This window comes from Rosa rugosa, chromosome 3 (genome assembly GCF_958449725.1).
Source record: "Rosa rugosa chromosome 3, drRosRugo1.1, whole genome shotgun sequence".
Lineage (NCBI taxonomy): Eukaryota > Viridiplantae > Streptophyta > Magnoliopsida > Rosales > Rosaceae > Rosa > Rosa rugosa.
Window position 1 is genome coordinate 33,950 of NC_084822.1, and position 72,089 is coordinate 106,038.

The following is a 72,089-nucleotide window of genomic DNA, read 5'->3' on the forward strand; positions in this document are numbered from 1 at the left end:
ATCCATAAATACATAAGGCTTCCCCAACTCTCGCAAATGAATTTCCAACGACGTGTCCCACACGCCAAGAGTATCTCAAATCAATAGCAAAAATGCGAGAAATAATAATAAATCATAATCTCCATAATTCGAAACAAAACCAATTCCAAAATCATCATCAAGGCATTCCCAATGCCAAAATCCGAAAGTCGATAAATAAATAAAAAAGATCAATAAATCAACGGCGTGTCCCACACGCCAAAAATATTCTCGAGTCAATGATGAATAAGCAAGGAAGTTCAATAATGAACTAATATTCCATTTCGGAAAAATACCATGGAAAATACTTTGTTGAAAAACAACATAAATCAAAGTTTCGAATCCGAGCATAACAAAATTAATATCCGAAATTCACAACCGGAATAAATCATAATCACTTCATGAAAATCATTATTGAAAGCAAATCCACGAGATAAACCGAAATCAAATTCCGAAATCAATTCATATGCTCGAAAAGTAATATGTTAATTAAATAAAGCATTAATTCAAGAAAATAAACGCATGCATCATTATTTAAAACAAAAGTCCACTCATAGTACTATTCTGACGATCACGCATACGAGTTCCTTCATCGAGCAATAGCTCGGTACGTCGCCCTGTACACAATTATATTCTGTGAATAGTTATTCAACAAAATAGTACGATTCCTAAAATCAATTCCTCATAATTACATCTCCACTTCTCCTTGGATTCAACCCAAATTATACCACTAATACCAATTCGTTAATTTAAAGGTTCCAAGGCAGAACCGAGAGATATCCGACGGTCAGATTCTCGTAATTCGATAATCGAAACCCTAAACTTCAAAAATTCATAATTAATTCCAAGTTTCTCCAAAAATCACCAAACTTCACATACAACCTCTACAACATTTAAAGAATTTAATGGGCTAAAAACTGGAATTAAAACACTGCCCTACACGCCTCCACGCGCCACCCACAGTGGCGGCGCGTGGGCCCCACGCGCCGGTGGCCACCACCTCCAATAGCCAAAAATTTTTGGCAGCACCACCTACTCAACAGACCCAACAATTTTCATCACTACAACATGTTCCAATTTTACCTTTAAGTGATCGAATTTGGCCGGTGAAGAAAACCCAGAAATTCCAAGAACCCTAGGATCGGGTTTCGATCAATTCTCCCTCTACACTGCAAATCGTGGCTCAAGGCTAGGGGCAAAATGATCCTTGGCAAAAACCGCACCTTCGACGGTGGTTTGGTGGCCGGAAACGGCCGGAATTGACGGAAATCGACGAAACCTTCGTTTTGCTACAGTAAACTTCGCAGCTCAATTCCGAGCTCCTCCGGCCGAGCCACCGCAAAACACCACCCCAGGCATGACAAGGAGGAGGGGGCGAGCCTGCCGGCTCCCGGATTCCGTCGTGGGGTGGCCGGAAACGGAAGAATTCGACGGTGGAAGAAAACGGCAGAAGGGGAAGGAAAGTCGGGGAAGAAGAGAGAGAAAATTCAGTAGATTTCTGAAAATGGAAATCTACCACAGTAACTCGGCTATTTATAGAAAGTTACCATGAACAGTAACTTTAATCTTTCTCTTATAACTTTCGCATACAAACTCCGATTTTTACGAACCACATATACACGCGCTCGGTTTAACGTTCTCTACAACTTTCATGAAGGAAATTTTCTCAAATTTTGACCCGAACAAAAAGTCAACTATTTAGGGCCACTAACAGTATTAAAATAAAGTAAAAGTGAAAGTAATTCCTGTTTACCATCCAAATGACTAGTAGACCGGTAAATTGAGATACGGGACGTAACAATCTCCCCTCCTTATAAAATTTCGTTCTCGAAATTTCATGCCGGTTAGAAAAGAAAGGAAAAGGCACACCAATTGATTCAAAATACCACAATCTCAAAACTTATCAACTCTTCCTTAGATTAAGTTTTCCTTTCCGCAACCTCAAGTCAACAACCAACAAAACTCTGATGATCCCCACAACAGAAGCAATGAAAACATGCTCATAATCCAAAATTATCCACGTCCAAAGTCGAATCACTTGTCCTGCTGAACCATGTAGCACTATAAACTCGCACGTACATGAATTCCGGTGTAAAAGAAAATTCATTTCAATGGTTAGCTCAGATAACACATGGTATTGACGTCACAAATCACTCTATTAAAATTATAGCATTCATAACATTCTCACAAAAGTCGCTTAGTGAAAATCCAACGCATTTACCAACAACATTGTGATAACCATGCCACAAGATGGTCACTGCTAATCAACAATTCCAAAAGACATCACTTCCTTAGCTACCACAAGACAGCACTTCCTTCCTTGTTTGTGCTTAAGTTCCTAATCGAAGGTCGTTCACGTAAAGGTCCCATAGTTGTCAAACATACAAAGGTCGACCTCAAACGAACCTATAAGTTCTTAATCAAGTAGATTATGGGGCCACTACACTTCCACTGCGCTACTCTGATATCTGACTAAAATCATTGGTCCAGCCTTGAAATGACGTTCCGAGTCAACTAGAAAAAAAAACTCATTTGATAGCTACCCTACTGGCAACACATATAACAGCTTCCTCAAAAACTTTTATAAGCACGATAATGTGGAAAACTTTTCTAAATTAAATGTGTCTCAAGAGATTTACTAATTACCAATGTCTCCAATCAAACTGCTACTATTTCTCACAAGTTAGTACTCACTTAACTACCATGCCATGTACCATGCCTTCAGAAATCTCGTGCAAGCAAAAATTATAACTACTCCAGCTCGACGACTCAAGTCCGAAAGAAGATGCATCACATTCAAGTTGTTCTTAGCCGAGGCTACAATTCTTTAATAGTCATAGATCTGAAATCTGGTTGAATTCATGTCGTTCTCGTTGATCTCTATTGCCCCAAATAATATTCTTAATTCATATATATATACCCAGGTAATTCTCACTACCGAGAGCACCACAATCTGAATTACTAGACACTAGACTCGAATTTTGATCAATCCAATATAAAATAGCTTTCTTAATCAGTTAGGAAAACTCTTTCTTATAACTACTCCACCAGCCCCAAATAGAAACATCTCTAACCAACTGTCTAACAAAACCTTATGACAATTTCATTACAGATACGACATTGCGGAAAATTTCCAAACCCTGTATGTACCAAATCCTTTAATGGACTACGATGCCTCCAACAACACTAGTAGATGCTCCAAATCTAATCCAAGAGTTGACCAACTAGGTTAGAAACTCAATACTTGAAATGAACAATTCTCAAACTGAAACCTTGCCAGCCAGTCATAATAATCTGATCCATTCCATAGCAACCCCGCCGATTTCAAACATCCCAAAGGAAAAGTTTACTTCCATTCGTGACTGAAAACCTTATGTTTGAAGCAACCTGTAAATGGTTCGATAAGTAAGTAAGAGCGTATCGTGTTACGTGAACGTAAAGCACCCCGAATACTGCAGAGAACAAAAATCAACTCGTGAATTAAGAAAAAGAGATATTGAAGCAACGACGTAATCCACAAGGAGGAAAGAAATTCTTTCATAGTCCCCAAAAGACTTATCGAGAGACCCATCATTGAATGCTACCAGAATCCCGAAACTTGTTGACTAGCGTCGCCCCGCAAGGAAACTACCACCAAACTTTCTTCGTAACTCTAAGATTCAAAACTTTGATTATAACCACATCACATAGTAATCCCACTTGAATTACTATGGACACCCCACTATGCCAATAATGCCTTCAGACGACACATTTTAGACGACAGAATTTTTGTTTTCTGTCGTCTGAATCTTTTAAACTTCTTTAGACGACATATAAATTAATTCTGTAGTCTGAATAGCATGAGAATCCATACTATTTCAGTTTTTTCATCTTTTTCGTAAGTTAGAAAATTAAGACGACAGATATCTGTCGTCTGAAAGAACTGATAAATTCGCATGAAAAAGTGGAAATTTAGGACAACATTCATATGTCGTCTGAGTAAACGGGAAACTAGCAGCTAATTTGCTAATCTAAAGTATTCCCTCCCTTGGCTAAAAAAGAAAAACTCGGGCTCGTTTTGCTAGGACCTTTCCCTTAACTGAAAGAAAAAAAGAACCAACCCTAGATCTAAAAACACAATTGCCGCCTCTCACTCAGTCAATCTCTCCCTCGCACGCTCGATCTCACTCTCATGAACCTCAGTCCCTCAATCCCTTTCACCCTCTCAAGCTCACACACACTCTCATCCTCCTGCGATTCCGGCAAAGCAAGTTTGGGTATGGAAGTTTTGGGTATAGAAGTTTGGGTAAAAGTAAGTTTGGGCAAGCTTCCCTCTAGTCGGTCTAGCCGGTTCCTGGGCAGCGCTAGGCGGGTATGCTGGGCTCTGGGCGTTCGCGATTAGGCGCTCTGTTCTAATTTTTTTTTTTCCTAAACTCCTCGTCACTATAAGCACTCGAATTCTGGACTCAAATCAACTTAAACTCCTCGAAACATAAAGGGCGACTACAGTCACCGTCTTCTCTCTCTCTCTTAGGCACGGCCGCATTGGTAAGTCTTCAATCTTCAAGTCTGGGTTTCTCGGTTTCTTTTTTTCGCTCTTCAAGCCTTCATTCTTCAATCAATCGGTCTCTTGCTTTCTGGGTTTTCAATTTCAGGTGTTCAATTTGCAGCAAAGCATAGACGTCCTCAAGTTTGGTTCGATTTCTGGTTCGATTTCGAATTCTTCAAGCTTGGTAAGTTGCTGCCTTTCTGGGTATTCCGTTCTTGTGTATGATACTATGAATAATGAATGATTGGTAACTGAGAAGAGTTGTATGAATATTTGCTTACTGTCTTCCTGATATTGTCTTACTGATTTGAGTGATTTCAAATTTGAGAATTTTCAATTGAGTTTTACTCTTACTTTGGTCCTGTCTGGGTTCGATTTCTTTTTGCCAGAAACTATTGGACTTTTGAAGTTTTGATATTTGGCATCTGTTTTGCCAGTTTTGAAATTGTATCCGATAATGATAGATATATTGATAGCTATATGATGGATAACATACACTCAAGCTTCTTGCAGTTGTGAAACAAATGCAATACCAATACGATTGATCATGATAATTTATGTAGAATTTGTCTTTGAGAACAACAAGCTTCTACAGTCCATTTATAAGTGATAGATTATAATATTTAGGTACAGTTTATTTGCTAATGTATGTTTGAATATATGTCAATGCATTCTAAGATTTCACTATCAAGCAAAGTTTATTTAGGTACAGCTTATTTGCTAATGTATGTTTGAACTTCAGTACTCGTGCCGCATTGTTGCTGAAGGTTCTTTTGATATCAAGCAAAGTTACATGGTTGGATTATGGTACCTTAATATGAGATTCTCTGGGGCTTACTTCTTTCCCTTTTTTTCTTTTCCAGCGTAATTAGAAAAACGATGCTCATATGGCTATAAGAGATTGCTATAATGCCCTGAAAATTGATAACTCCTCTTTCAGAGCTCATTACTATATGTCTGAAGCTTTACCACAGGTAATATTGTACTGCACTTAAGTGTATGATGGTCTGAGCTTTTATTGTTTCGTTTGATGGGTTAGGGGTGGAGGAAAATTGGAGTTAGGAAATAAATTGTACTTATATATACAGATAAGATTGATCAAGTAATTTTTCCATTTAAAAGCTACTGCAATATTGCCACCAAAGGATAACGCCAAATATATAAATTCTGTTGACCTTTGTTTTTCCACTTACCATAACATATGCAAGGAATTGCAGTAGGGAAACGTTTATAATAAACTTAAGGAAAGGAAACATGCAGCTTATCTATAACCATATAGTTACCTAAGCAATATCTGGTGCTTCTTGTTCTCAAAATGTTGTCAGCTTGGCTTGATAAACTACTTTCTGTTATATGTTTTTTGTGTATATCTAAGAAACATGTGTTAGATCATGAATGAACTGAGAGAAGTTTGATAAGTATGGACTTTGGACCTGTCTTTGTTTTTGGTAAAGTATTTTTTTTTATTGATGAATGCTATTATCTTGCAATTGGCCAAATATAAAGAAGCTGTAGAATTTGCTATGGCAGCACAATCTTTAGCTCCGTCAAATCCTGAGGTAATAGCACAATTGGAGTGTAAAAAGAAAGCTTGCTGCAGGTTTGTGACTTTGAGTGTGTTGTGCATTCTTTGATTCCCAGTAAAGTAGATTGTATATTTTTGAGTGCATGTTTTGATACTTTACTACAGGATTATAGATTTTTAATTCAGCTGTTAATTTTATCTAGTGTAGTGACTAGTAACGGTGTGGACATTACTTTTTCTGCTGGAGCGTCTATGGTGGATAGGATTCATTAAAGCAGGAATTTTTTTGAATCCAATTGTCAGGCCTATCAATTACCCTGCATTCTATCATTTCTATGAGGTAAAATTGATCAACTGCTTACCTATGGACTTTATTGTTTAATGATATAGTGCATGCTCTGTGCATATAACTTTCATATTTAATTTGCTGCGCGCATTTCCTTATTGCAGTGGGGAACGAGGTCAAATTTGGTTTACACAGACAAGGATATTGATGAGATCCGAGCGGAATGGGCTAAGCATGTTTTGAAGTTTCCAGAAAATTAAGTATCAGCCTATATATATGCTTTTGTTTCTGGTAGGTTATGAGCAGTAGTAGTGTCTAGGAACTGCTTTTGTGCATTTTGACAGAACTGATGGAAAGTGTTGAACAAATGCATGCAGTTGCTGTAACTACTCTATGGATGCTACTAGGTTTTTGTCTTAGTTAGATTAGGATCCGTGCAACAATGGCAGTAATTAAAATCGGTTGATGTAAAGGCTAGCATGCTTGCTAGTTTAGTATTATGCTACTGATGGGAATGTATTTTGGTGGGTTAATTTATGCAATGAGGAATTTGCTGATTTCAGATCTTATAATTAATATGCCTTATTGATGACTAGTGTACAGAATGAGGTTTGCTATGGTTCAAATCCAACAAATGCAGGTTTATGATATGTTGTATCACAAATACAGTAACAACAGAAAACTGAAGTTTATTTCACTATCAAACAACAGAGATGCCTTTAACAGACAACAGAAAACTGAAGTTCAATTCACTATCAAACTACATAATACTTTTACCAGACAACAGAAAACTGAAGTTCAATTCACTATCAAACAACAGAAATACTTCTAACAGACAACATAAAACTGAAGTTCAATTCATTATCAAACAACAGATTGTCAAACAAGTCTTTATTTTGGTAACTTCAGACAACATATATATGTTTTCTTATTTGTTTTCGGATGACAGAGGTTTTATTAAAACTGTAGTTTGTACCTCATTTCAACAACATTAATGTGTCGTTGTATGTGATTAGTAACTACAGAAAGTTCCAAATCCTTGAAAGTTGGGTTGTTCAGAAGACAGAGCCTTGTGAAACTTCTGTAGTCTGAGTGAGGACAGACGACGGAGGATATCTGTCGTCTGATGCCATAAGAGATGACAGCTGGATACACTACAGATAATTTGCATATCAGACGACAGATTATATTTGTCGTCTGAAGCTATTATTGGCATAGTGCCCTGTGGTGTTACTACGACCAATTCTTGATGCCAAGTTCAATGATTTCTCCCAAACAGACATCCAATTACACCAAGTAGTACCTTCATACGAGATAAAAGTGATCGAAACCGTCGAAGACGATTCGAATATCCTTGATTTCTGAAACCTTTCAAGACCTCAATATATACTCCCTTTTGTGCTTTTAATCGATTTATAAAATCCAAAATTTTGCTACACCGGTCATCCTCCCCTGACAACATCACCCATTTTAAGATGGACACCCGTCCAACATCTCCTATCACTCCCAGTGATACCTAGATCCGAAGGTGGTCCCACCACCTAACGATCAAATTCCAAGTTCAACACGTAAGAAGTTTTACTCAAAATATAACTTAGAACTCTGGTCAAATTATGACCTGGAATACTCCTTGAGTCAACTGGGAAAACCCATATCCTTAGAGTTACTCCACTACTACTCTTATAAAATCTCAACCATTCGATCTATCAATTGCTCTTTCAAGAACTTACTACAATTCAATTCCTATGACTTCACGATTCAGAAATTGAATCAAACTCCGTATCACATAGTAATTCGTTTGAACCACTATGGATACCCAACAGGGTCACTACCGTCAATCCCTGAAATTGCGTTAAACCATTTAACCTAAATCAATAACCAAAGACATACACTCTCGTAAAATATCATTTACAAAGAATTGGTTCTAATCCTCTCCATTATTTACTGACCAAGATCAAACTCCATTGCAAAACTTTAAGCGTCCCGCCTACTTAAACTTAAAACACAAAATGACTTCAAAAACTCATTTCTGTACATCTCCATATTCACTACGATCCAAAACTTAAGAAAACCAGTTCATAACACAAAGAGCCACAAAAATCAATTTCCTTCACTTAAACAAAACTATGTCCACAAGTCATGGTCAGGTCAACAGCCCATGGTGTCCAAATGGAGAAATTTCCAATCCGGTTTTCTTTGTGAATTGCAAAGTATCGTTCCAAAATGATGCACGCAACATCAACCACGTATACGTGACACATTCCCTGAAACTCGGTTCAAAGTCAGAACCACTATTACTATTAGTCCCACTTCAAATAACCATTATGATTCTAGGTATTCGGAGACGACCCAAAGCTATAGTCGCTCGTCTCGCTCACTTAAGCACGGAATCGAACTCCGTTCTCTCACCTTAAACCCTGCCCAACAAACTTACTAGCACTGAGGAAGAAATAACCACAACATTTCCTCGAATCATACCTCGTAGCACAACTCGAAATTGTAGAGTAGTCTTACTCTACCATCAGCAAGAAAATGTGGAAAACATACAAACAATCCAATACGCAACGAAAACCCTCGGAGGTCGGCATACAAGAGGCATAGCACCTAAAGGAACACCATCTAGACATGTACCTTACACACTTAATGAGTACATCAGCACCGAAGAGTAAACGATGGGGAACTGCTGCAGTCGGGCCATCACTCGGGAGGTACTGTGTAACATCAAGCGTATAAGGTGACAGGATAGAAACAAGTCTACAGAATCTGACAACCTAAAGCTCTGATACCAACTGACAGGACCCACCCCGGATTTCACCCCGAAATCCAAAGTGGCCCTACGGGGCCCACTTTAGAAGAAATTCTACCAAAAATTTGGCGGAACTTCCCCTAAAAGTAGGCTACCCAAAACCTGTAGGAAAACATTTACACTTCTAAATCATCCATCCTTAATCTCCTGGAGCCATCTGCTCCCCAAATCACAACTCCAATTTCATAAATATCAGTCTCAACCCAAAAACAATATTAATCTCATAGGTTATCAGAGCAATACTAATCCACTAGGTAACAAAGAAAACAGAAATAGAATGAGTACGCAGAAGCAATGCTGTTGGCTATGCCTCGACTCCATGTACGCCCGACCTCAACTAATTTCGCCTGCAAACTGGGCATTTGAAACCGAAGGGCCCAGGGGAAAAGTATATGAAAACGTTAGCGTGAGTGGACAAAAATAAATAATTGAAAAGAAAAAGGATTTTATACTTTCCCACATTTATTTCTTTAAAAACTCGATGCATGCAACAATGGTAAAACATTTATCTTTAAAAATCAGGAAACTGGAAACTGGGAACTGTAAATCAAATCTGCTGAGTATCGTATCATCGGACTAGACCCCGCTAGCCCAGAAATAATATAAAAGTAGGGGAAGAAGATAGCCATACGAATGAGCCTCCCAGGCTAAAGTACTCCCATATACTCCCGTTATATACCCACACGCCACTATGTATAGCTAGCGATTAGGATACTGGGCTTCAGCATTACTGTCACAAAGACAGTAACCAGCGCCACAAAGGTGGACGGGCTTCGGTGATCCCATCACCTCGCCACAAAGGCGGACGAATCAATGCTAGCAATGATAATAGTCACCCAAAGTATGGCAAAAGAAAATCCGAAAACCACATAAATCCATAAATACATAAGGCTTCCCCAACTCTCGCAAATGAATTTCCAACGACGTGTCCCACACGCCAAGAGTATCTCAAATCAATAGCAAAAATGCGAGAAATAATAATAAATCATAATCTCCATAATTCGAAACAAAACCAATTCCAAAATCATCAAGGCATTCCCAATGCCAAAATCCGAAAGTCGATAAATAAATAAAAAAGATCAATAAATCAACGGCGTGTCCCACACGCCAAAAATATTCTCGAGTCAATGATGAATAAGCAAGGAAGTTCAATAATGAACTAATATTCCATTTCGGAAAAATACCATTGAAAATACTTTGTTGAAAAACAACATAAATCAAAGTTTCGAATCCGAGCATAACAAAATTAATATCCGAAATTCACAACCGGAATAAATCATAATCACTTCATGAAAATCATTATTGAAAGCAAATCCACGAGATAAACCGAAATCAAATTCCGAAATCAATTCATATGCTCGAAAAGTAATATGTTAATTAAATAAAGCATTAATTCAAGAAAATAAACGCATGCATCATTATTTAAAACAAAAGTCCACTCATAGTACTATTCTGACGATCACGCATACGAGTTCCTTCATCGAGCAATAGCTCGGTACATCGCCCTGTACACAATTATATTCTGTGAATAGTTATTCAACAAAATAGTACGATTCCTAAAATCAATTCCTCATAATTACATCTCCACTTCTCCTCGGATTCAACCCAAATTATACCACTAATACCAATTCGTTAATTTAAAGGTTCCAAGGCAGAACCGAGAGATATCCGACGGTCGGATTCTCGTAATTCGATAATAGAAACCCTAAACTTCAAAAATTCATAATTAATTCCAAGTTTCTCCAAAAATCACCAAACTTCACATACAACCTCTACAACATTTATAGAATTTAATGGGCTAAAAATTGGAATTAAAACACTGCCCTACACGCCTCCACGCGCCACCCACAGTGGCGGCGCGTGGGGCTGACGCGCCAGTAGCCACCACCTCCAATGGCCACCAAATTTTGGCAGCACCACCTATTCAACAGACCCAACAATTTTCATAACTACAACATGTTCCAATTTTACCTTTAAGTGATCGAATTTGGCTGGTGAAGAAAACCCAGAAATTCCAAGAACCCTAGGATCGGGTTTCGATCAATTCTCCCTCTACACTGCAAATCGTGGCTCAAGGCTAGGGGCAAAATGATCCTTGGCAAAAACCGCACCTTCGACGGTGGTTTGGTGGCCGGAAACGGCCGGAATCGACGGAAATCGACGAAACCTTCGTTTTGCTACAGTAAACTTCGCAGCTCAATTCCGAGCTCCTCCGGCCGAGCCACCGCAAAACACCACCCCAGGCATGACAAGGAGGAGGAGGCGAGCCTGCCGGCGCCCGGATTCCGTCGTGGGGTGGCCGGAAACGGAAGAATTCGCCGGTGGAAGAAAACGGCAGAAGGGGAAGGAAAGTCGGGGAAGAAGAGAGAGAAAATTCAGTAGATTTCCGAAAATGGAAATCTACCACAGTAACTCGGCTATTTATAGAAAGTTACCATGAACAGTAACTTTAATCTTTCGCTTATAACTTTCGCATACGAACTCCGATTTTTACGAACCACATATACACGCGCTCGGTTTAACGTTCTCTACAACTTTCATGAAGGAAATTTTCTCAAATTTTGACCTGAACAAAAAGTCAACTATTTAGGGCAACTAACAGTATTAAAACAAAGTAAAAGTGAAAGTAATTCCTGTTTACCATCCAAATGACTAGTAGACCGGTAAATTGAGATACGGGACGTAACAGTTGCCCTGCTGCCACTCTTACTTCTTGTGATTTGGCTATGTGGTGGTTGTGTTTGGCTGATGGTTGGTGGTAGGCTGGTGGGAGGAAGAAGACTAAATATTTTTTACGGGACTTTATAGCGGTGGCGGAGTGGCTCAATAAGTGTTGTACTCTACCTATGCAGCCAGATTGCCTCACTCATGACATGGTCATAGGTTGCATTTAGGCAGTTGTAAACTTGTAATTTAGATAATACATGAAGTAGCTTTTCAGAAGTCCTTGCTTGAAGACAGCAAGCGCTACTAGCTTGTCAAAGTCCCTTCATCTAAACGTAGTCGTTCACCACCTTGTGACTAATGTGCGTAGAGACTCGTCAAGACTGTGCTGAATTTTGAACAACTGGCTGGAGTTATGGTGCTTTTTCATCATGAGGATGAAAAGATTGCAAACGAGTCGATAAAGCTTGGGGGGCATTCAAAGAACCAGCTCATTGCTTCACTATCTAGCGTTTCGCTGAATAGATGGCATAGAGTTGTGTTATCAAAGCCCTTGTTGTTGGTTACTTTCTTGAAGGTATCCATGTGGACGAAGGGGTATGTCAAGCCACTATATTGGGCAATTTTTGGAGTTTTGGCGTAGGCTGGCTTGATAGTTTACAATATTCTGTGAGTGAATAGGCCAGGGCATGCAGCAAACAGTGGGTTGGCTATTGACGCAAGCCTCTGTCCGGAGTAGCGTTTTTTTCTAACTCTTGCACCTTACCAAGGATCAAGGTAATGGCATCAATTGTGGGATTGGGATAGGCCTGGTTGGCAATGAGGACTGGCTATTGATGTAACTGTGCTTGATTAACCATCTCCCTTGGTTGTCTCGCGCTAAAGGAGTTGTCAGGTGGGTCTGAATCTACTACCAGCTTATTAGCCAACCTTAGGTGGGGTGCCGCACCACACCCTGCCAGTTTTTGGGGATTCGGTGAAACTCCCATATGCAGAATCAAATTTTTCGGCATTGTGCCGGCTTACCGTGTTGCTTTTTCCGCGACCCTCAAGCCGGCATCAGGTCCTGCACTTTGTGAAAGTGCATTCCCCATAGGATGGATGCCACCTTATAAGGCCTTCTTCAGCTTATCGAACTTTCCCACTAATTCTGTCACTTGATTCTGGGCTTCTGCATTCTCTTTTCGCTCATGTTCATGCTCTCTATTGATGCGATGCAGGTCCGTCAGTGCCAATTCTAGCTTGGCTACAAGGTCCTGGCCTAGCGCTTGGCTGCTACTACCTAGTTTGTCTTCCATTGCAGAGCGGAGTAGAGTATTGTCAAGAGTGATGACATAACGCTGATTGTCAGCGTTAAGCGGGGATTCGAATTCCAATGTGCGCGCTATGGGCACCAGAGGGTTGAGGAGCTGGGGGTTGGCGAGTTTCTTTGACTGATCAACCGCACCTTTGTCATTGTAGTTCGTCATGGTATGAATAAGTGAATGACCTTTAGCTCAAGATTTAGAGGGTATCTGATCTTGTTAACGTGTGTTAATGCTCAAAGTCCGGCGGTAGCCTAACCTTCGTTTAACGCCGGTGGGCGGACCGCTACTCTGTAGACTTGGTGATCTTCGCTAGCTGTCAAATGAAAGACAGGGCGTCAGAGGGAGACCGTGTTGGGCGGTTTTCACTTCTCCGATGCCTAAGTCAGTCAATGCATATAGACAGCATAATAATAAATGAGTAGTAAATGTGTATTTAATGAGGAGAGAGGAGAGAACCTTTTATAGGTGAGGAGGAGGCTGATCTTCTCCTTGTTTTCGATGTGGGACTGATGTGCTTCAGTCCCCAGCTTTAGGAGCTTCTGATGCTATCTTGGCACGGCGTGTGGCGGCGTGTCGGCGGTGATCTGGAGGGTGATTCGAGGCTCAGGCTGTAGCTCGCCTGGCTGTGTATCTGTATGTTATTCCTTTGGCGGGAATTAGTACCTCTGGCGGTACAATGAGCGTAGCCCATTATAGCTAATTATGCTTGTAAATGTACATGTATGTACAAGTCCGGTTTTTCACCAATTTTAGAATCAGACGACAGTTTTTCACTGTCGTCTGATTATATACTTTGATGTTGTCTATCTCAATGCCGTCTGATACATGGATCAGACAATACCAAAAAACTGTCGTCTGATAAAGTTTACTACAACAGCGACTACTATGCTGTCTGTTGTCTGAACACCAAGAAAAACAACAGCGGCTTATATACTTACTGTTGTCTGAATGTTGTGCCAGACAACAGGGGCTTATATGCTTGCTGTTGTCTGAAGGGTGTGCCAGACAACAGAGGCTTATATGCTTGCTGTTGTCTGAAGGCTTTGTCAGACAATATGTACTTGCAAATCTCATTGTCCATCCATTACTGATACTATAGATTTCTCCAAAAAACTGTTGTTTGTTGTTTTGCTGGACAATGACTTTCTCATTTTTTTAGTCCTCATAGTATTATAGTTAGATGGCTCATACAACAGTTTTTGTTAGGCATTTTGTGATGATCAATTATTGGACAATAGTTTTTAGCTGGATTGAACGGTCTGATAGACATTCAAAATGACATCACATCCAAAACACATTCATTTATGTTAAAATCCAATACATTCATCCATATATCCAACAAAGTCATTACATCAACAGAACTAGTTTTCTAACAAAATTAAGTAAAATGTTGAAACCAACCAAGTCTTGAAGAACACACTTTGTGATGACAATGAAGATGCCAGCAGAAGTTGCATCAACAACAGCCTTTACTTTCGCTGTCACTCCCCTATGCCTTGATGCCTCTCCTTTATGTATGTATGAATGATGGGAAGTTAGATAAGCACTTTTTTCACCCAATGCCACCTGGTTGACTAAAAGTTCATTTTAAAACAAGCTAACAGAAAACTAATACAAATCTCTTAACAAGGCATGAAATGATCCAACAGGTATATGAACATCAGAATTCTAGTTTGATCTCACAATTTATTATAGCGTCAGTTTCAGAATCATCAACTCCCATGCCTGAAATGGAATTAAAGGTTTCAAAGGGGAGAGAGAGGGAGAGAGATCACAATACAGAGCAAACAGTTACAAAAAATGGGAAACATAAAGCCCTCATGTTGAAAACTATACAAATGCAGAATATGATGAGTGATATCTAAGCTGGGTCTCTCTTCTGTGAGAGCTGGGATGGCTGGGACCTGCTTGGCCAATTATTAAGTAAGAAAAAGTGAAAACTACTTTACTTTACCCACTCACCATTCACCAATTAAACTCAATATCAGTAAAAACAATTTTAAACCTAGGAAACAATTTCTTTTTTTAAGTTTTGTATAACTGTAGCCATGTGTACAGTTAGATCTGTCAATAGATCACAGTTTGCTCCGAATCTGTACTTATTTATATGATATGAATTTATTGGTTCAATCAAATTTTCAGATTTATGATATGAATCCCATAATCAGTTAACTTAAATTGACTTCCATTTCAGCCAGCATGCTTGATGACAGTTCTGAGAAAAGATTAGCAATTTAAAATGAAAAACAAAAGAAACAAATTTAAAATAAATTGAAGTAAAATTTCTGAGGAACTCCTCAAATGGCTCCGAGTGGCATAAGGTTCTATATCTACTATGTAATTATGCAATACATAAAGCACCAAATAGTCAGATGCCATGAGCAACACCCTGATATGACATATATGGTACAAAAAATACTTAAAAAGGAGGTCATACCTGTGCCAAATTTGAAGAAAGAACTCGTTCAAGAACATCAATTTCCTTTTGAAGCCATTTGTCACGAGCAGCTTTGCTTGGAAACTGGGTCGCACGACCTTGTTTTTGATAAAGTATGCTAAGCTGCTTCTCGTGCTCCATTATTCTATATTCCAGAGAGAACCAATTGTGAGAAAAAATACCAGCACCTAGCACCACTTTTGCAAATCTCAGAATAAATTACATTATTATTTTTTTTTTTTAAATAACATCAATAGTAGTACAACTTTGTAATGATGATAGTTCTGTAATGATCGATGCTGTGATTTGTTGGCTAAAACTAAACCCAAATCATCCAAGGGACCATGTGTGTTATAAAATCATTAAGATGAGGCCTTATTTTGAACAAACTAAAACCACAAGCATCATTTGTTCACAAAAAAAAAAAAAAAACCACAAGCATCAACGAAATCTAACTGCTAGTATTCAGTTCCAGATATGTGCTGAAAGTATATCACTACAAACATTAATTTTCCAACGTACATTACAAGCATGTGTATATTTCCAAAAATCTATTCCGAGAAGTTCAACCAGTGCAATTAGTGGTGATATCCCCATTGGGTATGATAGTTGAGAATCCTCCCATGCCACAACCCTGATTATCGCACATTCAGTAGAATGATAAATAAGAATCTGCAAAGGAACATTACCTCACTGAGAATTCCACAAGAACTGGGAAACTGGGGATGCACGGTTTGGTTGGCTGGCTATCAACCAAAGAGTCTGACGAGACCAAAAAGAACCAACGAGTCTCATTGCCTCACTCACTCACCCCTCTACTTACCATCCACTGCGATTCATTCAAGCCTGCCTTCTCTTTTGTAATTGTATTGCACCAAATAGAGTGACGTTGGAATGGACTTGATAGAGCATGTGTAGATAACACATAACTGTTACAAAGCCATAGTTCAATCATATAAAACAGGTGCACAGAGTACTAAAAACTGATTAAATAAAGTGTTCGAGTAAAACAGAAATGAGGAGAGGCAGCCATGTAAGATTTAAGTTTCCCATGTAATGAACACTAATTCATTACAAGGGCAACTTAATTATTTTCCTATAATTGCACCAAATTTAGCAACTATAGGGATAGCGCAGAAGGTAGACAACTGGATTAGTGTGCAAATTAACATTGTATTTGTCTAATACATGGAGACTAGATGAACAAATTAATTTTGTAGCCTGCACATGAATGGTATGGAGATGACATGACATATTATAAACAAAATATATAAGATTATATATTTTCAAAGGGATGAAGCAAAAGAATAACAAGCTGATATAACTTTCTGATAATAAATATCTATAGACATACCCTTTTGTCATCTCCTTTTCCCTCATGACTTGATTCTCATACAGAGGTCTCATCTCCTCAAGCTCATTCATTGAATCCTGAATTTCTTTCTGCAGACTTTGTAGTTGTTTCACAGCATCCTCCTGGAAACATGAAAAGAACAACATCAGTTGGGACCAAAATAGGTGCTGCTTCAATTTCTGGTGCCCGCCTGACAAACTGATCAATTCATCATCCTTTGGTTGGTGGATTGTAACAAGATCAGGTAGAGGAGTCATGGGTCCTTGCTTGCCATTGGGATCCCAGTCAAGCATGATCTTGACCTTAATGAACACCCTGCCTAAGGAGAACATGTCTCACAGCTGCGTCAATGTACTCATTGACTGGCTAACCAGAAGAAATCATGTAATTATATAAACAAAAACAGTATTCAACATTCAACAACCATTCACAGAGGCCAAAACAGATGCAAATGCAATTCAATTAATCAATCGATTCAATTCCCATTAACAGAGGCCAAAACATATGCAAATATGCAATTCAATCAATCAATCGATTTAATTCTCATTCACAGAGGCCAAAACAAATGCAATTCAATTATTAATTAATCAATTGATTCAATTCCCATCCAAAATAGATACAGAGGCCAAATATTGATATTTCAAAACAGATACAGTAAGCAAAGTCGTCCAAAACAGCTCGAACCCAGCAACTTAATCGAACCCAGAAACACCACAGCCCAAAATCAAAAACTTAAGAATGAGAAACTTAATCGAACCTAGCAACTTAACAAGAGATTCAAGAAATTCGAACCCAGAAATTGAGCTTGAAGAATCACCGAACTTGAACCCAGAAATCGAACACAAATTTCTCCAAGCTTGAGTCACCGAGCTTCACAGAATCACAACTTGAGGAAGAGTCGAAGAGAGCAAACCAAGAGTGAAGAGTTCGAGCCTTCGACTAAAAAGTGTAAAACCCAAAAATTGTGAGATTGTGAGAATCATGATTCATGAAAGAGGCATCAAATCAACTAAAAGTCTAAAACCCAGAAATTCGACTTACCAGCGAGGTAGCAAATCAACAATGTCACCGGCGACTGAGAATAGAGGGCCCGTGCAGCCGTGCCGAAGAGAGAGAGAGAGAGAGAACCTTTATCGTGAAGGGGGTCGGAGGCGTCTAGGGACAGAAGCTAGGTTGGGGGTTGGGGGTTTGGGGAGAGACGACGGCGACGATGTTGCTGAGAGGATGAGAGGGTCTCGGTGGGAAGAGATGCACAGCGAGAGAGAGAGAGAGAGGTCAACTGAAAAATAGAGGCGGGCCGAGCAAAATTGCAGTGCGAATATGTGTGGAATTAAAGAAAAAGTGGGAAGTTTAACTTTCGACCAAAAAATTAGGCGGGCTGAGCAAACTATTGAACCCTAAAACTCAGACAACATCAATTTCAGTACATTGTCTGAAACAAAGTCACACAATAGACAACTAAAAAACTGTTGTGTGAATCAAAACAATCAGACGACATATTTTTCAACCATTGTATTAAGAGTAATTGCACAACAGAGAAGTAATAACTGTTGTGTGATTAAAAACAATTAGACAACATCTTTTATCCACCATTGTGTTAATCAACCTTGGACAACATCACATAATAACTATTGTCTAAATTAATTCATTCAGACAACATAAAAAAAATCAACCATTGTCTGAAATGCTATTGCACAAGAGCAAAAAAAAAACTATTGTTGGATTCGAAAACTTAGACGACAGAATATTTCTTGCTGTCGTCTGATTAATTCAGACGACAGTTAAAATGTTTGATGTCGTCTGATATGTGTTGTCTGATTCCGAAATTGGTGTAGTGGATCCCCCAAGTCCCCAGTCAAGGAGGGCAATCTTGGTTGGGGAGTTGTTCAGTGGTTTGAAGCATTATCTTCCGCTAGACTTGCAACAGCATAATTAGCGTCAGTGCGTTGTCAACCATGGATTTATTGAGCAAACGCTTTATACCCTTTCGGGTGGGCCCCTGCTAGGCCCTCCAGGGAGTCCCCCACTCCCCGGCTAAGATAGACCTCCGGATGGTCGGCAAATTGTTTGTTGAGGGGGAGCTGCAGGGAGCAGAGGGTGTTGGGTAGCGAGCCCAATCTTTAGTACCCAAGTGACGGGGGTCAACGTGCCTAATCAGGGCCGTCGTAGACTGTTGATAAGTCCCCGTGTCCCGTAGGGACGGTCTGACCATAACGCCGCGTGGCGGTCGTTGTCAGAGTGAGGCGTGGCCTCGGGATCCGTCGCTGACTGTAGTAGGAAGCAGCGTCCAGTAGACGTGCTTGGCGGTATTTTATTGAGCGATATTGCGCTGAACAAAGTACGCAGCTTGCAAGCTGAAAAGGGAGTTCCACTAGAGGTGTGTAGCGGAAGACGCCCCGCTTGCAAGATGACAAGGGAGAAGTTCCGCTGGCGGAGTTTCGCTCAGCGGAGACTTCGTCACTTGGAAGGTGACAAGGGAGAAGTTCCGCTGGCGGGGTTTCGCTCAGCGGAGACTTCGTCACTTGGAAGGTGACAAGGGAGAAGTTCCGCTGGCGGAGTTTCGCTCAGCGGAGACTTCATCACTTGGAAGGTGACAAGGGAAAAGTCCCGCTGGCGGGGTTTCGCTCAGCGGAGACTCCGTCACTTGGAAGGTGACAAGAGAGAAGTTTTGCTGGCGGGGTTTCGCTCAGCGGAGACTCCGTTACCTGGAAGGTGACAGGGGAGAAGTTCCGCTGGCGGGGTTTCGCTCAGCGGAGACTCCGTCACTTGGAAGGTGACACGGGCGAAGTTCCGCTGGCGGGGTTTCGCTCAGCGGAGAGTCCTTCACTTGGAAGGTGACAAGGGAGAAGTTCCGCTGGCGGGGTTTCGCTCAGCGGAGACTTCTTCACTTGGAAGGTGACAAGGGAGAAGTTCCGCTGGCGGAGTTTCGCTCAGCGGAGACTTCGTCACTTGGAAGGTGACAAGGGAGAAGTTCCGCTGGCGGAGTTTCGCTCAGCGGAGACTTCGGACGGTTGGTGATTTCTTCCCAAGTGGTTACTTCCATTAGACGCTTCGTCTGATGGTGGTCGACACGTGGCCAACTCCTAGAGGGTTAGCGTCTGGAGGCTTGTCTCCTAAGCCTGGCCGTCTTCTTGCCAATAATGCGAGTAATTATGGATTCTATAACCGAGGCGACGCCTCGGTTAATCCGGAGAGTAAGTGGAGACGTGGGACACGTGTACGGCTGGTGTGCGATGTCATTTTTCAGTGGACGGTTTAGAATTCGTTGATGTTGACATAAAAGGGGGGGAACTCAGCAAGATTTGACACTTTGCTAAGGCTTGAAACTCTACTCGTCGTCTTCACGCTTTGCTCATCCGAGACTGAAGAAAGAGGCTGCTGGAATTTCGTGAAGATATCGTTCCCGGAAAAACGAAGATTTTCCCCATCGAAGACTATTGTTCACCATCACGCCGGAGTTTTCGCCATTAAGGTTGGTATCTTGATTCTCTTCCCTGTTTCATTGGATCTGTTGGTTTCTGGGTTTTGTTGTTTCTGTTTTTTTTTTAGGTGCTATCTGCTCTTCTCCGGTGTGCTCTTAGGGTGTGAAGTGAGATTTGGGGGTGGGTTATGGTGTTTGGCAGAGGGTTGGTGTTTAGGGATTTGCTAGATGGTCGAATCTGGGTTGAGTGTGTTTGCTCTTGTTTTGGCATTTTCTGGGTAACTGTTCTTGATGTTCTTGGCTATAACTGATGTAGGTGTAGGCTAGATCTTGTTTGCGCTAACTGATTTGGGTTTTAGGGTTTGGGATGGCTAACGTCGTAGAGATTTCAAGCAGTGAGGACTCCGGGTCTGACGTGTCGTTCAGCGTGGTGGATAGAATATTTATTGACTCGTTGCGTCCGTCTGCCCATGCAGGAACCTCACTGCCAGAACCGCTAGAGGTTGAGCCGCTACAAACCATACCCTGGGAAGTAGCCATGGGTCGTACCTCTCGTCCAGAGAGTTCTAGGGCAGGGGAGGCCGCCGCTGCCAAAAATAGGCGTGATGAGCGGTTGGCAAGTAACAGCGCTGCCAGTGGCTCCGCTGACGGGGGAGAGGTGGCGGGGGAGGATGCTGAGTCAGCGTGGGTCCTCCAGGACGGCACCCCTGTTGACGAGGCAGGAGGGCGGATGACTGTTGCCGCCGTCAACCGAGTGAAGCGGATGTTCCGGCTGCCAGTTTCGGTGAAGCTGCGTCCGCCGACGGTGGACGAGAAGGCATCGATTCTTCCAGAGGGGTTTGCCGCCGTGCACGAGGCGATATTCCGCCAAGGAGTGACACTTCCGCTGGTGCCCAATCTTCAAATTTTGGTGTGCGAGTTTGGCCTTGCTTTTGGGCAAATTTGTCCCAATATGTGGCGGTTAATGTTGGCGCTGAACTCACTATGGCGGTTGTCCGGTTGTGAGGGACCAACTGTGGCGGAAGTGCTGCACTTCTACGAGCTGGTGTATGTGAAGCGCCAAGGTTGCAGAGGGCAGGTGAATTTGAGCCGCCACCAGGGAGCGCCCAAGCTGATCGAGAACCTAAGGGATTCCATGTCCTACTGGCGGGGGACCTTCTGTATTGCCACGGCGGGGTGGGAATATCAAGCTGGGTCCAACGAGGGGGAGCCGACGTTTAGGATTAAGTCGAAGTTTCAACATATCCGAGGTTGTTTACCGGTCTCCGCTGAACATAGCTGGCGGATTCTCTTATGCATAGCCTTGTATTTCTACTAACGATTACTGTTTGTTTGTGCAGCGGGCTTGCGCTATAACCTGACTCGTGAAGAAGAGTGTCGCGTGACACGCATCAGAGGCTGTTGGCGGAATCGCAACTTGCTGGACTTTCGTCTTCTTACTGGTTGGGAGTTGTTGGTCGATCAACGACTGACTCGTGCCGTTGGTAAGAAATCTCCGCCACATTGTACTTTCAATCAGAGTGCCTCAAGCTGACTGGTTTGTTTTTTTTTTTTTTTTTGTAATGAACATTTTTGGGTGAGGAGTCCCAGCCCTTTATATGGAATGAAGTTTCGAATTTTGGTGTTTGTCATGATATGCTTGTACCGCTAGGGTTTTGACTTAGAGTTTTCTTTTGCCAATCAATGAAACATTAAAGGAATTAAGATTGGTTCAAGTGCACCATGTAGCGGACGTGGTCCGCTGACGATTGCTGGCGTTGCCAGTTGCCCTCAGTGGTAGACTTGGTAACAATGGTTTGAATAATTCCTCGTTTCATTGGCTGATTGATCAGCGTGTACAAAAGTGGGGTAGTACCCATTGGGTAGCTTCCCTTAGCTAAATATTGAACAAAAATTTAGCTAAGTCAAGATGCTCCTGGGTAGCGGCATGACTATTTGTAGTAATCCCGAAGGTGTTCGGTATTCCAAGGGTGGGTCGTTGTGACGCCATCCTTGCCCATTAAGTAGAAAGTGTCTGGGCTAACGACTTCCACAATTTTGTATGGACCTTCCCAAGTTGGGCGGAGTTTTGTTGGCGGTGGAATGACTTCCTTCATTACCCAGTCCCCCAATTGGAGGTTCCGGGCTTTGACTCTGGCGTTGTAGAAACGCGATACCCGCTGCTTGTTTTGCAAGTTGTGCAAATGGGCCTTGTGTCGTTTTTCCTCTAGGAGGTCCTTGTCCAGGTTGACGCCGTCGCTGCTGGTCTCTGGGCAGTAGCCTTCGACCCTAGCGGTAGGTTGAGTTACCTCAATAGGTAGGACAGCCTCTGTTCCGAACATCATACAAAAAGGCGTTTCGCCGGTGGCGGAAGTTGGAGTTGTCCTGATGGCCCATAGAACTCCTGAAAGCTTCTCCGCCCACAAACCCTTGGCGTTGTCGAGTTTCTTTTTTAGCAGCTTCTTGATTATCTTGTTTGCTGCTTCGACCTGGCCGTTGGTTTGGGGGTGGGCCATAGACGCAAAACTCAACTTGGTGCCAAGGTTGGCGGTGAAAGATATGAGTTCTTTGTTGTTGAACTGTGTGTCGTTGTCTGTAATGATTGTATGTGGGACACCATAGCGGCAGTAGATGTTCTTCCAGAGGAAGTGAATTAGCTTGGCGGTAGTTATTGCCGTCAGTGGCTCTGCCTCTATCCACTTGTTGTTATAGTCGATAGCAACAATGATGTATTTGAATTGGACCTTGGCGGTTTGGAATTTTCCCATCAAGTCGAGGCCCCACGTAGAGTGAACCCATGGGCCGATGATGATTGACAGCGGCTCTGCCGGTTCATGTGGGAGATCAGCATACTGTTGGCATTTGTGGCAAGATCTCGATATCCGCCGGGCGTCATCACCGAGTGTGGGCCAAAAGTAGCCTTGTCGCATTGTGCGATTGGCCAAGGATCTGGCGCCCGAGAGGTTTCTGCATTCTCCGCCGTGGATCCTTGCTAGCACGACCTTTCCCTCTTCTGGGGTTAAACAGCGGAGGTTGGGGTGGGTGAACCCCTGGCAGTAGAGCTTGCCATTCTGGATGTTGTAGCGGGTTGCTCTCCGGTTGAGCTGTCGCGCCTTGACTTTGTCCTCCGGTAATGTCCCGTTGCGCTTGTATTCGATAATCTCGTCCATCCAGCTAGGATTGACTTCAATGTTGAAGATCTCCGCCAGGGTCTTTGTGATACTTGGCTTGTCAAGGCACTCTACTCTTGTGTCCGCCGGACTCTGATGTGGCTGGACGGTTGCCAGTCTCGCCAGTGAATCAGCCTTGGTGTTCTTTTCCCTGGGGATTTGTGTGATGGTGTGAAATTTGAATTTTTTGAGCAGTGCCTTGACGTACCCCAAATATGCCGCTAACTGTTGGTCCTTGGCTTGGAAGCTGTCGTTGACCTGGTTAACGACTAATTGAGAGTCGCTGAAGATGTTGACGCTGTCAGCACCTGAGTCGATGGCGAGGAGTAGGCCGGCGATGAGTGCTTCGTACTCTGCCATATTGTTTGAAGCTTTGAAGTTGAATTTCAACGCGTACTCCGCGTTCAGTCCCCCGGGTCCTATTAAGATGACTCCGGCGCCGCTGGCCTTGGCGCTAGCGGAGCCGTCCACATGCAGGTTCCAGTCTGAATGTAGGGGAGCTGATTCTTCAGCGGTTATGATTTCCGTTCCAGGCTCTGTCCCCGCGCCGGGTTCTGGCTGACGCTCGGTGAGTTCAGCAATGAAGTCCGCCACCTCCTGGCCCTTCATGGCGGTTCTTGGTTTGTAATCAATGTCGAACTCGCTGAGCTCAATGGCCCATTTGCTGAGGGGCCCCAAATGTTCAGGGTTCTGCATTACCTGCCTCAGCGGTTGATTGGTTAACACATGGATTGTGTGGGCTTGAAAGTATTGGCGGAGGCGTCTGGCGGCAACGATGAGTGCGAGAGCGAGTTGCTCTAAGGGAGGGAATCTTGTTTCTACTCCGTTCATGCCCCTGCCGGCGTAGAATACTGGGAGTTCATCCTGGCCCTCACGCCGGACAATGGCCCAGCTTACCGCTGATATTGATACCGCTAGGTATATGTACAGTGTTTCTCCCTGCACAGGAACGGAAAGGAGTGGGACTGCCGCCAGGTATTCTTTCAAGCCCTGGAACGCTGCCTGACACTCTGGGTTCCAGTCGATGACTTTCTTGTGAGTCGTTTTGAGGACTTTGAAAAATGGGGCACACCTATCAGTGAGTCTAGAGATGAATCGAGAAAGGGCAGTTAACTTGCCCTGTAGGCATTGGACATGTACCTTATACTCAGGGTCCTCCAGGCTGAGGATGGCTTGTACCTTGTCCGGGTTAGCCTCGATGCCTCGTTCGCTGACGATATAACCCAGAAACTTGCTGGCGGTGACGCCAAAGAAACATTTTTCTAGGTTGAGGTGCATACCATAGGCCAGGAGAATGGTTACTATGATCTTGAGGTTTGCCACATGTCTGCTGGCCTTTATGCTCTTGACCAGCATGTCGTCCACGTAGACCTCGATTATTTTTCCGAGATGTTCCGCGAACATGGCGTTCATCAGTCGTTGATAAGTTGCACCGGCGTTCTTCAGACCGAAAGGCATAACATTGTAGCAGTAGAGGCCCTTGTGGTGAAGGTGGTGGTGCACTCCTGGTCGCCGGGATGCATCTTGATCTGATTATAGCCGGAGAAAGAGTCCATCATGCTAAGGAGCTCATACCCGGCGGTTGCATCAACCAGTTGATCAATGCGGGGTAGCGGGAAACTATCCTTTGGGCATGCCTTGTTGAGATTTTTGAAGTCGACACACATCCGCCACTTTCCGCTGGGCTTTTTTACCATAACCAAGTTGGAAATCCACTGGGGATAGATGACTTGGCGGATGAACCCAATGCCCTGGAGCTTGGCAACCTCCTCTCCTATTGCCCGGTACTTTTCCTCATCAAAGGCCCTCCGCTTCTGTTTGATGGGATAAAAGGATGGTTTGATGGTCAACTTGTGTGTGATGATTTCAGGAGAGATACCTGGCATGTCTGCATATGACCATGCAAAGACCGCAGCATTGTCACGTAGGAATTGAGTGAGTTCCGCCGCCACCTCTGGGTCTAGTTGGGCGCCTATGCGAACTGTCCGCTCAGGGTGCTCGTCCGAGATGCAGACAACCTTCAACAACGTTTCCGGGTTGACTGGCTCCTTCTTTACATACTTCTTCTCCTCATCCCTAGGGTCCTCGAAGATATTTGGTGGCGGTGCCTGGTTACCCACCGTCAGGATTTCATGGCGGCGCGTTGACCGCGCTATAGTCGTTGAATAGCATTCTCGTGCCAACGGCTGACTTCCCCTCACACAGCCCGTGCCGTTGGGTGTGGGGAACTTCATGAGAAGCATGTATCCGGCGATGATGCACTTGAGCTTGTTGAGTGCCGGCCGTCCAATGATGCCGTTGTACGAGCTGAAACAATCGACGACTATAAACTCTGTATGTACCTCCGCCATACATGAACTAGTGCCAATAGTCTACCGCATGTAGTCGGAACCCAGCGGTTGCGTGACGTCGCCGGAGAAGCTGAGCAGTGGCTCGTGATCCTGGAGTAATTTCCTGTTCCGCTTGAGGTGGTTGTAGCAACCGCTGAAGATGACGTTGACAGCGGACCCGCTATCCACCAGGATTCTCCCCACTGAAAATCCGCCAAGAATGGCGTCGACCAAGAATGGGTCGTCATGGGGTAGATGCACTCCGCACTCCTCCTCCTCTGAGAAGGTAATAGGTTCCCAACCTGACTTTGGGAGTTTGGCGGATCTCTCGTAGCGGATGTTGCAGACTTCCTTTGGGTGATTAGGGCGTGCATAGCGCTTCCTTGCCCTGTGAGACATGCTAGTGATTGGAGCACCGCCGTCGATGGTGTTGATGCGGCCCAAGGTCTCAATGTTGGCGATCACAGGTGGTGGTTGGCGCACCTTGAACTGCTCCATCTTGTCGTCACGGTACAATGTCTCAATGGCCGTTTTGAGAGCATTGCACCTGTTGGTATTATGACCGCTGTCCTCGTGGTATTTACACCACTTGCCGGTGTTTCTTGGTTTTCCCGTTTTTGGGTATCTTGGTGAGGGTGGCGGTGGGATCTGATCCTTGCACTGATTGTATATTTCCTCATACGAAGCTGTGAGGACTGTAAACACTGCATACCGCTGAGAGGACTCCGTTTGTTTGTTGCGGTTATCCCCATGGGATGGGCGGTTGCCCTTGTTGTAGTATTGGTCCCTCTGCCGCTTGTTCTGGTGGTGGCCCTGCTGCCACTCCCTCTTCTTGTCAGTTGGCGGCGCTGAAGGGATCTTGTTAGCGGTTTCCTGATGACTGGAGGATGGTTGTGTTGACTTTGTTGGTGTTGCTGGTGGCGGTGGGGTTTCTCCATATGTGATGAATTCCGCCTGGGCGTGAATGACCGCCTCACTCATGACGTGGTCATATGCCGCATTTGGATGATTGTAGTTGAGGTGATAGAGGAATGGCCCCTTGAGGAGTCCCTGCTTGAAAGCCGCCGATGCCATTGTTTTGTCTAGGTCGCGGCACTGAGATGCTGCCGCCCACTATCTTGTGACGAATGCCTTCAGTGATTAGTCTGCCCCTTGCTTAACGATGAACAGCTAACTTGTGTTGTGATGTCCGGCGGACAATAAGATGAACCGAGAGAGGAAGGCGTGTGACAGCGCATGGAATGAGTCAATGGATCCCGGCGGACACTCGAAGAACCAGTTCATTGCTTCACCATCCAACGTTTCGTTGAACAAGTGGCACAGGGTGGCGTCGTCAGATCCCTTGTTGTTGGTGACCTTCTTGAAGGTGTCCATATGGACGAAGGGGTCAGACATGCCGCTGTAATGTGACATCTTTGGGGTTTTTGCGTACGCTGGTCTGATAGCCTGCAGAATCGCAGCGGTGAAGGGCCTAGGTCTGTAAGCGAAATGCTGATTTTGAGTTGGCGTTGGGGCGCCCGACTCCGCCCGGATTAATCTCTGCTCCAATTGTTGCATCCTTTCCAATATCTGGGCGGTTGTATTACCGGCGGAACCAGCTTGGATGTTCCGCTGGACCTGCCTGCGCCTTGGCGCAGGCGGATTGCCTTCAGTCCTCGCCCTAGCTTCCGAGCGGTTGGTGTGCGGCAGTGATTCCGCCTCCTGCTCCAACATTAGTTGGGGGATGGGCGGTGGTCCCATCCCTAATAGTTTAAGTGGGTCCAGCGGTACCTGCATCTGTATGACTGGCCCTGGTATCAACGTACCGGTGCCGGGCCGACTACGCCTGGTGCTGCGTGATTGCTCGCTCTGCGCTGGATTGGCGGTGGCTTCCAGCGTCCTCTTTAGTTCATCAAAACGTGACATCAGCGTAGCTACTTGTCTTTGGGCCTCGGCCTTTTCTCTGCGCTCCTCTTCACGCTCTCTGTTTGCCTTGTGAAGGTCCGCCAGTGCCAGCTCGTACATAGTGGTGAGATCTTGGCCCGGTGGGCGGCTGCTGCTTGGATTTGCCTCACCGCCGGGGTTGGCTGGGGTGTTGAATAGTGCGCGGTTAACGCCTACCGCTGGGTCGGATGGTTGGGGAATAGCGGATTGGTCCGCCTGCTCTTCAGCGTTTCCTCCGCTACCGTTAGTCATGGTGATTGTGGTGGGATGACCTTTTGTTCAAGGGTTCCCACAGACGGCGCCAATGTTAATGCTCAAAGTCCGGCGGTAGCCTAACCTTCGTTTAACGTGGGTCCGGTGGGCGGACCGCTACTCTGTAGACTTGGTGATCTTCGCTTGCTGTCAAATGAAAGACAGGGCGTCAGAGGGAGACCGCGTTGGGCGGTTTTCACTTCTCTGATGCCTAAGTCAGTCAATGCATATAGACAGCATAACAATAAATGAGTAGTAAATGCGTATTTAATGAGGAGAGAAGAGAGAACCTTTTATACGTGAGGAGGAGGCTGATCTTCTCCTTGTTTTCGATGTGGGACTGATGTGCTTCAGTCCCCAGCTTTAGGAGCTTCTGATGCTCTCTTGGCACCGCGCGTTGGCGGTGATCTGGGGGTGATCCGAGGCTCAGGCTGTAGCTCGCCTGGCTGTATATCTGTATGTTATTCCTTTGGCGGGAATTAGTACCTCTGGCGGTACAATAAGCGTAGCCCATTATAGCTAATTATGCCTGTAAATGCACATCTATGTACAACGTGGATACAGGTCCAGAGTCTCGGTTGATTTAGTTAAGGTAAGCGTCAACGTCACCTGTTAAATAAAATACACTAGCGTAAAGAGGGACACCTCGGTTTGAGGTCTTCGCTCCTTCTAGAAAAAGAATTTTATGGCCTCTCCTTTTTAGAGCAAATAAACTCTCTTTTGCTATTCAACTGCCTAAGTCGGTCAATGTATTTATATTGACAGGGTAACGTTAGATAAGTAACTAATGTGTAATGAATGAGGAGAGAAAAGTGGACCTTTTATAGGTGAAATAGGAAGTGAACTCTATTTGGTTTTCGATGTTGGGAATGATGGGGATTAGTTACATGCTTTTTGATGTCTCTGTGAGGCTGCCTTAATGTGGCGTGTGACGAAGCATCAATGCCAGTTTCGATATAAGCCTGAGCTCAGGTGAAAGCTTGTCTACTGATGTTTCCAGAGATTACGCCATTGCTGGGATTCGAACATGTAGAGGTAGCCTCACGTTCTAGCTGATTATGCTTGACAATACCATGTATGTACAAGTCCCCCAAATCTCCAGTTAAGGAGGGTTTTCTTGGTTGGAGAGTTTCTTGGAGCTGAAGCATGACTTCAGCTAACTTGTCGAGCGTCAATACATTGTCAATCATGGATTTGTCTGAGCAAACACTTTATGCCCTTTTGGGTGGGCCCTAGGCCCAGGAGTCCTCCACTACCCAACTAAAAAAAAGCCCCCCCCCCCCAAGATTTGTCAAGCGTGTCCCCTGCTACTGCATGGTTGCCCACAATCTAGATTTGCTTAACTATGGTGCCTAAGAGGCTTTTTGTTTTAATTATTTTTCTCCTAAAAAAAATCAAATGAAAACCACCCCGACCAGGGATCTTAAAATTAAACCTTGATGGTTCTATCAAAGTTAATGAATTAGTGCAAGTGGATATGTTTTTAGAGATGATCAAGGAAATTCTATTTTGGCTGCCTCAAATAATTTAGGCTTGAATGATGTTCTAATGTCAAAAGTTTTAGCCTTTTGTTCCGGTCTGCATGCTACCTTAATCCATGGCTACCATCATTTGGAAGTTGAAGAAGACTCAAAAGTTTTGATAGATAGTTTTCATGGATCAAACAACCACTATGGCGCATCAAAAACTTCCTGAAAAAACATATCTAGATTATCTTCTTAGCTTCAAGTTTCAGCCTCAAGCATATCAAGAGAGAAGTAAACTTATTGTTGATGCTATTGCCAATACAGGACATCATCATACAGCTCGAGTTTGGCGAAATTGTCTACCTTTATTTGCTTGTATTGCTCACTTGTTTGACAGTTTGGTATTAGGTTGTACGTACTAGGGGTTCCTCCATGTAGTTACTTTCTTCTCTCGTACAGGAAAAAAAAATTGTAATCATTATTGTTTGGATTAAATACTGTTTACTCCCTATACTTATAGAATTTCATCGTTTCAGTCCCTGATCTTCGAATTTCACCTAAAAAGTCCCTGCACTCTCAATTTCCTCCCAATTGGTCCCTGCCGTCAAAATTTTCTGTTAAAGTTGCCGAAAATGTCTATTATGCCCTCACTTACTTTGTTTTTTTTTTTAATTTATTTTTTCTCTTTCTTTTATTTCTTTTTTTCATTTCACCTTTTGAAGGTCTGTGGATTCGAACCATCTTGATGAGGAGATGAACATAAGGAGGCGAGAGAGCCGGAAGAAGAAGAAGAGGAAGAGATAAAAAGAAAAAAAAAAAAAAAAGAGGAAGAGAAATATATATATATATATATATATATATATATTATTTTTTAAGTAAATGAGGGTATAATAGACTTTTTAGGGGAAGAAAACAGAGTTTTTGACGGATGCTTGACGGCAGAGACCAATTGGGAGGAAATTGAGAGTTCAGGGATTTTTTAGGTGAAATTTGAAGGTCAGGGACTGAAACGATGAAACCCTATAAATATAAGGAGTAAGCAGTATTTATCCCTTATTGTTTTTAAAGAATTGAGTTTTATATTCTTCTAAAAAAAAAATTGGGTTGTTTTTGTTTTTTGAGAAATAATAGAATTGTGGTCTTTTTTGTTTGAAAGGAGGTAGGGGAAGGCCCCTAACCGGCATTATTATTAATGATTAAACATTTGACCCAGAAAGTAGAAACCCCACACCAACCAACACATTGACGGATACAGGCCTTCTATGAAGAAAGCTATTGCCTTTTTTGTTTTAATTCCTTTTCTCCTAAAAAAATCAAATGGAAACCACCCCTACCAGGGATCTTAAAATTAGACTTTGATGGTTCTGTCAAAGTAATGAATTAGTGCAAGTGGATTTGTTTTTAGAGATGATCAAAGAAATTCTATTTTGGCTGCCTCAAATAATTTAGGCTTGAATGATGTTCTAATGTCAGAAGTTTTAGCCTTTTGTGTCGGTCGCATGCTGCCTAATCCATGGCTACCATTATTTGAAAGTAGAATGAGACTCAAAAGTTTTGATAGATAGTTCTTAGGGACCAAACAACCACTGTGGCGCATCAAAAACTTCCTGAAAGACATATCCCTGTTATCTTCTTAGCTTCAAGTTTCAATCTCAAGCATAACAAGAGAGAAGTAAACTTATTGCTGATGCTATTGCCAATACACAACATCATCATACAGCTCGAGTTTGGAGAAATTGTCTACCTTTATTTGCTTGTAATGCTCACTTATTTGACAGTTTGGTATTAGGTTGTACTAGGAGTTCCTCCATGTAGTTACTTTCTTCTCTTGTATAGGAAAAAAAATTGTAATCATTATTGCTTTTAAAAGAATTGGATTTTATCTTCTTCTCAAAAAAAAAAAAAAAAAATTGGCTTGTTTTTGTTCAAGTATAACCCTAATTTGTGTTTGGCCCAAACTCTAGGTTACTTGACCTAGTGGTAATGGGGTTTAATTAGAAGAATCTAGAGATTATATTTCCTTGTATGATTCAGACTCTATGCATTGTAATCCTCTATATAAAGAGGCCCTTATTATCAATGAGAATACACAGCGATTTCCTCTCAATTTCAGTTTCTCTACAACACGTTATCAGCACGAAGCCCTAACCCTGAAACCCTAAATTCGTAGCCTCCAAATCCCAGAAACCTCCGCAACCCACCTTGAAGCTCTCAATTCCAGGAGTCCAGAACCGGCGGCCCCACCCCCAGAACCGGCCGAAAAATCACCAAACCGGCCACCAGAAGTGACGCAACTCTCTCTGCCACATTCAAAGGTTTCCTCAACGCCTCATGCAGCCATCTTCCACCAGTAGCAGCGCCTTGTCCCCAGAATCCGGGAACCGGAAAATTCATCACCGGAACCGGCCTAGAAACATCCGAACCGCCCGCCTGAAGTCCCTGTGTCCTGAACCGCCGCTTGCTCCTCCACCAAAAGCCTCTGCCTCTGTCCCTATCAGCCCAGCCCAGGACGCTCAGTCTTCAGCCCAGAACGATCAACTCGGCCTAGAAGGACCCGTCAAGCCCTCAGCCCAAAGTCAAAGACAAGTTCGGCCCAGAAGACCAAGGAGCCCAGAGGCCTGATCCGCGTCAGCACTCAGTCAGCGTCCACATCAGCAGCCTATTGCCACGTCAGCACTCGGTCAACACCGTCGGTCAACCACCGCCGGCGACTTTTCCGGTCCACTTCCGGCAACTTTTTCCGGCCGATTTCCGGCAGCTTTCCGGCCACTTTTTCGGCGACATTTTTCCGACAAACTTTTCCAGTCAAGATTTCCGGCAATTTTTCAAGGTAAACTTTTCTAAAAGTTCCCGTTTTTGAAGTTTTATTACTTTTCTCTTCTTTTTCTCGGGGACTTGCAACCTCCCTTCTTCTCTCCCCCTTTCTTCATCATAGGGGAGACCTAATTAAACCGAACTGTAGGGGTTCGTGCTCACTCCAAGCTTGGAGCTTGTTGAGATCTCCAAACTTAGAGTTTGTAGAGAATTTATGATCGACCACTTACATCATTGTTTCGATCTAATCCAACCCCTCTTGGAATCGAATTTCTTGGAAGCGACTAGGCTCGGAAATTCCTAATTTCTTGGAAGCGATTACGCTCAGAAATTTTATATATGTTTTCGTGGTAGCTTTTTCCGCTCCGAAACTAACCCTTTTTCTTGTTCTCTTTCAGGATGAATAACCTGAACAAATTGGACTTTGCTCCATTGGGAACAACTGGCTCTGAATATCACAGGTGGGTTCGTGATGTTCGCCAGCATCTCAAGGCCGATGGAATCCTTGATACGATTCTCGAGCCTAGCCAGGACGTGCTAACTGTTGAGCAAGCTCAAGCTTTGGAAGCAAATAAAGCAGCTGTTCATACCTACACTAGCAAGACTAGTTTGCTATCATCACCAAGCATAAGTAACACCCACTTTGGGACATCCACGAGACATGGCAAGGCCCAACCGCGACATCCATCGTGTAGCCCTATGTTCAAGCTACGCCACGGTATCCAGAAGTCACAAATCCGCCACCGGGAAGCCACCTTTCCGCCCTTGCCAAGTTGCCTCCACAAACTAGGCATTTCCACACTAGAATAGTTTCTACACTAGAATAGTTGTTACTTGTCCCACATCGAAAACAATGTAAAGGAGATGACTTCCTTCACTTATAAAAGGAATGCATCCTCCCACAACTCAACACATTCCATTACAACCATTCCCATTACATCTTTTGTAATCTCGTTGGGCCGCAAGGCTCGACACACTAGTACAACATTCAAGTGGACGTAGTCTCCCGCTCATGCGGAGGCGAACCACTATACATCTAGTGTCAACTCTCTCTCTCTCTCTCTATCTCTCTTACTTATAGTTAATTAGGATCCCCACGGATCCAAGCATTAACAGCAGCCTTAGAGGCAAATAAGGCGAAGGCCATCATCCTAATGATTCGTCATATGGATGATTCGCTCCAGTACGAGTGTATGAATGAAGAAGACCCCAGAAGGCTGTGGGTCTCACTCGAAGAAAGATTTGGCAACGTCCGTGACTCCCTGCTTCCTGACCTAGAAGTGAGATGGCATAGCCTCCGCTTCTGTGATTTCAAGTCAGTTCTTGACTATAACTCGGAAGCACTTCGCATTAAATCCTTAAATGGAATTCTGTGGTAAAGAGATCACAGATGCGATGTTGATTGAGAAGACTCTCTCTACCTTCCCCGTCTCTGCATTGATGGTTGCTAAGAACTATCGAATCGATGTTGCTGCAGAACGAATCACAAGGTTTCATGAGCTCATTGGAGCTATGAATGTCTCTGAAAAGCATGACAACATCCTTGTGAAGAACTATAATTCGAGATCTGTGGAAATATAGCATATTCCGGAATCCAATTATAGTCGCGCCCCTAAGAGAAGGCGCCAAGAGCGAAACCCTAACCTTAGGGATACTTCTGGACGTTCTGGTCTATATAATCGCTCTACTTGGGAAGGTAACCGCCAATATAGGCGAACACGGAACCGAATAGGTTAACGTGGAAAGAGAGAGGGAGGCAACGCCTCTGGCCATGTTGGTGGCGCCACCAACACTAAGAGCCATCTAAATGACGTTTTCAAAGCGCCTTAATCAATGGAGTTTGAGCAAAGAGATGTATGTTCTCGATGTGGAGTGTCTGATCATTGGGCACACATTTGTAGAGCTCGTGAAGAAATTATCACCACCTACAAAGCATATTATGAAGCAAGAGAAGCTCACTATGTGGAACAAGAAGATCAAGAAGATGATCTAGAGTGAAGGGTTGAAGACTACAAATCTGGCTGGGATCAATAGATCGCCAATTCTGTTTAAGTCTTTATTTTCCAAGAGATGTAATAGGCAATTGCCATATACTTTGTAGTAAATGCCATTGGTTTAGTTTTTCTTCACATAGGCTCATCCAAAATGAGTGTGATGTCTAGGAAGGTTTTGAGATAAGTGGTACTTAAGCGAGCTTTGCTCCACCGACATCTCTCTACTCACCTGGTCATATTTATTTTGGAGTTACCGAAAGAAGTCAAACGACTACCTTTGTTTTGCATTAGCTATCATTTGGATTAGATTCTCCTAATGGTTAAGAGACAATGATGTATTCCATTGGCTTATGAATAAAATTTCGAGTTCTTTTCATTATGACTCAATTTTGATTCTGAGCATATTACTTTGTGACTACGATGGCTGGGCCATCGGTATTAATTCAAGGACATGGAATAGCCCAAGTTCCACTTGCCAAATGGCACCTTGATTACTGTCACAGAAACTCTCTACGCTCTTAGGGCAAATCGTACCCTATAGCCAACGGATTCCATGCGAAAACGCATGTAGAGAACAGAAATGAGTTCCTTTGCAATGCCTCTAATGATTGCGAACGAATGCGCATCTTAGAGAAGTTTATGTGTCTCTCTAGTGGACTCTATGTCACTATTAGAGCTATTAAATCCAATAAAGTCATGAGAGAAGATCTCTTGGATTTAGACACATATTGGCTTTGTCACGACATGATAGGTCATCCTAGTCATGATATGATTATCCGTCTCCAAAAGACTTCACATGGACATCTTTTCTCTCGAGCGAAATGAAGCATGAATCAAAAGTTGATTCCTGGACTAAGTGTGACCGACGCTGCTGCCTAGGGCACTGCCTCCATCCACCACCAGCCTAGGGCTAGCGTAGTCCCTATCCATGACGCCATGGATGGCGTCCATCATGGTGATGGCGCCCCAGGTGATGACGCAATCACCAACTTGCTTCAAAATAGCGTTTCAGACGCTTAAGCCTAACCAAAATTCTCATTGGTTGCTTCTAAAGCCTCTCGCTCATTTTACAAAGCCCGTTCCTTAGGGAAACTAGGACTGAGACCGTCCTATGCAAAGGATATGAAAATACTCATTATGTTCTTACATAGAATCCGTAGGGATTCTCTGGACTGATTCAACCAACTTGCGGACGTTTAAATATCTCATGATGTTGGTTGACACGCAAACACGCTGGTCACGTGTTGTGCCATTGTCCACTTGTAATGCTGCTTATGAAACACTCCTAGCACACATCATATGACAACGGGCTCACTCCCCGAATCATCCTATTCAGTCAATTGGTTTTGACTATGCTAGTGAGTTTACATCGAAGACTTTCGATGGTTATTGCATTTGGGACTGATGTTGGACATCATATTCACATGAGCACACCCAAATGGTCTCGCGGAAATGACTACGATGGTAGTCCGGACATTGGTAATGCGCTCCAATCTCCTTATATCCGCTTGGGATGATGCAATATCGCATGCAGCTATGCTAATTCGTCTACGACCCACTGCCACTCAATCTACCTCTGCGTTACACCTAGTGACTGTGTCATTTATGTGCCAATTGCGTCGCCACAGCGCTCTATAATGGGTCCTTACAGACAAATGAGCAACTTAGTTGGATTTCAGACTCCAACAATCGTCCGCCACTTAATGCCCTTGCATGGCGATCTCCTTACCGCTAGATTTGCGGATGTCACTTTGATGAGATAGTCTTCCCATCGTTAGGGGGAGATAAGAACACAGATGTTCAACAGCAACGACAGAAATTGTCGTGGCCTGTCCCCACTATGTCTCATCTCGATCCTTACTAAAGTGACGAGATCACACATCTGCTGCAAATATGCCTGCAAGGAAGTACGTCCCTATAAGAGGACGTAGCGCCACCCTACACGGAGGTAGGCATGGCGCCAACGCCAAAGAGAGTGGCACTCTGGCGTTATAGGCCATGGCCCCAGCTAGGATGCGTGGGAGGCCCGTGGGTTCGAATGATACTTTGACACATTCCAATCCTTTGATCATCGACACTCAAAATCCGTCTCATGAGTATCTTCCGGGTTATGGTTATCGTTGGGGGACACCTCAACGTCAGAACCTGTTCCTGAGAATATAGAGTTCTATGAAACTTACACTAGTGTACATGAGACGTGGGATAGAAACTCCATCATAATTGATGATGTAGTTGCGCATTTCGTTGCGCATGAGTTTGTTGAGTCAGATGATATCGAACCATGCTCCGTTGATGAATGAATGCCAACGTAGAGAGATTTGGCCTAAATGGAAAGATGCGATCCAGGCTAAGTTGGATTCTCTAACGAAGATGAAGGTTTTTGAGCCAGTAATGCCAACACCTCCTGACATAAAACCTATTGACTAATGGGTCTTCGTTAGAAAGCGTGATGAGAAAAAGAGATGGCAATCTCGCCTTATGGCGCAAGGCTTCTCACAAAACACCCTGGAATCGACTACGATGAGACATATTCTCTCGTAATGGATGTCATTGCATTCCACTACCCTGTCAGTTTGGTAGTTTCCGAATAACTGATTATGCAACTTACAAATGCGGTCACTACGTATCTCTATGGGGATCTAGATACGGAATGTACATGAAGATCCAAGGTGAACTTCATTTACCTAAGTCAAGTGGCTCTAGACCAAGGAGCGCGTTTTACAAAGAGGTTGAAACGCTCACTAAGATGACTACTTTATTGGGAAGGGATATGCCCACACGTTTCCATAACAAGTTCCGGATTCTATCGCGGTTCATGTTGGACATGATCTTCATTGGAAGCCCTTAAAGAGTTAAGGAAAACCGCTGAACACTTGAAATCCGAGTTTGAGATGAAAGATTTTGGGAGAACACGATTATGTCTCGGTTTGGAACTTGAGCATCGTGTTGATAGATGCTTAGGCATTTGACAAGGTCAAACCTTCAAGCACCCCCATGATCGTCCGTAGTCTTGATCCTGAAAATGATCCTCTTCGTCAGAAGGATGATGGCGAAGATGTGCTAGAGGCGGAAGTGCCCTACATAAGTACAATAGGCGCATTATTGTACTTAGCTAAATGCACAAGACTGGACATCTCGTTTGCAATGAACTTGTTAGCTAGATATAGCTTTGCGCCAACACGACGCCATTGGATTGGTGTAAAAGATATCTTTCAGTACTTGAGATGTACGATTGATATGGGCTTGTTTTATCCCTACAGAGAAATGATGGATTCAGACCCATCACACACCAGGAACGCCGCCAACACTGGCCTGCGTCCATATTCCCCATCCCAAAACAACATGTGTTTTGGAAGGTTTTGCTGATATTGGGTATCTCTCTGATCCATACAAAGGTCATTCCCAAAATGGTTAAGTGTTCACCATGGGTAAAGACCATGATATCTTAGAGGTCTACAGAACAGACCCTAGTCACTATATCTTCGAACAATGCAGAGATCATTGCTCTTCACGAAGAGGTTCGTGAATGTATATGGATTGGATCCATAATTACACATGTTCGAACAATTGTGGTTTGAAGTCTACCACAGATGAGCCTACGAGCATTTAGGATAATGCTGCTTGTTTTGAACAAATGAAGCAAGGCTACATCAAAAGCGACAACACCAAGGATAATCAGCAACAACAAACTCTCCTCGAGATCAAAGTGAACTAGGTTCAATTTGAGGACATTGTGGCAGGCTTGCTCACTAAGTCATTGCCTAAATTCCACTTTCGAGGAACATGTTGGTAGCATCGTTTACGGAAGTTATCCGAACTCCCATGACAGTTGTCATCAGGGGGAGATGCAGACATCAGGGGGAGATGTTTACATGTATGGTCTCGAAACGTGAAGGGTGTGTTGTGCTCTTTTTCCCCTTCGACCGAGGTTATTTTTGTCCCACTGGGTTTTTGTTACTCGGCAAGGTTTTTAATGAGGCAACGAGAGAAGCACCGCGTTTGGGCAACACAAGGGGGAGTGTTCAAGTATAACCCTAATTTGTGTTTAACCCAAACTCTAGGTTACTTGACCTAGTGGTAATGGGGTTTAATTAGAAGAATCTAGAGATTATCTTTCCTTGTATGATTCAGACTCTATGCATTGTAATCTTCTATATAAAGAGCCCCCAATTATCAATGAGAATACACAGCGATTTTTTCTCAATTTCAGTTTCTCTATAACAGTTTTTATGTTTTTGGGAAATTATAGAATTGTGGTCCTTTTTGTTTGAAAGGACTAAAGGAGGGTAGGGGAAGGCCCCTAACCGCATTATTACTAATGATCAAACATTTTGACCCAGAAAGTAGAAACCCCACCCCAACCAACACATTGACGGATACAGGCCTTCTAAAAAGCAAGGCCTTGCCTTCTTCCTTAGCTACTGTAAGTAGAAATGGCTAAGATGGAGTTCTTAAAGGAATATGAACAGGCAGATGAAGTCTCTCGCAGTGCATTCCCTCCTAACTTTGTCTTTGGCGTTGCCACTTCCGCCTATCAGGTCAGCTGTTCATCTTTCTGCATGGATTACATTCCAGATCCCCCGTAAAACAGAAAATCGCATTCACTTATTGCACAATTTGACCCTCGCATCAAATTCATTTGCATCAGTCCTCGTTTCGTTGATCACGGTTATACTACGAACTCTGTTACTTTTTATCATCAATTTGTTGCAGAAGAGAAAATTGCATCAGTCCTCGTTTCCCTTTTCTTTTCTCGGTTTCTTCTGTTATGCTATTGCTCTGCTACAATTGAGTGGTTCTGTGCAATTTGTCACTGAACTGTTTTTTTTTTTTCTCTTCGTCTGTACCTGTTTGATTCATATTATATGATGTTGTGGTTTTGGGGATTATTTTGTGCCTCAGTGAAGGGTTGTCTCATTTGGACGAAAGCTTGATTATTGTGTGCTTCTGGATGTAATGTTATGTGTGTCAAAGGACTCGAATCAATTTTGTTGTCCTGTGTGCCAGGATAATAATAAAGAAAATAAAAATCAAGAAAAAATCTAAATTTGATCCAGACCAACAATTTCTTTGGCCTTGACAAAATAGCTTCCGACTGCATCTGAAATACCCACCTTTAGTTTGTTTCATGTATTAGCTAATAAATATGAAAACATAAATAAAATAAAGCTCCTGTTGGCTTACTCATGTAATCAGGTTGATAATTTTTAAAATGAAAAGCTTGGAATTTGTAATAGAGATAGGCCGATAACAATGCATTATGTTTTCTTGAGTCATATTTGCAAACAAAGTAACTGGAAAAAAAAGTATTTGGTTTTTCTCTCTCCCTTTCAGTAGTCTAAGACATCAACCCGCTATAACTTGCTGTCTATAAACTTAGTCAGCTTGTTTGTTTGTAGGTTGAAGGAGCCTGCAAGGACGGCGGCAGGGGTCCTAGTATCTGGGATGCTTTTACACACACTAAAGGTACCTTCTATTCATCAAGCTTATGACAGTCTCTTCCGGGGACCAGCATCTAGCTTGATGCTGTCAAATCTTTTGATGATATTTTTATACATGTTTTTATTTTGTTCTTTTCTTTTTCTTTCCTTTGCTTTTGTTTTTGTTTTTGTTATTTTTTTATTTTTTTGTTATGGAACTTACATGTATTTCTTGATACATTAGGCAAGATCATTGATGGAAGCAATGGTGACATTGCTGTGGATCAATATCATCGGTATAAGGTTAGTAATAATCAATTTACCCATGGTTACATCACTTCTTTTCTTTTTGGTCTTTTGCCCTGATGCCGTCTTTCCAGTGTTGGAATTGCAAGGCATTTACTAGTTTTCTGTGTCTTCTTTTTTCCCTATTATGTGGAATGCGAAGGACGAAGACCGGTGTAGTTGCTTTGTGCTAGCCTAATCTGTTAGTAGTAATTTTTGTTTATATATATATATATATATATATATATATATATATATATATATATATATATATATTAAATACATTATTAGATTCTTTGCAGTTGTCTATTCCTTCATTTTGATCATAGAGTTGCTCAAAGCTGGAATTTCAGTTCATGCCATCTACTTAACATGCATCACAAACCATTTAATGCTACACAGGAAGATGTTGATCTCATTGCCAAGTTGGGATTTGATGCTTATCGGTTTTCCATATCATGGTCTCGAATCTTCCCTGGTATGTGCCCTAATACCTTTAATGCAGTTCTTGCTAATGGTAAAGAGAGTTTGATAATTAACTCTGTATTCTGTATGGTTCAATGTTTTTTTTTTTTAAATAAAAAAAAAACAGGTTTCTTTCTGTTATATTATTAATTTATTACTATAATTTTCTTTGTAGAATAGCTTTGATCTAGTCATTGGACTTTTCTTGACATCTTTTCTATTAGAAACATACTGTTATTAAAAGATTAAGCAAAGTGTCCACTGAATTTGATAGCCATCTTCTAGTCTACATCTCAAAATAGCACCAAACAACAAAAAGGTAAAACTAAAAAAGAGTTAATCCGCAGCAGCACTCCAATTATAAAGAATAGCTTGGAGTGAAATATTTCTGCATTATGAGGAAGCAGATGCCCATAGAGGTGTGCAAAATTGAACCCTTCCCTACAAAAACTTAGCTCCTCTATTTCCTACAATAAACTTGTAGCTAGATCCAACACAGAATTCAATGGATCCTAAGTCAGATTAGACTCGGCAAAACCCTTTTTCGATAGAGCTACTGCAACTTGACATTGTAAATACAAATGGTTCATGCACTCAGTTCCATCTTTACACATTAAACACCCATGAAGGCCATGAGGTAAAAGGCATATAGCAGGTTCTCCGTAGTCAAAGGGAATTTACAACTTGCATTGACTTTTCTACAGAAATTTGATGATTGGTTCCTTACAGACAACTACAGCATAGTTGCTGTGCAACATTTCAGAGTTGTCTAAAGTATTGAAAACATATTGAGATTACAGTGTAGATATTCTAAGTGGAAATCCCTAAGAAAATAATTTTAATTAATTTTTAAGCGGCTGGGCATTTTTCATGTTTCTCTTGGCTTAGCTTGACTTGATGACAGTGTATCTTATGTTTCTGTTTGCAGATGGTCTAGGAACCAAAGTCAATGAAGATGGGATTGCTTACTACAACAATGTCATTAATGCTCTCCTGGAAAAAGGTATGAAGCTTTTTATACTGATTTCCTTCTAGTTGCATCAATGATCTCTATTCAGCAATTTATTCTTGCAGGCATTCAGCCTTATGTAACACTGTACCATTGGGATCTACCATTGTACCTTCATGAAAGTATGGGAGGGTGGTTAAACAAGCAGATTGTGTAAGTACAATATTGTCAATTAGTTAAAATTTCTAATAAATTTTATTTATGCAAATATCTTGATATTAAATAATATTTCTCATGTCAGTGCATAGATGTGAAAAAAAAAAAAATTCTGTTGAAAAAAATAATTTCTACATTTAACTTGTCAATATTCTCAAGCTTATAGACAGTTTAAAGCATTGGTGTCTCCTTTTTGTGTATAGTAGCTAGTAGCTACAGCTTTTATTCATTTTATGGTTGAACATTTATGTCTACAGAGTGCATGGCTGAATACTTTATGGAGCTACAGAATAGGAAAGGATGCTAGAAATAGAATTTTTTTTTTTTTTGGCTTTAATAAGGTGACTCTTAGAATTTCAATTCAAGTTCTAGAGACTTAGTCAATGAATTAGCATTATTTGAAGGACAAATGTTTCTTTCTGTTTACCTTCAATATCTATTAGAGGACTTTTCTCATTCTAGACACACTTCAAGTTGAATATTGAACCAGAAAGCTATAACTGTTTACCTTTCCTTACTGCTTTTAGAGGAGATCGGAAGCTTCTGGTTTCTCTAGTTGTCTAGGTGGTAGGGTGACGCTAGGGACAAAGGTAGGAGTTTTTTAGGTTTCTCCGTGCACTCGTAGATTTGCGGCCTACCTATCAGTTTTCCATATAGTGAATTTTATATTCTGCCATCCCTCATGTAACATACTTGAGGAAAGACATTGTTATTTACACTACGCTATGTTTTTTGAGTAGTCCCTATGATACAAGCTGAACAATGTCATTGGAAAAACTATATGGACTTACACCAGGGAAATGAACAATGGACATCATTTATATACTGCGCTATGGATAGATCTAGAGAGAATTATGTCTTCAGATAATCTTTATAGATTTGCAGTGAGCTTATCATAGGGGCATCAGGTAACCGGGGATATAATACGGAAAAAGGCTTTAAGATTAATTGATTTGCATCTGGACTTACACCAGGGAAATGAACAATGGACATCATTTATATACTGTGCAGACATATTGAAAGATCTAGAGAGAATTATGTCTTCAGATAATCTTTATAGATTTGCAGCGAGCTTATCATAGGGGCGTGAGTTAACCAGGGATATAATAGGGAAAAAGGCTCTAAGATTAATTGATTTGCATCTGACTACATGGAATATAATTATAACAAATGGCGTATGAAGGTGACAAAATCAAAAGTCAGAAAGTTCCAAAAAGTGAAAAGCAAAATTTGATATCTAGGCTCAATCATCCATAGAGGGAGAGATTGGCTTATTCTTATAGCTCATATACAAAAGTCAAAGGGGAAATTTGTTGGGTTTCCAGCCCATGAGTCTTTCCTAAGACACTTTTAAGACAACTATGAGAATTGTTTACCCAGTAGGTTTTGGATTCCTACTGATGAATGAAGTTCCAATAAGGAAGGAAAATCCTTATTGATGTAGGATAATCCTTGTTGATTACAGAGAAAGAGAAGGCATAATTGCCTACCACCAATAGGAGTAGGTTTCCTAATCAGGTGAAGAAAGCTGATATCCTTATGGCTATATAAGAAGGGGTTCTGCTCTTGGTTTTGCATCACAGAGACAGAGAGCAAAGTGTTTTCCATTCTCGGAGTTAGAGAGTGAGAGAGGGCAAAGGAGAGAGAGATAGGAAGAAAATACAGAGTCCTTGTTTTCTTATTCTTTCTGGTTGTTCATCAAGTCTGTTTGAGGCTTGCTATGATTGTGTACCCATTATAAATATAGTGGAAGACTGTTTTTCTGCCCCGTGGACATAGGCAAAAGTTTTGCTGAACCACCTTAAATTCTGTGTTCTTGTGCTCGCATCTTTGTGGTTGTTTCTCTTGGTGTGCTGTGCTTATTTGTGTTTTCAACTTCACATATTGGCCGATCATAGCAAACTTAGGATTTAGCACCCCTTGGAGATAAAATATGGGAGGAAGAACTGCAATGTTTAGGCCAATTAGAAAGAATGACTTAAATCAATCACCAATATAGATTAGAGGGTAGTGCTAGGAGAAGGGGAAGATAAAATATGACACTCGTTGTAGGTTACGAGGAAAAATATTATTGTACCATTTAAAGGAAAAATATAGCCTAAGATAGGAAGGAAAGGAGAGGTTCTCTTTGGGACTAAACGCCATAGTGATCTGAAATCATAGAAAATACAGCGGTCATCTCCTTTGTTATCAGCACACGCATTAAATGGCAGGGGGATTGAATAATGGTTTACAACAAAAGCTTCAGGATTGTATAGTAACTACTAACTGTCCATATAATTCTTCATTATGCTTTCTCGCAAGATTTAAATTTTCATTATATTGTTCAGATATTCCATCATATAAACAATCAACTCACATTTTCTGAAAATGCAGAAAATACTTCTCAGCCTATGCAGACACCTGCTTTGCAAGTTTTGGCGATAGAGTAAAGCACTGGATCACAATTAATGAGCCTCTTCAAACTTCCGTCAATGGTTACTGTTTCGGGATATTTGCTCCCGGAAGACATGAACATGCATCTACAGAACCATATTTGGTTGCGCACCATCAACTGTTGGCCCATGCTGCTGCTGTTTCCATATACCGAAGCAAGTATAAGGTATACTGTTCAATTACTTGTGTCTTCTCTCTTGTTTTTGGTTTTTGGGTGAGGCGGTTCTTAGAAATTCTGTAACACGGCCAGGATAGCCGCTAAAATTTAGAAAACTGAACCAGACAATCTCAACAACTCAAGACTTAATGTGGTTGACTAACCCAAATTGATTGACCTACGTCCCTGAGTGAAAATGATGAATCCAGATACACTGAAGATTACAATAAAAGAACCATATGGTTCCTCCCACACAAAAACAATTCCTCTTCTCTCAATCCAATCTGTAAGTGATTTGTTGTTGCAGCCCAAGTTGTGTGTATTGTGATCGTGAGTCCCACATTGGTACGTACTGAGTTGGTCTGGATATATATCTATCTATTTCTCTATCTATACCGAGGCCCTTTTTTGGGGTCACAGGATCCACCAGATCTTTATTTACCCAAAACTCTATAACATGATACACCATTACAAGCCAACAAAAACATAAACGGAAGTGCAAATATAAACACATACCTACTAAATTCACCACCTGCGAAAAGCTCGGGTTCAGTTGCTAGTACAAGGAATTACAAGGAGCCTCTTTAGTGTCCAGTCCCTGTTGGGAATGATGCCAAGGTTGGTGACTCTGTCACTAGGTCGGAACAGATGGTATCTCAGTCAACTATGTACTAACATGCAGGTTCGGGACGATTGCAACACATGTTGATACTGAAAGGTTCTCAGGGATCTGGTAGTGAGTTTTGATGATGACATTGGGCATTTAAGTGGTGTTGTGTGAGTTGTGCTAACATATGTCGAGTCCCATGGTTGTTATCTAATGAGTTGGCTGAAACTATGTAATCATTGCCCAGAGCCTTACTAGTGAGCAGTGACTGGTTTGTGCTATCCCGCTGTTCCTATGTTTTTCAAAAGTCTCTTTATTTGTTAAATTAGGAATCATTTTGTTAATTAGATTTATGTACAGTTTTATTTTGTTCCAACTCTTGCTGCTATCTATGTCCTTTCAGGACAAGCAAGGTGGACAAGTAGGGTTGACAGTAGACTGTGAATGGGCAGAGGCTAATTCAGATAAAATTGAAGACAAAATTGCTGCAGCAAGGCGCCTAGATTTTCAGCTTGGATGGTATTTACTTGTTCCCTAATTATGATAAAATAAAGAACTAATACTATCTAATTGTGGGAGTGCTTTTAATGAGGACCACTAAAGTGAGGACTTTCTAGTCAGTGGTTTAGGAGACTCACTTCTCGTTTACATTACCGCAGATTAACCGTTAGATGTTTATGTATGCATGAGTAGATCACTTCTGAAAACTTTCTTCCAAATTGCTTATCATTAAGGTACAGAACTAGATTAAATCAATGGACAAACTAAATCTGTCAAATTTGAACAGTTCATGTTTATATATGATAAATTACGATTATGAATGCCTTAACGATTTTCCATTTGGTTGACAAATTGTATAAATGATCTACACATGAATCTCTAAACATCTAACAGTTGATTTGCGGAAATGTGATTGACAAATAGGACTCACAAGAAAGTCCTCATTTTAGTGGCCCTCATTAGAAGCTCTCCCATCTAATTGTATTGTTTTGAATCTGCCAAAATTGTCGTGAACTGTGGCCTGTTGGTTAGCCGGCCTAACCAACACCGTGGAGGTCATGGGTTTGAATGTCATTGGCATCAGGGATGGGTGGGTTGGGTGGTGATAAAAACGAAAAAAAATATGCCAACATTTCAGGGTATTACTCTATAATTACTGAAGTACAGAATATTGTATATATTGGGATTATAATAATTCCAAAAAAAACGTTGTAACAAAAATGCAACTCTCTCTCTCTCTCTCTCTCTCTCTCTCTCTCCCAACACACACAGGCGCGCACATTCCTGCTAGTCTGCTACTGATATGAACACACTCCTGCAACTGATATGAACACACTCCTAAGGTGAAAGTAGATACGACAAATTCAAATTTTTGATGAAGCACTTGAATGAGCTTCATTTTTCCTACATTACATTGGTGGGACTAGCAGCTTCAAAAGTTGTCGGTGCAAGTTATTTTATCAATAATATTAGGACCATGATAAATGAATTACTTGAGCATAAGGCCCATCATATTGCACTGGGTTTCTCTTGACAATTTTCTATAATTCAGCTCCCAGTGCCAACTCAGGCAGTTTGTTAGATGAATTTAAATCGTTTTCTCTCCTGTTTGTATTGTTTAGGATCCACCTCAACTATTTCCGAATGCAGGTACTTAGATCCAATATATTCTGGAGAATATCCCAAAGTTATGCGTGAACGACTTGGAGATCAGCTTCCCATATTTTCAGAGGAAGATAAGGATTTGCTCAAGAACTCGTTGGACTTTGTTGGTCTGAATCACTATACATCAAGATTTATTGCTCATGTAAAAAACAGCCCTGAGGAGGGTGATTTTTATAAAGCACAAGAGCTGGAGAGGATCGGTAATTTCTCCAACTACTTCATCATTGATTTTCATAACAAAAGTCTCTTGCTATCTTTATTTAAATGTTCTTTCTTTATCATCAGATAAATGGGAAGGAGGTGAGATTATTGGCGAGAAGGTATGAACTCCTTCATCTTCACACATCACAATTATTGCGAGCACATAGTTATCTTATACCTTGTCCAGTCTACTAAAAGGTTCTGCTTGGCAGGCAGCATCAGAATGGCTTTATGTTGTTCCCTGGGGCATCCACAAGGTCCTGAATTACATAGCAAAGAGATACAATAGTCCACCGATATATATTACTGAGAATGGTATGAATTTATACATTCCTAAGATAAGGAGAAGAAAAAACCATTATATTATTCCAATGTAATATGATTTTTCATCCAAGGGGTAGTTTCATTAATAGTCACTCCCTAAACAAAAAAATTAATAGCAATAAACTTTGGATAAGGATTTGCTACTATAGAACCTTCTGCCATGGTATTGACAATCTAATTAGAAGGTTTAAAGTATTTCTGGCTACTGATCTCAAAAATCACTTTGTGCACCTTTGTCGGAGGGCCTTTAGATGGTAACAAGCTGATCCTTTCCTTTTTTTCTGAAACCTATTACAGGTATGGATGATGAGGATAATGACTCCTCCCCACTTCATGAAATACTAGATGACAAACTGAGAGTTAGTTATTTTAAGAGATACCTTGCAGCAGTCGGCAATGCAATGAGGTAGCTCGACTGCATTTTCATTGAGTTTTCATGTAAATTGGTAAATAGATCATTCTTGTCATGTGCTATCTGAATGTGGTAGACTGGTATGTGGGAGCATTAATTTTACAATATCTGAATGTGGTATCATTCTTGTCATGTTCCATCATTGGTAGAGTACTGTCAAATTAAATGTGTTGCATAAAGGGAAGGTAGGTTTGTAACTGGAAAGCCCCCTCCCTTTGAGGGTGTGCAAAACATTTAAGAACTCCAAATAACATCATTTTTAGAGATGGGCATGAATCTCTTCGCAAAATCAGTCGTTAACTTATTAGGGCAAGGAAGAAAATGGGAGAAGACAGATGGCATCTGCACTCATATTTTATGTATGATAAGCATAAAGGTGATGAAGAAACACTGTTTTTTTTTGTTTTTTTTGTTTTTTTCCGGACAGGGATGGAGCAGATGTGAGGGGATACTTTGCATGGTCATTACTGGATAACTTTGAGTGGGCTCAAGGCTATACCAAGCGCTTTGGTTTGGTTTACATTGACTACAAGAATGGGCTCTCCCGGCACCCAAAATCTTCTGCGTACTGGTTCTTGCGGTTCTTGAAAGGTGGTGAAGGGAAAGATGGCAAGGAGGAATAACTGACTGTTAATCCTTAACGCCAAATTGGCTTGTTACATTCATTGGTTTTATGCCAGTAAGGGACCTCGATAACTTGTTTCATGTCGCAAAGTTTTTATGTTTCTTTAAGTCTTATTATTCAAACGATTCTGGAACTAGTTTTATGTGCATACTGTATTATATGCATATTGCGTGAAAAGTTGAGATGTTGAGGTTTTCATTTGCAGTATAGCCGATGTTAGATCTACTAACTGCCCACCAGCTATATTGGTCATCGAGTCCTCTTATTTAGTTTGTCTTTGTTATTCTTTCACAGTATTAACCTACTAAAGTAATTGTTTCTGGTGGCTTTCCGACGGGTACCTCACACAAAATGCTATACCACCTGGGGTACCGATCCAACTCCTATATCCTGTACCAAGAACACAACGTTAGAGGGGTAAACCGTATCGGACAGTTTACGCCTCTCCGATGCCTGAGTAAGATACTAATATATAAAGGAATCGAGTAAATAGTTGATAAAGGAGTAATTACCCGTAAAAGGTGGTTGTGCTGATGCCTTTATACTCGAGCATGGGCAAGGAGTTTCCCCTATCTTCGATGTGGGACGCCCTTTGTTCCTTTGTAGCTATGTCAGCTTTCTGGTGTGTACTTAGATGGACTGTGCTGATCAGGTCCGAACCCCTTTGTGCCCAGGGTATTGTCCCTGACACAAACCATCATGGTGGGATGTGAATTTGGCCCATGGCTTGGTACTTGGGTATTCCTACGGGCCCCAGCTAACAATGTCAAACCTAGTGAAATACCAACTGGTGTGTACAAGTCCCCCAAGTTCTCGTGCAAGATGTTTCTTGGGTGGGGACTTGAATAGTTTTTAGTCACAAGGTTTGGCACTGATGTGCCCGTAGGGAGTCCCCCAAGTTCACGTGCAAGAGATGTCTTGAGTGGGTTATGCTGTAGCTAGCTAATCTACAGTGCTCCTGATGTAACCGTTAGGGTTGGAGAAAACCTCCGGTACCTGTTGGGGTTGAAGGAGGTGTTGGGCCTCTGGTACCCGTTGGGGTTGAAGGAGGGCTTGAGCCTCCGGTACCTGTTGGAGGTGAAGGAGGGCTTGGGCCTTTGGTACCCGTTGGGGTTGAAGGAGGTGCATGCAAGGCACGTGGCGCGTAGGATCCGGAGGGGGTAATAAGTGCCCGTCGCTTCGACTTTGTCGGTTTGCATAACCAAGGAGTTAAAGGAGATAGTGGGACACGTGGCACGATCTGACGGTTGGCGACTCTTCTTTGCCAACGGTTAGATCTCTCAGGAGTTGAAATTTAAGAGGGAAAACCTCTGTTTCTCAGGGAAAACCTATGTTTCTCTTCTTCATTCTGACTTCTGTGAAGAAACTCTGCCAAAATTATTCGCTGTTCTCTGTTGCTGCCACTGTGGAGGAGGAAAGTGACGAGCGGCTGAACTGATCTGTAGTGGAGAGCGAAACCGGCCGAGCGACCTTCGGTTTGAAAAGGTAAGAACTCGTTTCTTGCATCGTCGAAAAACTGGGTGCCTTTTCTTTTGCCTGAATGTGGTTTTGGTTTTTCTGGGTTTTCTGTTGTTTTTTTTTTTTTTTTTTTTTTTTTTTCTCTGAGGGTTTGCCTTGTTTGAGTTTCTGGCTTGCGTTTTCTTTTGCGGTGTTGGTTGTGGTGTTGAATCTGTCCTCTAGACGCTGATTGTGTAGGAAAATTATGATTTTCTGGGATTCTGATTTCAGGGACTCCGAGTTTCTGGGTTTAAATTAGTGTTTTTCTGGGGCTATGAGTTTCTGGGTTCAAAGTAGTGGGGAGTGATCCACACTACAACAGAGCCCTAGATCTGGGTGCACCCGGGCTGACTCTCCTTCTTCTGATTCCAGGTAGGCTCCAAGAGTAGGGTACCCGATAGGCTAGTAAGATGGAATCAGAAACAAGAACTACACTCGGGGGAGGAGAGTCATCGTATCAAGCCTCAGAGAGGCAGGCGGAGCAAGCAGTAGATGCTTATTTGGCAAGTAGCGGTACCCGAAGGGGGCACCGGGGGGAGGAGACCGCTTCATCAACCGGAGTGGTATCAGAGAGTTAGGGAAGTGGGGGAAGTGAAGAGAGTGAGGGAAGTGAGGAGCATCCGGGGTCCGGAGAAAGGGTGACGGTTGCGATTCCTGAGGGCATCCCGGTACGTAGGTATGTGCTGGTGGATAGGACGAGGTGTGAGGAACCAGGTAGAAGTATGACCATGAAGGAGATCACCAATGTTAGATTAAGATGGGGAATACTGGTCCATGTGGAGCTTAGGCCCTTGAGACCCGGCGAGCTAGCTTGCAATCCTCCTCCAGGATGGGTAGCCCTCCACGAGAACCAACTGTACCAGGGTTTATCGTTACCATTACCGAAGCCGGTTCAGTATCTGCTTAGGATGCTAAATCTATCACCGGGACAGTTAACTCCAAACGCTTGGCGGCAGCTTCTGAGCATGTTGGTGATGTGGGACCTATGTGAGCAAGGCTGGCCCACAATAAATGAGTTCAGGGCTGTATACCGAGTGACATACTCAAAGAAGTATCCGGGTATGGTGACGTTTACTGCACGGGACTACGAGCCACTTATGACCGATCTACCGACATCGCAAAGTAAGAAATGTAAAAACAAAGTCTTCCTCGTCGGGGGGAGGTGGCAGATAAAGAACAGGAAGTGGCAGGTGACCGGGACATACCAAGCCATCGGGAACCAAGCGTACGTTTTAACGGAGGTTGAAAAGAAACGGATTGCAAGGGTCTACACTGTCTGGGCTGACACAGAAGGCATGAGTTCTTATAGATTTATCTGGTACACCATACTGGATAGGTTAGGTTTAGGGAGAGTACCCGGAGAGGAAATGACTGGTTATCTATGATTAACAGTGTCAATTTACTATGGTTATCTATGACCAACAGTGTTTGGATTTCTGACTTTGCCTTATTTTGCAATTAAGGTGCCGAAAAGGAAACCAAGGAAGGGAAAAGAAGAAGACAAGATGGACGATCTGAAGCTGATGGATAGGCTGATCAATCAAGGAGATGAAGCTATGAGGATTGATATTGACCTGGCAAGTAAGACTACCCGGACATCGATCGAGGACTTGCTGCTTGAGATACCGGACGAGGGTTACAGGGAGCCGGACCCCAATGCTCAGATAGAGAAGAGGGATGATCTCTCCGGGCACGTGGTGACAATAGTCGACCCGGAGAAAGATAAGTCCAAAGGTGCGGGGTCCCAGGCTTCCTTGTCGAGCCGGTCCTTGGGTAGCGAAGGTGTGTTGCTTCCTGGGAAGAAGAGGAAGAGGATTCATCGCCATCGTCACCGCAGCGGAAGCAACGTGGAGGTGACATACACCGGGCATGATGTAAAAGGGGATGCGAAGAAGGCAAAGACAAGCCTCCAAGTACAGCCTGCGTCGACCCCGTCTTTGGGGATGCTGTCCCCGGCGCTTCCGGTGATCCCCAAGAAACCGATAAAGCAGCTGCTGTCCGAGTACGGGGTGGCAGACGAGAAATTTGTAAGGTCAATGCTTGGGGATCTGAAGGACATCGACCTCGACCGCATCCTGGCCAAGGACAATACTCCTCAAGAGAACAGGAAGCTGGCCAGGGAGTCGATGATGCGGGTACGTGTCGATAGTTGTAGTTGTAGTCTTTTTTTTTTTTTTTTTAAGTGTTAACACTACAGTTATGTTGTGCAAGCATTGTATAATGTCTACGCCATCGATGCTAGTGAGGAGGATACCAAGCTGAAGGAGGAGGTGAGCAGTCTCTCCGGGCAGGTTAAATACCTGCATGAGGAGAAGGCAAAAGTGGAGAGAGAGTGGGAATCACTGAAGAAGCAAGTCTCTTATCTGACCAGCAAGGTTGAGAAGCTGGGAGAGCTGCAAAAGAGGGTCCCGGAGCTGGAAGGAATGGTTGGCGAGCTGAAGAAGGAGCTGGAACCTCTTCGAGATGCTGAGGAGAAAGCCAATAGCTGGAAGGCCAAGGCCGAGTTCCTGGAGGGTCGAGTTCCCGAAGAGCGGCTGGAAGCGGTGGAGGAGTACAAGGCTTCGAGTGAGTTGGCGGAGATGTTGTTGAACGCCCAGGACAAGGCCATTATCCCCAAGTACCGGGAGTGGGTAGCAGCCGGGTACATGGACAAGGCCAAGTTCAAGCGAGGTGCCCTTGAGAGGAAGAAGAAACAACAGGAAGCTGCCTCCAAGGGAAGTGCTGGTGGATCCCAGAGTACCGCTCATGATCAGTAGAAGTGGTCCCCCTCCTTTTTTTGTTTTTTTTGTTTTTTGTTTTAAACAATGGCTAAAGAGCCGGTGTCCAAGGTTCCTTAATTCCTTTGCCAGGTAGTCCTGGCTTTTTTGTGAATGGTGATTTTTTTTGAAACTTGAATGGGAATTTGAAAGGAATTAGAATTTCTTGGTTTTTTTTTTTACCTTGTTTTTAAGCATTTCTGCTTACATTACTTATTACCGGAATAAAGTAACTGACAGTAGCTGTTTGTCCGGGATTGCCCGGTGACTAAGGTAAAAATGTAAGAAATGGTCTGAATAATTCATTTTTCCATTTAAGTACCGCATGGTAGCTAGTACATAATGAATACCTGTTGGGTAGCTTGCTATAGCTGGATGGACAAATAGCAAAAAGCTAGGACAAGATGCTCCAGGAGCTACTTATAATAGTAACAAAGGCATTGGGTGTTCCACGGGTGTCGTGATACCATTCCGTCCATGTCCCAGATGTAGAAGGTTGCAGGGCCCACTTCTTCCACGATTTCATAAGGACCCGTCCACGAAGGATCTAGTCCCCGAGTAGGGGTCATCATTTAGCCCGTGGGCCTTGTGGGCCGATGGAGGCCCGCAGGGCCAAAAGCCAGGCCCGGTGGGTAGAGGGCCGGGCTTGGTTTAGGGGTTTGAAACCCGGCCCGGCCCATAGGCCCGGCCCGTAAAAGCCCGTAAACTATTATATATATATATATATATATATATATATATATATATATATATATGTATATATATCTGTGTGTGTGTGTGTGTTTGTTTATATATTTAGGTATATAAATGTGTGTGTGTGTGACTGTGTGTTATATATATGTATATGTATATATAGATATGTAGGGGTGTGACTGTGTGTTTATATATATATATATATATATATATATATATATATATATATATATATATATATATATATATATATATATTTTATGTCCACGCACATCTATCGATGAAATATTTACAAACGTGATGTAAAAAAATAAGCAAGTTTTGCAGTCATCACGCCATCGGTCATTCAAGAAAACATACAAGCGACTACAGTTGACCAATCCGATCGGGTTTGAAACTATGGTGAAATTGACTAAATTTTTAACCACACTCATAATTTATTGTAATAATCATATCCAACGGCCGGTTTTCCTATTTTCTTTGAACTGATAGAGGTTGTTCTTTGGAGTGTGTAATATATAAATATAGGTTTATAAGAGTAATTAGGTTTGACTAAGTTGATCGAATTCGAAACGAGAACCAAATTGGCTGGATTTTTTACAACCACCATAAAATATTACAATCTCTCTATCAAACGGTTGGTTTTTCCAAATTCATTTTCCATTTCATGGTTGCTTTAGAATGAACCTCAACAATTTAAATGTAATGTATAAGTCATACAACTTTAAAGAGGCAAATTGGTATAGGCCAATGTATTTGTAATTAAAATTGAAATTTTTATCTTATGTCCACGAACATCCATCGATGAAATATTTACAAACATGATGTAAAAAAATAAGCAAGTTTTGCGGTCATGACGCCATCGGTCAATCAAGAAAACATACAAGCGACTACGGTTGACTAATCCGATCGGGTTTGAAACTATGGTGAAATTGACTAAATTTTTAACCACACTCATAATTTATTGTAATAATCACATCTAACGGCCGGTTTTCTCATTTTCTTTGAATTGATAGAGGTTGCTCTTTGGAGTGTGTAATATATAAATATAGGTTTATAAGAGTAACTAGGTTTGACCTAGTTGATCTAATTCGAAACGAGAACCAAATTGGTTGGATTTTTTACAACCACCATAAAATATTACAATCTCTCTATCAAACGGTTGGTTTTTCCAAATTCATTTTCCACTTCATGGTTGCTTTAGAATGAACCTCAACAATTTAAATGTAATGTGTAAGTCATACAACTTTAAAGTGGCAAATTGGTATAGGCCAATGTATTTGTAATTAAAATTGAAATTTTTATCTTATGTCCACGCACATCCATCGATGAAATATTTATAAACGTGATGTAAAAAAATAAGCAAGTTTTGCGGTCATCACGTCATCGGTCAATCAAGAAAACATACAAACGACTACGGTTGACTAATCCGATCGGTTTTGAAACTATGGTGAAATTGACTAAATTTTTAACCACACTTATAATATATTGTAATAATCACATCCAACGGCCGGTTTTCTCATTTTCTTTGAATTGATAGAGGTTGCTCTTTGGAGTGTGTGATATATAAATATAGATTCATAAAAAATTAGTGTCTTTAAAAATTTATTTATAAATGAATTAGTGTCTATATATAAATATAGATTTTTTTTGGTATAATATAGATTTGTTCCCTTTGGTTGTATTTGATCATTATCCAATGAATTTTCAAAGCTTGATTAAAAAAAAAATATTAGTGTCTTTAAATATTTATTTATAAATAAAGCCCGCAAGGCCCGGCCCGAAAAAGCCCGCAAGGCCCGCTTTATATGGACGGGCTTGGATCCTTCGATTTACAATAAAGCCCGGCCCGGCCCGTCATTATTTAAAAATATAGCAAGGCCCGGCCCGGCCCAAGCCTGCTATGAATAGGCTGGGCTGTTGACGAGCCCTATCCCCGAGGTTCTGGGTAAACTTGCTTCATGACCCAGTCCCCCCGCTTTAGCGTCCAGGATTGAACCTTGGCATCGTAATAGCGAGCTATTCTTCTTTAGTTTGCGAGATTATGCATGTGTGCCACATCCCTTCGTTCTTCGAGCAAATCAGCGTCGAGATGTAGACCGTCCGCGTTGGTACCCGCATCGAAGTATTCGATCCTGGGACTCTGGATTTGTGTTTCAATGGGGAGGACCGCCTCAGACCCAAAAGCCATGCAGAAAGGGGTCTCTCCGGTAGTTTCTGTCGGCGTGGTTCTGATAGCCCACAATACCTCCGGGAGTTTAGAAGCCCAAAGACCCTTGGCCTCATCAAGCTTCTTTTTCAGTATCTTCTGGATTATCTTGTTGACAGCCTTGACTTGACCGTTGGTTTGGGGGTGAGCTGGGGATGCGTAGAGGATTCTAGTTCCCAGATTCTCGGTGTAAGCCCTGAGCTCATCGTTGTCAAACTGGGTCCCGTTGTCCTTGACAATGGTGTCCGGGACTCCAAATCTGCAGTAAATGCTTTTCCATAAGAAGTTCTTCACTTTCTCCGTAGTGATAGCGACGAGGGGTTCTGCCTCTACCCACTTTGTTTGGTAATCAACAGCTACAATGGCATACTTGAATTGTCTTACTGCCGTGGGAAGCTTACCGATCAGGTCCAGGCCCCATTGGCAGAAAGGCTAGGGTGCGAGGAGTATGGAGAGAGCAATAGGCGGTGCCCTTGGAATGTTTGCATACATTTGGCACTTGTGGCAAGAGCTTGATATTGTTTGAGCTAGGGCCGACATGGTTGGCCAGAAGTATCCAGCCCACAGGGTCTTGTGTGCGAGGGACCAGGCCCCTGCATGGTTGCCGCATACACCAGCGTGTATGTCTTTCATTATCTTGTGGTCGTCCTCTGGTGTCACGCACTTGAGGTTGGGGAAGCAATGACCTCTTCTATACAATTTTCCATTCATGATTGTGTATCGAGCCGACCTTAATTGGAGTCTCCTGGCCTCAACCTTATCGTCCGGGGTCAGACCGTCAACCATGTATTTCAAGATTTGATCCATCCACGAAGCAATCTGGTCCACTGTGAATATTTCTGACACCGTTTTAGAAGTGCTAGGCTTTTCTAGTATTTCGACCTTGGTAGCCCCGTAAGCAGGACTTGGAGAAGTTGCCGCAATCTTAGCAAGGGCGTCTGCTTTGTCATTTTTTTCTCTGGGTATTTGAGTGATGATGTAGGAGGCAAATCTCTAAACCAGCGCCCGGGCTAGGGCCTAGTAAGAGGACATGTAGGGCTCTTTTGCCTCTAAGTTACCGCTGACTTGGTTCACGACCAACTGGGAATCGCTGAAGATATGAAGGTGCTGGACGCCTAGCTCTCGGGCAATCTGTAGACCCGCTATAAGTGCCTCGTACTTTGCAGTATTGTTGGATGCCTTGAAAGCAAACTTGAGAGCGTACTCGTAGACTTGATCCTCCAGGTTGATTAGCAAGATACCGGCGCGACTTGTCTTTTTGTTAAATGTGCCGTCAACGTACAATCGCCAAGTGCTTAGTGGTTTTGAGTTCGGGGCTGTTGGTTCAGGTGTTCCCGTAGGTGGATCATGGGATGGATAAGTTCAGAAATGAAATTTGCTGCTGCCTGGCCCTTAATAGCCGTCCGGGGCTTATACTAGATGTCGAATTCCCCCAATTCAATGGCCCATTTGAATAGTCTTCCCGATGCCTCTGGCTTCTGCAGAACCTGTCTCAATGGATGATTAGTGAAAACGGTAATCGAGTGTCCCTGGAAATAGTGTCTGAGCTTCCTGGCCGACACTAGGAGGGACAAGGCTACCTTCTCAATGTCCGGGTACCTTGACTATGCGCCAGTTTAACCTTTTCCTGTGTAGTACACTGGGTACTCGCAATCAGAATCCCGTTTGATCAGAGCTGAGCTTACCGCTGTAGAAGATGCCACGAGGTATATGTAAAGCATTTCTCCGGGAGCAGGTTTGGACAGCAGAGGTACCGCTGCCAAATATGTCTTTAGGCCGAGAAAAGCTGCTTCGTGCTCGACGGTCCAGGTTATTAACTCGATGTGCTGGGTTTTCAGTAACTTGAAGAAAGGAGTACACTTGTCCGTGAGTTTTGAGATGAATCTTGACAGAGCGGCCACCTTACCAGTAAGGGATTGGACCTCGTTCCGGTAGGTGGGGGATGTCATATCTAATATAGCCTGTACCTTCTCTAGGTTTGCCTCTATTCCCCAGTGGCTAATAATGTACCCGAGGAACTTCTCTATTTCAACCCCGAAAATGTATTTCTGTGGGTTAAGTCGCATACCGTTGGGTATTATGATGGCGAAGACAATGGATAGGTTTGTTACGTGGTCCTCGACAGTTAGGCTTTTGACCAGCATATCGTCCACGTATACCTCCATGATAGTACCGATGACATCCGCAAACATGGAGTTGACAAGTCGCTGATAAGTGGCACCTGCATTCTTCAATTCGAAAGGCATGACCTGGTAACAATAGAGACCTTTGTCTATGGTGAAAGCGGTGTGCTCCTCGTCTGCAGGGTTCATTCTAATTTGGTTGTACCCACTGAGTAACCGGTACCCAGCAGTGGAGTCAATTAATTAGTTGGTCAATTCGTGGGAGCAGGAAGCTATCCTTAGGGCATGCCCGGTTGAGATTTGTATAGTCTACACACATACGCCAGGATCCCGGCACTTTCTTTGGTACCATGACCACGTTGGCCAGCCACCGGGGGTACGTCACTTCCCTGATGAAATTGATGGCCATTAACTTCTTCACTTCAACCTGGATAGCCCGGTACTTATCATGCGTGAAGGCTCTGCGCTTCTTCCTTACCAGTGCCGAGAAGGAAACAATGCTAAGGTTGTGCATGGCTATGTCGGTTGGTATACCAGGCATGTCCTTGTATGACCAAGCGAAAGCTGATGCATTGGAGCGAAGGAATGAGATTAGGTTTTCTCTGATAATCGGTGCCAACTTGGTACCTATCTTGACAATTCTGTCCGGGAATTCTTCAGATAACACGACTTCCTCGATGTCCTCCACGGCACTGGGTCATTCTTCGTCTGAGTCCATATCATCTCTAGGGTCCTCGTACCTGTCCGTGAGAAGGTCGGTGGTTACATGCAAGATTACAGACTTTCCCTTGCCACGAGATACCGTCAAAGAATAGCATTGCCTTGCCGCAGCTTGATCACCCCGTATTGTCGCTATTCCCACCGGGCACTTTCATCATGAGCATGTGGCCTGCAATGAATGTCTTTAAACGCCAGAGTGCCGGCCGACCCAAGATAGCATTATAGGACGAAGCACAGTCGACGACAATGAACTCTATTTTGATGGTTGAACAGTTTGGACTTTCTCCTACTGTGATCGACAAGTAATCTGATCCGAGTGGCTAGACCATTTCTCCTGAAAAGCTAATAAAGGGCTCATTATCCTATGACAACTTGGCCCGTCCTCTATTCAAGGCCTTGTACGCATCACGGAATAATACACTAACAGAAGCCCCGGTATCCACGAGCACCCGAGAAATTATGTAGTGGTCCATTTGGAGTGTGATCAGGAAGGGGTCATCATGGGGCATCTTAAGGTCAGCTTCTTCTTCCTGCAAGAAAGTGACGGACTTCCATTCGACGTCGCTTCCTTGCAGCGGGGCTTTGTGGAAATTGAACACTTCCGGGTGGCCGACTGGAATTTCGCTTCTTCCGGGGAGGTAAATCCTTCGGGCCTCCACCGTGGATCGTGAGGATCCGGCCATATATGTCGATAGCTCCGATCTCTTTAGCGGGTAGGTACCGCTGAAGCTTGCCCTTCTGAATAAGTGATTCGATCGTATTCTTTAAAGCTAAGCAGAGGTTGGTATTGTGCCCGACATCTTCATGGTATGTACAGAATCTTCAAGTATCCTGCTGGGTAAGTTTACTCTTCGGGAACTTCCTCGGTGGTGGTCCAAGTATCTCATCTTTGTTCTCGTTCCAAATAGTTTCATACGAAGCGTTTAGGATAGTAAATACCTCGTACCGGGGTGGTGGTGGTGTTCGTGGGCCTTGCTGCGCCCTTTCTTCACGGTAAGACTGAGTGGTCGTGTAACCACTAGACCTGGACGAGGACTCTTTGCTCCTTTTGCTCGAGTTGTGAGGTGATCGTCCCTTATCATGCACCCACTCCTGCTTTCGTGGCTCATCCCTGGCCACCGGGGCCGGGTTGGAGACCTTTCGTTCTCGTCTGATGTTATCCCCGTATGTTTTGAATTCGGCCTGGGCGTGTCTGATGGTTGTGGCCATCAGCTCGTCGTAGCTAGCCGGGGGATGATGATTAATCCCGTAGAGGAACTCCCCGGGCCTTAAGCCTCTCCTAAAAGCCAGCTCGGCCATTCCTTGTTAAGGTCCCGGCACTTAGCGGTAGCCGCCTGCCACCGGTTGACGAATGACTTCAACGTTTCATTCTCCCCCTGCTGAACCTTCAGTAGTCCCTTCGGGGTGTGTATCCCATCGGTACGTAGGATGAATCGAGCTACGAATTTGTCCGCGAGCTCCTTGAAATTCCCTACAGAACTAGCCGGCAGTTTGTAGAACCAACTCAAAGCATCCCCTGATAATGTCTCCTGGAACATGTTACAACACACTTCATCCGTGTATCCCTTGGCGCTTGTCTGTGACCGAAAAGCTTGTAGTTGTTGGTATGAGTCTCCAATTCCCGTATAGTCAATCTTCAGCGGATTTGATATGTTCGACCGAATTGCGCCTCTAACCTGCTGGGTGAAAGGACCCGAATGGTCTTAGTAAGTGGTCAGGGGCCGCCAGGTGTCCCTATTCTTTGCTACCTCCACCCTTGCCTGAAGGGCATGCAAGGAGTTGCTCACTTGCAAGAGCAACGCAGTGTTTGGATTAGTTACCGGTGACTCATTTTGAGTTGGCTGGGGCAAAGGCGGTGGTGGCATATGCCTCAGGCTCTCCGGGTACAGATCTATTGGTATCTGGACGACCCGGTGACCGCTTCCCGTGGACGGAGTTTCTGTGGTGCCTGTTACTCCCGTAACTGGGGCAACATTTAACTATGTCGTTACCTGAGATGTTCTAGCGAGGGCCTGGGTGGGCGCCTTATTATGCTGGTGCCTTCGGTCCAGTGCCCGGGCAAGCGTAGTGTTTTCATCTTCCAACTCCTGCAGTCTCTGTTGTGAGAGGAGGTTGGTCTCCCTATCGATTCTTTGTTGTTCCCGATCGATCCTGGCTTGTTCCCGGAAGGCTGCGATCTCTCCTAGCATGGACTCCAATTCTGAGACCGGGGCTACTTGGTCCGGGTTGGCTGGTGGGTTGCTTGCGTTCTATGGGTCCAAGAATCCCAGACCATGCGTTTCTCTTCCGGCACTTTGCGTCCCTATCGATGAAGTGCCCGGAGAGAATATCAATGCTCTGGCAACACTTCTACCCTCACCTGCCGTATCTTCCGGCTCAGTCATGATTCGGGACCCCTATCTGGCGCGCCAATGTTTCTGGTGGCTTTCCGACAAGTACCTCACACAGAATGCTATACCACCTGGGGTACCGATCCAACTCCTATATCATGTACCAAGAACACAACGTTAAAGGGGTAAACCGTACCGAACGGTTTACGCCTCTCCGATCCCTAAGTAAGATACTAATATATAAAGGAATCGAGTAAATAGTTTATAAAGGAGTAATTACCCGTAAAAGGTGGTTGTGCTGATGCCTTTATACTCGAGCATGGGAAAGGAGTTTCCCCTATCTTCGATGTGGGACGCCCTTTGTCCCTTTGTAGCTATGTCAGCTTTCTGGTATGTATTTAGATGGACTGTGTTAATCAGGTCCGAACCCCTTTGTGCCCAGGGTGTTGTTCCTGACGCGCACCATCATGGTGGGATATGTGAATCCTGCCCATGGCTTGGTACCTGGGTATTCCTACGGGCCCCAGCTGACAGTGCCAAACCTAGTGAAATACCAACTGTTAATGTAAGTGACCGAGGGGTCTATATAACGTAAAAGATAGAGAGAGAGAGAGAGAGAGAGAGTGAGACACAAGAAGTATAGTGGTTCATCTCCCGCCTTAGCGGGAAACTACGTCCACTTGAATATTGTACTACGTGTGTTTGGGCCTTGCGGCCCAAGGGGATTACATGAGATGTAATGGGATGTCTTGAGTTGTGGGAGGAGACATTCCTTTTATAGGTGAAGGAAGCCATCTCCTTTACATGGTTTCCAATGTGGGACTCAAATACCACTATTCTAGTATAGAAAAGCTATGTTGTGAGGGCAACTTGGCAAGGCCGGGAAGGTGGCTTCCCGGCGACGTATTTGCCACTTCCGGATACCGTAGCGTAGCTTGAACATAGGGCTACAGGATGCATGTCTCGGTAGGGCCTCACCATGGCTTGTGGGTGTCCCAAAGAGGGTGTTACTTAGGCTTGGTGATGTAGCAAATCCTCCATGCATAGTGAGAGGTATCTACACCAACTGGTGTGTACAGTAATAGTACCTATGAAATAAAATTCAGGTAACATGGATAATTACATATCAATCAATCAATTCTCTGCTAGGTTTCAGCCATGCTCTCTCCCTTCCTTCCTTTCCGTCTTGTGTGGCTAACTCCCCACCTTCAATGGCGAGTTGGCGTCGGGATTCTCTTTGTCAATTTCTAGCGCCTGGTGGAACTTCAACAACTTTCTCGAATTTGCTTTTGATTTTTGTGTTACTCGGTTTCGTGATGGTGCGCCATACTTTTTTACTTTGAAACGGGCATTCGGATTTTGAGATTTTTTTCTTAGTTTATATGCGAGAATTCTTGTATGCACGGACAGTGCAAGTGACTCGGCATTTATTAGGTGATTTTAGTCTTTGATATTTATAGTTAACTTTTTCTTAATAACAAAAAAAAATGCACTTGATGTTATATCAGTCGTCCATTCATGTTGGTGCAAGTGCACGTCGATGCTCTGAATCTCTTGTTGTGTGTATGTTGTTAGTATGATGGTTTGCATGTTACATCAAACCCACCGATGGTCCTTTTTTCTTTTGAACAAGTTATTTGAGTGCTCAAGGTTTTTCCGCTTGGGTTCTTGTGGTTGGTGCAGTCTCATCTCCTATGGTGGCTTGCATGGAAAATCAGAGTGGAGTTGTTCGTCCTTGTAAGATTCTTCTTGCGTTTGGGATTGGCTTCGAAGAGGTAAGAGTTCTAATTCAATGGGATTGGTTGTTGGTTCAATGCTTTATGGCAATTTGTGTGTTGGGTGCGGCGACTCCTCGATAGGGCCGGGGATATTGGATGGTGGCTCTGGTGGTTTTATTGCACTAGCAGTCCACTAGTTGGTTGATAGGATGGTCCAGGAGATGGTAGTTCTTATTTTTGGGTGCTTTAGTTGCAATTTGAGTAGCTGGCAGTGGTACAAGCCTAAAGTGGAAGGGACTTTGATTTGGGGAAGATAGGCTCTTCTAGCTCATCTTTTGTGGAAGGCTAAAGCGGCAGCATGGACTATGAGCTAGAAGAGCCTTCCATATGCAACTTTTTGTAAATTTTCTCTGATAGAGAATAGGTACTTAAGTCAATTCATTCTTTCGTGCGCTTTTTGTGATTATTTATCCATTGATGAAATTGTCGCCCATATGAGATGGCCAAGATCTCAGTATGATATTGACCGTTGATCCGTTGTTTACCTACTCCGCCCATTATCCACTTGTCGAGTACGGCATCAATGAGGAATGGATTATCGTGAGGTTAGTGCACTGTCCGCTCTTCAAACTAGAAGATAGTGATAGGCTCTCACCTGGACTTGCTTGTCTTCGTTGGTTTCTCATAGTGGATGTTGAAGATTTCATTTGGGTGGTTCGCTTAGCTATGATGTTTTCTCGCTCTATTTGAGAGTTTGGTGATTAGAGCCCCGCCATCCTCTGTGTGTATGCAGCTAATGACCGCCACATTTGTCACAATTGGTCCTGCTCGTTGGACCTTGTATTATTGTAACTTGTCTTCCCGAAAAAGTATGAGAATGTTCCGGATTATGGTTATTATTGGGGGACACCTCAACGTCAGAACCTACTCCTGAGAATATAGAGATCTCTGTAAACTACACTAGTGTCATGGGACGTGGGATAGAAACTTCATCATCATTGATGGATGTATTTGTGTATTCTGTTGCGCGAGAAATTATTATGTCTTATGACATCGAACCACGCTCCGTAGATGAATGCCAAAATAGAGAAAATTAGCCCAAATGGAAAGATGCGATCCAGGCTGAACTTGATTCACTAACTAATAGGAAGGTTTTCGGGTCAGTGATGCCGACATCTCCTAATACAAAACATATTGACATATATAAATGGGTCTTCGTTTGAAAGCGTGATGAGAAAAACGATATTGTAGACTTGCTTCTTGGCATAAGATTTCTCCACAACGCCCTAGAATCGACTACGAGGAGACATATTCTCCCGTAATGGACTTTGTTATGTTCTACTACCATATCAGTTTGGTAGTTTCTAAAAAACTAAACATGCAACTTATGGATGTGGTCACAGCGTATCTTTATGGGCATCTAGATACGAAAATATACATGAAAGTCCCTGATGGACTTTAGCTACCCAAGTCAAGTGGCTCTAGACCACAGAACGCGTTAGCAATAAGGTTGAAAGGCTCACTATATGGACTAAAACAATCCGGACAGATGTGGTATAACCGTCTAAGTGACTACTTGATTGAAAATAGATATGTAAATAATGAACTATGCCTATGCGTTTTCATTAAGAAGACAAGTTCCGGATTTGCTATTGTCGCGATTTATGTTGATGACATGAATATCATTGGAACTCTTGATGAGTTAAGGGAAACCGCTGAACTTTTGAAATCCGAATTTGAGTTAAAGGATCTTGGGAGAACATAGTTTTGTCTCAGTTTGAAACTTGAGCACTGTGTATATGGTATTCTGATTCACCAACCAACTTATACAAATGATGCCTAGGCGCTATAATGAAGATAAAGTCAAGCCCGTTAACATTCTCATGGTCGTCCATAGTCTTGACCTTAAAAAGATCCATTTCATCCCAAGAATGATGATGAAGACGTGTTAGAGGTAGAAGTGCTCTATCTAAGTGCAATAGACGCATTATTGTACTTAGCACAATGCACAAGACCAGACATCTCATTTGCTGTGAACTTGTTAGCTAGATATAGCTTTGCGCCAACGCAACGCCATTGGACTAGTGTAAAGAATATTTTTCGGTACTTAAGGGGTATGATAGATACGGGCTTGTTCTATCCCTATAGAGAGAAAACGAAGGATGACATGATGGATTCGGACCCACTATGCATCGAGAGCGCTGCTACCACATGTATAGCTGGCCGGCATCCTCTACGCCTCACCAAATATCAAATGATTTTTTGGAAGGTTTTGGTGATGTCGGGTATCTCTCTAACCCTTAGAAAGGTCGTTCTTAAACTAGTTGTGTATTCACCAACCACGATATCTTAGAGGGCTACAAAACAGACCCTTGTTGCTACATAATTACGTATGTTCGAAGCAGTTCTTAAATGTATATGGTTGAGATCCATAATTACACATATTCGAAGTACTTATGGTTTGAAGTCTACCACTGATTAGCCTACAAGCATTTATGAGGATAATGCGGCTTTGCATTGGACAAATGAAGCAAGGCTACATTAGTGGTGACAACACCAAGCATATATCGCCTAAGTTCTTCTACAATCAGCAACAACAAACTCTCCTCAAGATCAAAGTAAACCAAGTTCGATCTGAGGACAATGTGACAGACTTATTTACTATGTCCTTGCCTAAATCCACTTTCAAGAAACATGTGAAAAGTATAGGTCTACAGAAGTTATCTGAACTCCCATGATTGTAGTCATCAAGAGGAGACACAAATATCAGGGGGAGATGTCTACATGTTTTGATCTCGAATGTCAGTGGTGTGTTGTATTCTTTTTCTTCTTTGACTGAAGTTATTTTGTCCCACTGGGTTTTTGTTACTTGGCAAGATTTTTGACGAGGTGACGTGAGGAGCACCAATGTTTGGACGACACAAGGGAGAGTGTTAAAGGAAGCCCGAATTATGTATATTTGGCCCAAACATGATTACTTATTTCAGTTGTAATAGGGTAGAATCTTCTAGATATCCTAATCAATGTTTGATTAGGTTTCCTTGTACTCAAAGATATTGTACATGTAATCTTCTGTATAAAAAGGCCCCCATTATAATTGAAAACATCCAAGTATTCTCCCTAATCTTTTTTCTCTACAACACCATTGAGATTTCTTATATATACCTACATCAGACTGAAAAATAGATATATAAAAAAAATCTGGCTTGGATCTGTACTTACATGAGCATTTGCCAAGCATAATTAGTTATAATGAGCCACCCTCATGCTACCGCCAGCGGTACCAACTCCCACCAACAGAGTGACCTACGGAAACACAGCCAAGCAAGCTACGGCCCTAGCCCCGGCTCACCCCCAGATCACCGCTGACGCGCCGCCACGCGCCGCGCCAAGACAGCATCAGAAGCTCCAGAAGCTGGGAACTGAAGCATATCAGTCCCACATCGAAAACATGGAAGAGGCCAGCCTTTTCCCCACCTATAAAAGGTTCTCTCCTCTCTCCTCATTAATTACGCATTTACTACATACCTACTGTTATTCTGTCAACATAAATACATTGACTAACTTAGGCATCGGAGAAGAGAAGACCGCCCAGCGCGGTCTCCCTCTGACGCCCTTTGTATTTACTTGACAGGTAGCGGAAGTACCGAATACACCACAAGTAGCGGTCCGCCCATCGGACCAGCGTTAACCAAGATTTAGCTACCGCTGAATCTTAGACATTAACAGGATCAAACTGGATAGAAATATTAAAATTCAGATGAACACATGCACCTAATTGGACTAAATCAATCGGTTTGAGTCGACTTTTCTAGTTTCTGGTCTTTTTCGCCCACCCCTAGTTTTAAATTTTAACGTTGATTGAAGGATCTCGTTAATGTTAGAGAAAGAGGGAAGGGGGAGGGAGGGGGGAGAGAGAGAGAGAGAGAAGATATATAATGGTTCGTCTCCCGCTTTGGAAGAGACTACATCTGTTTCTGTGGTAGAAACGGGGTTGTCATGAGAGCTTCCACTTCCGAGATCCGATACCTGTCAACCATGAACAGAGGTCAGAGGGAAGACCGGACTAACCGGCCTTTGACCCTCCGATGCCTAAGTCAGATACATGTAAGAATGTAGACTAGGTAGGAGTAAATGGAGAGTGGTGGCTTGCCTTGAATGAGTGGATAGACATGTATTTATAGTGTGGGGATAGGCTTGTCACCCCTTTGTTTCCAATGTGGGACTAGGTGTGGCCTACCCGATACCACTAGCGTGTGGTATCGGCATCCTGTCTGGGCGTTATCGGCATCATTTTAAGTAGCTAGTGAGCCTTGTGCTTCCGATATTTGTGCCTAGGCGGTATATATACCAACGAGTCCCCCAGTCCTCGGTCAAGAGTTCTCTTGGGTGGGGAGTTTGTCATGGTAGAAATATCGGAAGTGCAAGGCGAGCATTCTCGGCACGTGATTCCGTACAACCATTACCCCCAGTCCCCCAAGTCCCCAGCTAAGAGGAGTCTTGACTGGGGTGATGATTTTGTTTTCCAAGTAGAAACTGCGCAAGCATTCATTGGACATTTGGTGAGTGTTTCTTTGGGGTACCAGTCCCCCGAGCCCTAGGTAAGAGGGTTTGGACTTGGGTCTGCTATCATATGGCATCAAGTGTGCTCGATACAAGGTGTACCTGATATACGTGGTGTCTGTGTGGGATAGCCTTGGCTATGTCAGCCTATTTTTGCATATGGCAATAGTAATAGTTTTGGCATAAAGCCGATAATGGCTGCAATGAATGTAGCCGATAATGGCTGGAATGTAAGTGGCGATACCGCTATGGTTAAGCCTGGCACAGCTTTTTTGTTTTCCATGTAGTGGTATGCAATCATATAATGGAGAAAGATGAGACATGGCGATATTGTATAATGGAGAGAAGCCATGGAGATATCATATCATGTAATGGAGAAATAAAACATAGCGATATCATGTAATGGAGATAAAGCACGAAAATGTAATATAATAGAGAGAAAACAAGACGATACCTCGTGTTGGAGAAAGATAACTCATGTCGATATCATATAATAGAGAGATGACATATGGTGATATCGCGTGTTGGAGAGACAACTCATGGCCATATCGTATAATGGAGAGGTAGAACATAGCGATATTATATAGTAGAGATAAAGCATGGCGATATCGTGTAATAGATAGATAAGACATGGCGATACCGAGTATTGGAGGAAGATAACTCATGCCGATATCAAATAATGGAGAGATAACCCATGGCGATATCATATAATGGAGAGCGTGTCGTAATTATGCCTGTGGTGATATTGGATGCTTTCTTGGCTATGTCACCACAACCGTGCTTGTAGTGGTGTTTAGTATTGGCTATTTCATCTTGATCGCATTTCGCCATTTCAATCATTTCACTTTGATCGCATTTAGCCCTTTTGGCTTAATCGCATTTAGCCATTTCATTTAGGCATTTCGCCTTGATCGCCTTTCATTTAGGCATTCGCCTTGCTCGCCTTTCATTTAGGCATTTTGTTGTGATCGCATTTCACATTGTGATCGCATTAGAGCATTTCGCACTGATCGCATTGGAGCATTTTGCATTGATCGCATTGGAGCATTTCGCATTGTGATCGCATTAAACCATTTCGCATTGATCGCATTGGAGCATTTCGCATTGTGATCGCCTTGAAGCATTTCACATTGATCGCATTTAAGCATTTCGCATTGATCGCATTAAAGCATTTCAGCATTGATCGCATTGGAGCATTTCGCATTGATCGCATTAGAGCATTTCACATTGATCGCATTGAAGCATTTCACATTGTGATCGCATTGAAGCATTTCACATTGTGATCGCATTGGAGCATTTCATATTGATCGCATTGGCAATACAAGGGTTTGCCAGTGATAGCACTTATAGTGGTATATCAGCACAACCAGCCATTAGCGATATTATTGATCGATTTGAGCCATTGCAGTTTGGTTATGCGTTAGACAGTAGTTTGGGATTGCTATACAGCGTGCCCATGCCTTTAGCGATATTGAATTGTATAGCCATTTCATCTTGTTCGGGTTAGGCAGTAGTTTGGGATTGCTATACAACGTGCCCATGCCTTTAGCGATATTTTGGAGAGAGATAAGAAATGGCAATATCGAGCCAATTTTATTGAAAACTGCCAAAGGCAGTGACAGAATACAAGGCGATCGTGGGTGAGTACATGGCGATCATTGGAGAAGACGTGGCGGTCATCCGAGAATACATGGCAATCATTGGAGAATAACATTAGAGAATACATGGCGATCATTGGAGGATTCATTAAGATCATTGGAGAATAAATTGTTATCATTAGAGAATACATTAAGATCATTGGAGAATTGGTAGAGTCCCAGAAGGGCAAGGTTGTAAGAGTATAGTCTCGAGTGTCGTTAGGGCAATAGTGGGGAGTTAAGAGAGTGCCTGCTAATATGTAAGCGTGAATCTAAAGTATGGGCGAGTATATGGCGCTAAGGCATGGCGAGTAGGTTGCATATGTCGCTGAGGCATGGCCAGTGTGCAGTTGAGGCATGGCGAGTGTGTCCGTCGAAACATGAGAGTACGCCGCGTTGAGATGTAGGTCGCCTGAGACATGGGTGAGATGCCGCTGAAGCCTGAATAACATATTGCGGAGCATGTATATGACATCGCTGAAGTATGGATAGTGTATCGCTGAAGCATAGATGATATATCCCTAAGGTCTAGATAATATACCGCTGAAGCGTGGAGAACGTATTGGTGAAGCATGAAGGATATATCACTGATGCATAGATAATCACTGCTAAAAGATAGATAATATACAGCTGAAACATAGGGCAGTTACCGCTGAAGCATAGGTGAGATATTGTTGGAGCATAGATGAGATACTATTGAAGCATAGAGGAGATACTACTAAAACATAGAGAAGATATCGCTGATCTGTAGATAATATACTGCTGAGGTGTGGCGAGTATAGGTCGCTGAGGCATAGATAATAGACTGCTGAAGCATATATAAGATGTTGTTGAAGCATGGCGAGTACGTCGCTGAAGCATGGCAAGTACGCCGTTGAAACATGTCGAGAATGTGCCACTGAGGCATGACGAGTATGGTACTAAAACATGGCGAGTGTATCGTTGAAGCATAGCGAGTATGTCGCTAAAACATTGCGAGGACATTGCTGAAGCATGGAGAACATAACGTTGAGGCATAAATAAGATACCATTGAAGCATTGCAAGTGTATCGCTGAAGCATAGGTGAGATACTGCTGAAACATAGATAAGATACCGCTGAAGCATAGATAAGATATCGCAGAAACATAGATGGTAGACCACTGAGGCATAGATAAAATGTTGCTAAAGCATAAATAAGATACCATTGAGGCGTAGATGAGATACTGTTGAAGCAGAAGTGAGATATCGTTGAAACATGGCGAGTATAGCATGGCGATATGTCGCTGAAGCATGGAGGGGATGTGCCATCCACGCATGGTAGGTAGGGTGTGCAAGTCCCCCAATATCGGGAACATTTATCATGGCGAGTGTATGTCATTCATGCATGGCAGTGTATGTCATTTAGGTAGGGCGAGTGTGTGACATTCAGGCATGGCGAGTGTGTGACATTCAGGCATGGTGAGTATGGTGTACAAGTCCCCCCAGTATCGAGAACATGTATCATTGCGAGTGTATGTCATCCAGGCATGGCGAGTATGGGCCGTTCAGGCATGGCAGGTGGGGTGTACAAAGTCCCCCCATTATCAAGAACATTTATCATGGCGAGAGCGAGGATTGATCCCGCTATTGAGATTTCATGTAGATATGAGCAATAGAGGTGCTAAGCATGTAGCAGTATGTGGAGTAAGTATCGCATGTATGTATATAGCAATGTAATCAAGATAAAAGTAGGGCATGTATTTGTTGTGGAGATGCGAATAATACTTTGCATTTGTAAGTAAGTTGGATAATCATGGAGACATTTAAAGCAGAGCATTAACATTTAGACTTAGTGAATATGCTACTGCTAAAATTATCGCATTTTATAGGCATGCTTAGATTGTAGTAATCAATGAAGCATGTAAAGTATAGCATTATCTCAAATTAAAAGGGTGTAGACGAGAACTTATCTGGAGCCGTTCGCGAGTAGTGAAAATATTGTAGAAAGATTGGAGTTGTCCATATATAAGGTTCCATGCCGGCTGGCGAGTGCCGATAGTGCACTTGCTTTTGCTCATATAAAGAAAGATTCCCTGTTGGGGTGATAGTGCCTCGTAAACAATAAGCGAGTAGCCACTTATTCTTGTATGCAGCTGAGAATTCATGTATTGGAACATAGTAAAATTATGACTTCATCACATTAATTGACAACTAGATGCTTGAATCTCGCAAGCGTAGGCGCGAGTATAAACTTGTATCTCCCTGAAAATATTGAGTTATATATGCATCGAGTAGCTATATGTGTGTGCCCTTATATAGAGGATTGGATTGGTGTGCCAATAATACTTATAAACATGGTATGTGGCATGGCCATAAGTTCATCCCTGGCCATAAACATGCACATGCGTAGCAATAAAGGGAGAGGACATGTAAGATAGGCATGTTAAATACGTGCCTCCCATTTGAATTTATGACATTTAGAAAAATATTTGTAGCGATATAAAATTTGTAGGCATTGGAGCCCATATAGAGAGAGATATTTGCACAACTATATTTGCATGCAGTGATGTAAATAGGAAAGAACTTGGCTGACCAGCCCTGGTCAGGAGGGGCTGACCACAGCCACTAACAATCTGACAGCTGTCTTTTTTTTTTTTTTTTTTTTTTTGCCCCTTTCCCTTTCGGTTCTCCTTCCTCAGTTCTTCCTCCTCTGTTCTCCTTCTTCCTCTTCTCTCCTAGTTTACGTGAAAATTTCAAAAACTAACACTTACCTCCTTTAATCTGAGAAGAAAATCCAGGAGTGGGAACTTCCAAGAGAAACGAGAGATGGCCACCGGCATCGGCAGCTTTAAGAAAATACTCATCAAGCTCCTTAATGATCTCCACCAGATCCTTAGCATTCCTGGACACCACCATTGCCATCGAGCTAGCCTCACTGTCCTTCGAAAACCCACTAACAACCGAAGGCGGCGCCACGGTGCTCTCCGCCCAGGTGACAGGCCTCCGACGCGGTGGTAGTAGCCTCCCATTCCTCCTCGGTCACCGACCGAGACGAAGCCGGCACAAAAGGGTCCCAGAAATCCCACGTGGAAGACGGCGGTGGAGGCTGTGGAGGTCCACGTGGTCTCGGAGCTTGAGCTCCGCGGAGGAGGCGGAGGCTGTTGAAGCGGAGTCTGTGGGGTTTGAGGCGGCGGCGGCGAGTGGTGGGACTGGTGTTGGGTTGGGTGGGTGGGGTGGTGCTGGTGGTGGAGGGTAGTTTCGGCATTTGAAAATTGGAGCAGAGCAGCACGGGGAAGAGGAAGAACTGAAGAAGGAGAACCGAAAGGGAAGGGGCAAAAAAAAAAAAAAAAGACAGCTGTCAGATTGTTAGTGGCTGTGGTCAGCCCCTCCTGACCAGGGCTGGTCAGCCAAGTTCTTTCCATGTAAATATTGGTCCAGGATGACCAAGTTGAGTTTGGACCAAAGCTCATTTAAGAATTAAGTAATCATGATGCTGATACCAAGATATGGTAACAACATGGTAAAAGCTTTAAGTATTGGCACATGCTGTCGTTGACTTGTAGGCGTAAGTAGATCAGATAAGTAGATATTAAGCCTCTAGGGCTATCAATCAACTGGAGACAGAGTAAGAAAGGCTTATCTGTTTGAAGTAGCTCTGAGTTAATAAACAACGATGAATTCTGGGATGCCCAGTGAGGAACACTTGGTTATTGTTCAAGTCTTTATATAGATTGCAGATGGTGCCCAATATGGGTATGCAAATTTGAGTATAGTATTGTAGTTAAAGACAGATCGAAGTCCCCAGCGACTAGAAGCCATCATGCTTGTGAGAGATCCTTTCTGAACTT

The 72,089-nt window shown here is 42.9% G+C and overlaps 1 protein-coding gene and 2 long non-coding RNA genes across 3 annotated transcripts; 1 reads left to right on the forward strand and 2 right to left on the reverse strand.

Annotated features, from left to right (window-relative positions):
• Positions 1–14,410: 14,410 nt before the first annotated feature.
• On the reverse strand, positions 14,411–16,326 carry LOC133741318 (uncharacterized). The gene is made up of 3 exons (XR_009861800.1): positions 16,261–16,326; positions 15,572–15,716; positions 14,411–14,859 (listed from the first exon to the last, which is right to left on the reverse strand). It is a non-coding gene; the product is annotated as an uncharacterized LOC133741318 (long non-coding RNA).
• A 610-nt stretch (positions 16,327–16,936) lies between these two features.
• LOC133741319 (uncharacterized) lies at positions 16,937–18,084 on the reverse strand. The gene is made up of 3 exons (XR_009861801.1): positions 17,967–18,084; positions 17,718–17,864; positions 16,937–17,047 (listed from the first exon to the last, which is right to left on the reverse strand). It is a non-coding gene; the product is annotated as an uncharacterized LOC133741319 (long non-coding RNA).
• A 20,520-nt stretch (positions 18,085–38,604) lies between these two features.
• Positions 38,605–48,261, forward strand: LOC133738504 (beta-glucosidase 42). The gene is made up of 13 exons (XM_062166062.1): positions 38,605–38,812; positions 39,674–39,740; positions 39,939–39,997; positions 40,382–40,457; positions 41,373–41,447; positions 41,519–41,606; positions 43,986–44,211; positions 45,213–45,328; positions 46,460–46,674; positions 46,760–46,794; positions 46,888–46,990; positions 47,297–47,405; positions 47,839–48,261. The coding sequence occupies exons 1-13, from the start codon at positions 38,708–38,710 to the stop codon at positions 48,032–48,034; spliced, it is 1,470 nt and encodes a 489-aa protein (XP_062022046.1). The 5' UTR covers positions 38,605–38,707; the 3' UTR covers positions 48,035–48,261.
• Positions 48,262–72,089: the final 23,828 nt, after the last annotated feature.

Coding starts and splice junctions, on each gene's coding strand:
- LOC133738504 (XM_062166062.1), top strand. CDS start 38,708: ATGGCTAAGATGGAGTTCTTAAAGGAATATGAACAGGCAGATGAAGTC. Junction 38,813..39,673: donor TTGCCACTTCCGCCTATCAG/GTCAGCTGTTCA, acceptor GTTTGTTTGTAG/GTTGAAGGAGCCTGCAAGGA. Junction 46,675..46,759: donor ACAAGAGCTGGAGAGGATCG/GTAATTTCTCCA, acceptor CTTTATCATCAG/ATAAATGGGAAGGAGGTGAG.